The sequence below is a fragment of the Enhydra lutris genome, unplaced genomic scaffold, assembly GCF_002288905.1.
Source record: "Enhydra lutris kenyoni isolate GAN:26980312 unplaced genomic scaffold, ASM228890v2 scaffoldscaffold30, whole genome shotgun sequence".
NCBI classification, from domain to species: Eukaryota; Metazoa; Chordata; class Mammalia; order Carnivora; family Mustelidae; genus Enhydra; species Enhydra lutris.
The window spans coordinates 3,610,388-3,681,176 of record NW_019154114.1 but is presented as its reverse complement, the minus strand read 5'-3'; the positions used below and the strand labels follow the sequence as shown (position 1 = coordinate 3,681,176).

At 49.7% G+C, this 70,789-nt stretch overlaps 1 protein-coding gene across 1 annotated transcript; it reads right to left on the bottom strand.

The window, feature by feature from the left end:
- Positions 1–35,826: 35,826 nt before the first annotated feature.
- LOC111152834 (cadherin 5) lies at positions 35,827–66,979 on the bottom strand. Its single transcript, XM_022511504.1, has 12 exons — positions 66,867–66,979; positions 56,285–56,503; positions 52,255–52,543; positions 51,192–51,308; positions 50,110–50,274; positions 48,847–49,034; positions 47,275–47,525; positions 43,864–44,006; positions 42,185–42,309; positions 41,711–41,819; positions 39,381–39,626; positions 35,827–37,976 (listed from the first exon to the last, which is right to left on the bottom strand). The coding sequence occupies exons 2-12, from the start codon at positions 56,483–56,485 to the stop codon at positions 37,459–37,461; spliced, it is 2,352 nt and encodes a 783-aa protein (XP_022367212.1). The 5' UTR covers positions 56,486–56,503; positions 66,867–66,979; the 3' UTR covers positions 35,827–37,458.
- Between the last annotated feature and the right edge of the window lie 3,810 nt (positions 66,980–70,789).

Genomic DNA, 70,789 nt, shown 5'->3' with positions numbered 1-70,789 from the left:
TACACTGGCGACCCTTCCTGCTCACTCCTCCCACCTCATGAGCTCTGACTTCCAGGAGTAGGGTCTTGCTTGGGAAACATTGGGGCTCGTTTTTCCTTTTGGGAACTCCCCCCCCCTTTCTCAATTGGCAGGGGGGATGGGTGTAGAAACCCAAACGGGAACAAGTTATGGCTCCTACCCTAAGTTTTCCAGGTTTTAATGGGCTTTGGTATCTTCCTTTGAACTGGGATAGATAATTTTGTGAGCTAAGAAGGGTAAACCAATTCTATTAGATGTCTAAATTCACAGAACAGGAATGGAGGTGTTAAAAAGGAGGGTGTGTGTCCGTGTCAGGGTCCTCCTGGGATTTCTGGTTTCATTCCTTAGAATGGTCCCGGGTCAGGTGTTTTGAGGATGTCTGGAGCTCTGTGATTCCGCATCCCTTCCAGAACGGGTGTGAGGGTCACTGGTCTGTGAGCTGAGGAGGATGCCCACAAGGCGTCTGCTTCATTTTGATCCGTTTACTTGTCCAGCGTTCAGTACACATTTACTGAGGCAGCAATTTCCAGGTTGAATCTGAAACGTATCCCAGATCGGGGCAAAGCCTGAATGGCAATCTAATGACCCACTTTGGAAACCGCTGGGTCTCCTTGGGCAGTTTGGCCTGAGCGACTGAGTCGATCGTGGTACCCTAAAGCAATAGAGCAAAACCAAGCCAAGCCGGCTTGGAAGGAAGAGCTGTGTCTGGGACAGCTCCATGTGAGCAGCAGGGGTGCGGGCTGCCCGGGGAAGACAGGCGGCAGAGGACAGAAGGAGGAATCTGGAGGCAGGTAGGAACTGGGGGAGAGACAGAACCATGGAAGCTGCTGGCCTCGAAGCTGCAGCTGAAAGGAGGGTGAGGAGAGGAAGGTCTGGAGTGTTCGGAGGGGAAGTCCAGGGCAGGGTTCGAGCCCTGGGAACCCCAGTGTCCCAGGGCAGGTGTGGCAAGAATCCATCCTTCCCCAATGCCAAGGGACACCACGGATGGCTAGTCAGAGAACCAGATGCCCAGAGGGGCTGGAGGAGAACCAGAGGGCTCCAGTCAGAGAACCCAAAGGAGGAGTCCTTAAGCAAGCTGCTGTGACAAACAAGGAGAACCAGAAGCTACGGGCTGGATTTAGTGACACAGGAGTGGATGGAATGCGGGGAGGGGTGCAGAGGCCAGGCTGAAGTAGGCTGGGGTTGCTGACAGGGGGGACAGTGAATACTTCTCAGGCATGTTCGAGAAAAGAGAAGAAGTCAGACTGGAAAACGTGAGAAGAATCTGGCAGAGGAGGAGAGGCGGATGGAGGAAGGGGTGGGTCTGGACAGCCCCACGACCTGTCCAGTGGCCTGCCATTGCCAGGGACCACTTCGCCGAAGAAATCTGAGCAGATTCCTACCTAGAGGTAGACATAGGCTCAGCTGCTCTTACTGAAGCCTCGGGCAGTGAGGGGCCAAGCGTGCCCATCCATGCCTCCCTTGCCTTCCCTGGAGCCTCCCAGCAGCCCTGAGCTCCTGGAATGCCCTGGCCTCAGACCACCCCTTGGTCTCAGAGAGAGCTGGCTGCCTGAAGCTACAGAGAAAATCTGGCAGTGGAGTCAGGAGCTGCAGCTTCTCCCCCACCTACCGCCTCCAGCTCCTCATTCAGAGTGTTTGACTATACATTTATTCATTCAACAAACATTTACTGAGTGCTCACTGCATGCCAGGCACTGGGCCTACAAGGGGAGGGGCGAATGAAGAGATGTGTAGGAACCGCTTCTGAACAGCCTAGAATATCCACGGGCACGTCCTATTATCCTCAGGGAGTGGGTATGCAGAGGGCTGTCTTGTGCTGATGGCCTCTCTTTGTGTAGACAGGGCTTCCCAGGGCCTGGGTTGGCCCCAGAAAGCTCTGGAAAGCCCTTTACCCCGAGCAGCCCAGTTTACCCTTTACCAGCCTTTTCCATTCCCAGCGGCTCAACACAATCATCCCAGCCCTCTGTGGGGCAGGTGTCCCTGGATGGCAGCCTTCTCACCTGGCCTGGGACTCGGGCTTCCATTTCCGCAGCAGCAGTAACGACAGTAACAAGAACTTACCGAGCTTGTTCTGGCTCCCTCTGGACACCGCTCTGGGGACAGTGAATCCCACCGTCACTGTATTCCCCAGGGCATGCCTAGTGACAGTCCCCCTCAGACTGGGTATACCAGTTTCCTCTACCTGACCATGGCAGCCATCCCTTGATGTTTAAAGATTTAACAGTGGACATTTCGACTACTGGGAAGAGAGGACCCCAACTCCAAGAAGGGGGACAGGTCACCAGTGGTGCATATTTGAATAGACATTGGTGAGTGGGAGTGAGGGATTGGCTAGAGTGAGCCTGGGAGATGGGAGAGGACAAAGAGATATCGGAGGGGGCTAAGGAGGGGTCCTTGATTTCACACAGGCTCGTAGTCCTGAGTCATCAAGGAGAAGGCATGTTCTCTCAAACTGCATCAAGTGATGGTGGTTTTGGGGGGCACAGGAAACATCATGAGAGAAAGCGGGTGGCTGCCATGGGGACAGGTGAAGGGGACCCCCGGGTGGGTGGGGCTGGTGGAGACTAGGGGAGTAAGCCAAAGGGGGCTGTAGCCTTCATCCCCAGGGGTACACCCGATTAAGCCCATCACTTGGACTTACAGACATCAGGGAGCCATGAGAAGGATGTTATGGGCAAAGTCATCTCAAGGCTTCATTAGATGAAATGAATTAGTAAATGAGGGGCTTCATGGTGGAGATGCTGCAGAGAGGGTTTCCTTAGGACAGTGAACTCTGACGAGGATGTTCTGTGGAGCACCAGTCCTGTGAGACATTCCTTGTGGTCAGTTAAATTTGGGAGGGCCACTGGGCTTTCTCTTTTCTATGGCAGTCTCACAACACACATCACCACATTAAAGGCTCTGAAAAGTCCTGTGGTCACAAAAGCTACTTAACTTGTCTCACTCAGCATTTCCCACATTCATTTGGCCAAGGAATTAAAAAAACAAAAAAGTAATCTCATTAATATCCCTCAGAGGAACCCCGCCCCACACTTTGGGAAGTGCTGATATGGAGGGACCAGTAAAGGACGGATGTCGCTTGCAAATGTCAGGGGTCTTCTGTGTTGCCCTCCCCAAACCCCTCATAGCACATCAGCCCCTCATCAGACCCTTGGAGCCCTCTGGCCAAACATCTAGAAACATTCTCTGCAACCCTATCTCCAAGCCCAGCCCTTGCCTGGCCTGAGACACGGAGGATGTAGGAAGGAGACTTACAGGGACAGGGACGTTTGAAGGACATGTAATCCTTGGAACAGAATAGCGGAGCCAGCCTGCCGACTTGTTGAGTCCCGACTTAGAGTAAAGAAGGACCTGCCGGTCACCTGTAGAGACACAAACAAGCAGATGATGGGGGAACGCCCACACAGCACCCCCTGATCCCCAAGATACTCATGTCCCTTGGCTGTGCACCTCTGGGGTAAAGGTGGGGACTTTGACAGCATATGCCCAGTCTGGGCATGGGTGGGGGTTGCTGGGGGAGCTCTCTGGCTGCAGGGGCAGAGGTGGGGTAAAAGCATGTGGAGATCTCAGTGATGGGTGGAGGGGGGAAATCTTGTCTGGGTGGACCCTTGAACAGGCATGAGAGATCCCTTGGAGTTCTCCTGTCTCTTGAACCTGTGAGAAGCCACTGCTTGAGACAACTGCAAGGGACCATGGCATTCTGAGCATCTTATAACTGGAAGGACCCTTAAAGACCAGCCCAAGGCCCTCCTATCACAGAAGGGGAACAGACCTGGAAAGGGTGAGGAACAAGTTCAAGGTCCCAGAGCTGGCTTTGGAAGGGTGATTAGAGTTGTTTAACTGAAACCTTATTATTATTATTATTATTATTACTGTTATCCTAACACCTTTAAGGGGTTATGAAAAGATGCTCTTTTCATTCTCATTTTATAAATAAGGAAGTTGAGGCTCAGAGAGAGGTAATGTAGCTTGTCTAAGGTCACACAGCTTCTAATTACAGGCTGGGACTAGACCCCAGGTCTGTTTGACTCCAAAGCCCCCATTGTCAGCCAACACTTGACTTAGAAGGCACCTAATAAAGGCCAAGAGAATGCAAATGTCTCTTCCCCCAAATCCCCGATCCCCATGTGAACCTGGTGTGATACTGGAAAGGCCATGTAGCAAGAGAGCACCCATGTACAAGAGAGGAAACATTTTTAAAAAAGTAACGTAGCCTTCCATGCTGCTAAAGGTCTGGGTTGGTTCAGTCTCTTCTGAGCTCCAAGCGATATGAAGCTGTATGAACAACAGGGAGATACGATTCTTATTTTCTAGGGAGTGTGGTCACTAGACTTGCAGAAACCAAACTGCACCTCTGGGGGTTGCTGAGCAGGGACCCTCAATATGGAGCTCAGTGGGCTCTTGGGGGGAAAGCTTGTAGCCAGAAGCCAACAGGCAGAGAGCATGGCCCCTCTAGGTCCCAGGAGGCAGCTGACCTCCCTGGTCCCGGGGATGACACTGTGGACAGAACTTCTGTGTAAGAGGAAGGTCCAGAGGTCCCCATCCTTGTCTCTCACAGAGATCCTTTTTATTATATACCTTTTTTTCCCTCCAAATGGGAGCCACGTTTTGATGGAGACCATTGGCCAAACTGCACTGATTAATAAAATTTTTTTTTTTCTATTTAGTCAATGAACCAAGGACTTATCTTTGGAGAGGCTGAGCTCAGAAGTCCAGTCCCCAGGTTGGTATCAACTCTGCCACTCCCAGGAGTGTGACTTTGGGCAAAGCACTTCACCTCTCTGAGCTGTGGTGTCCTCAGGGGGGGAAAGCAGGGTAAGGCCCTTCGCCAGGTTCGAGGATGAGAGGTATGTACTTCATGTTCATTCTGATGTCTGAGGGGGTGGGAGGGAGGGAGCCATTGCTGCTGCTGACCCTGGAATCCCTCTTTCCAGATGGCTCCTTCCAGCTCAGCCTTCTGGGTGTGAACCCCGGGCTGGTCTGATGCCCACTCCCAGTCCCCACAGAAACCAACAAGAGTTTTGATGGGGGAAGTGAGGGTAGGATGTGATCTCCTGAGGCCTGGTAGAGAAGTCTCTCTGGTGTGGCAGGCTGCTTGGGGAGCTGTGATTTCACACCAGAAAATTCATGAAGAATCTCAGGGCTTGGGATCTACACTTTCTAAAAATACACGTGTGTACATGGGCCTGTGTTCGTGTTTGTGGGTGCGCCTGTGTGCACTGCAGCCATGTATGTGTCTGGAGGGGGACTTAAGTGGGCTGACAGGTCATCTCTTGTGCTGCTTCCAGAGAGGTCTTTCTTAAAGGTGAAATGGATCATGTCACTTTCTTGCTGAAAACCCTTTCATAACTCCCTGGTATTTTTAGGTGAATGACCTGACTTCTACCATGACCTCCATAGCCCTGGGGCTTTGCTCACCTCTCCGGGGAATTGGCATAATGTGGGTGCTTATTAAAAATATGCTGAATGTATACTTGCTGTAGGGCCACACTGGTGTTATGTGGGGGTGCTGACCACCCCCTAAACTCCAAGTGGTTGTCCCCAAGGTCTTGCTTCTCCTAGAGGCCCCCTGTACCCTCTCCTCTTTCCTCCCCCTGGACCCTGTGACTCTTAGATGAAGGCTGAGGCTGTGGGGTAGGGGGTGGGGAGGTGGGAGATGGGCTGCCTAGGGCAGGGTGCACCAAGAACCCTCGCATTGCACATTTTGTGGTCAGTCTGGGTGTTTGGTGGACAATGTGTAAGTTTCCCAATGGCTCAGGAGGCTGGCAAGGGACCAGGTCAGGTAGACATTTCTGTATATGGAAGCCTTCTGGGCACTTGAGCTTTCAGGTGTGACCTACACTCACCAAACAGCTGCACATGCCAGGTAATGGGATCAACATTCCTGTCACATGTCCCCTGATGTGGATAGCATCATTTTCATTTTGCAGATGAGAAAACTGAGGCTCAGTGACTTGGCCCACCTGAGTTCACAGAGAACAGATGGAGGAAGACCTGTGCAGGGTGGGGTCCTGTCCCCCAGTGTTCCCCAGTTACACCAGGGACACCCCACAGAGATTGGTGTTCTGGCTGGCCAGCTTTCTGGACCTTCCCTGGCCTTTTATACCTCCAGGCTATTCCCTGTCCCTTGCATGTCCTTCCCTTCCTCACTACCTGGCATACTCCCATTAGCTTTCAACATTCAGCTCAAGAAACCTCTTCAGTGAACTCCTCTGTGACTGCTGTAGATCGAATAGTCACTTTGGCTGTGCCCCCACAGTACCTGGACATCCTTCCAGGACAACTCTTCTTCTAACTTGTTCTAGATTATTCGTTTCTTGTGGGGGTATGCAGGACGAGTGTGGCCTCTGGGAATTCACTTGGGGCTGGGCATTGAGGGGACATTCCAAAGTATGAGGAATCTAGAAAAATCTCCCTTGGTTTGATGTCAGCATCAGACTGCAGTGTTGAGGCTGCCTTTTAATGATGCTTAGCTTCCTGAGGAGAAGGACGCCCATGTAAGGAACTTACATGGTTCATGACATCGTGGGTGACAATGATGCTGACGTTAGCTAGGGTACCATTCCCTGCATCATGTAACCCAATCTGTACCTCACACACATCTTCTTGCTGCATTCTCCCAGGATCTCTGGCTTGCATCAGTTTATTCAAATATTTACCAAGCTCCAAGAGCGTGTCACACAAAACCCTTGGAAAACAAAAGGAGGGGCTTTGGAGGGGGGGTCCTAAAATGGCAATCTCGGCCTCACTGTGTTCTCCTCCCCTCCCCCAATTGTGGATTTCAACATGGGAACCTACAGGAAAACCATTTCATGGTAGCATCAGATCCTCTGCTTGGGTGGAGCTTGGGTTGGGGTCATCGAAACAAAGGAGCTGGATGTCAGGTGTCTGTGTGCGCAAGTGCCCACCCTGCTCTCCCCACATGTGACCAGAGCGGCAGTGAGGACACAGCAGGGTGGGGGTGGTGGATGGCCAGGTCTGGCACGGATGGGCTGAGATTGTGTTTTGCTGGGCGACGAGTTCCGAAGCGGGGACTGTGGGAGTGGGGGATTGGGATTGGACCCACTCTCAGGTCACGTCTCCCCCTGCCCGCCTGTCTCGGAGCCCGGCATCCGAGGCGAGGCGCGTTCCTGTCTGTGACTCATCTGCGACAGTATTGTCTGGCTAGGAGTCGGAGGGTGGGCGGCGGCGGCACTCCAGGCTCTGAAGTGGCTTAATGGTGTGCGGCAAGTCCACGTCACTCCCATTCCGCCTCACGTCCCCGCTCCCAGAATACCTCGTCTGGGGCCCACTGCGACACTCAGACCTGGGCAAATGCGTATGTGGCAGAGGGGGGGCGGCGCCGCGCCCCTGGCGGGCAGAGCCCGGCTGGCGGAGCAGAGCTGGCGCAGACAGTGTGCAGAGGCGGCACGGCGCATGCGCGGCAGTCGGACCCGGGAGGGTTGTGCCGCACCGCGGTAGACCGCGGACAGCGAGGGGCCGCAGGAGTGGGCTGGCCTGTGGAGGAGACCACGTGACACTGTGACGCCGCTGCGGCGCCCGCTCTACCGCAGTCACGTGTCGTCGGCCCAGGGGATCGCAAAACAAACCCCCCATTTTGCAGATGTCAACACTGAGATTCAGAGAAATGAAGGGGGCTGGGTGAGATAATGAGCTCCCGGCACCAAGACTGCCCTTTGGAAGATTTTAAGCAAGGGAACCACACGGTCTCCTTTCAGGAAGGTCCCCCTGGGCTCCGTGGAGAGGGCGGACCAGGGGTGGAAGGCAGGTGGCAGGGGAGTAGGGTGGCTGTGGCAGGAGATGATGGGTCTAAATGAAGGCGACACGCAATGGAAAAAAGAGTGAGAGGTTCGATGGGGATAGAGAAGTGAAGGAAACACTGGCCATACCTGTCTTCACCGAGCTTCTTGCTAGCAGAGGAGAGACACACATAATGGTGGGGTTTGTTAGATAACAGGGAAGGACAGAGGCAGTGTGGAGGTGGAGACTGAGCATTTACGTATAGTGGCTTCAGAAGGCCTTGGTGAGGGGGTGACCTGTGAGTGAAGAATGGAGGAAGGGAGCTTTAGGAAGGGATAGATAGGTGCCTATCTCGGAAAGGAACAGACAAGTGTAAAGACCCCTGGGCAGGAGCATGCTGGGTAGGGCACGCTGTGTATGGAACAGTGAAGAAGCAGGACAGATAGATCAGATACAGAGGGTGAGGAAGAGGGAGCAGTTAAAGATGGTTCCCTGTGTCTGCTTGGGTGACTGGGGGATGGTAGAGAAATGGAGAACCTTCCAGAGATGGGTGACGTGGAGACTCTAGGTATAGATAGCCCAGATAACTACTGGTTCTTTTTGTTCCTCCCACAGTAAATTCTCAGGAACTACTGGCTGAGTGAATGAATGAATGAATGAAGCCATCTCACAGGGGTTCCGTGAAGCTGTGGGTGCACCTGTCATTGCCCAGAGCTAGAAAGTCAGGGATTTTGGACTTTGGTGAGACACACTAATCTTAAAAGTGTTGTATGTACCTTATCAGGCAGGGGGCCAACTCCGGGGGCTGCAGGTAGAGGTCCCCAGGTGGCAGAAACCTTTCTTTTCTGCAGGAAGGTCTTTATGTGAGGCTGGGATCCAGCTGGTGTCCTCCCCAATTGAGAAGAACATTCCTTGGCAAATAGCCTTCTATAGGATCAACTGCCACCTCCTTCTTCGCTGCCACCAAGGCTCAACCTCTAAGGCTTGATTTACTGTCTAACTGCATAAACCAGTCCATCTACCAACTGGCAAATAGGTCTCACCAGGTGGGTACAGAAGCCTGATTTAAGGCTCAGGAAACACCACAAAGAGGACATGGGGGGACAACCCCACTTTCCAATAAGAGGACAGGCTAAGCAAATTATAATGGAATAATATATAGCCATGAAATCATATTTTTAAAGGCATTTTAATAACATAGGTAAAGACTTTCAGTATAATGTTGAGGAAAAAAAAACCCAGGTTATATATATATTTTTTAAAAAGCAGGTTATAGAATTCTGCATACAACATGATCCTTATTCTGTAAAAGAAAAAAAACCTTAGAGAAAATATTCATATATAGAAAAAGATTAGAAAGGAAATGGATGAAAATATTCACAGTCATTGTGCTCTGTGGGCAAGAGTGGGGTTAAGGAGGATTTCTGTGTTTTACATTTTTTATGATTTTCCAAATTTTCTACAATGAACATGCATTACTTTTATAATCTGAAAAATCATTAAAATGAAAATTTGAAAAAAACCCTTCATGCTAACAAAGAGTAATTAAGTGAATAATTCAGTGATAGTTAACTCATTGAAAAATTTTAAAGCTAACTTAATTGCCTTTGAACATGCCATTTGTTATTGTAAAGATTTACAAAAATAACTTGTCTTTGAACTTACTGATAAGGAGCTTTATTAAAATGTTAGGAAAATAATTCCATTGTTTTTAACCTTCATCAAAATTTCCCTGGCACTTGAGCAAGTCTTATTTGCCAGATTTTTGAGGGAATGGTTTCTGCCATGAACCTTAATGTTTAATTTCAGGCAAGCTATATACTTGGCAAAAATAATAACAGTAGACCTTATGTTTGTAAAACACTTCATAATTTGCAAAGCATACTAAGTGCTGGGTACTATTCTAGGCTCTGCATATAGGCGATATCATGAACAAAATGAGTAAAAGTCCCTGTCTTTGGGGGAGTTTATATTGATGAGGGCAGACAATAAGCAAATGAATACGATATAGAGATGTTGGGGTGATAAGTGCTATACAAGATGGAGAGAAGAGGTATAGGAAATAAATGGGGGTGCTCTTTTAAAATCAGTTTGATTACTGTTGGAATAGTGAAGGTGTTTCTAAAAATTCTCCAGCCCATAGACAAGTGACATAGAGGTATAAAGTGATTGAAGATATTCCTGGAGGAAGCATTCCAATAACTAATTACACATCATCTAAGATACAATGTGCTAATTATCAATTTTATAAACTCATAAAATTATGATGAGTCATAGGGATGTTTTAAGTATTCTATACCTGGCAAAGTTATATAGCCCTTAACCTTCCTAAGCCTCGGTGTTCTCATCTATAAAATGGGGACAATTTCAGTACCTAAAGCGGACTGTTGTCAGAATTCAAAGAGAAATGCTTGGAAAACCGCATGTGTTCAATGTATTTTCATAATGCAGACATGGCAAGGCCACCTGGGGAGGTCTGTTTGACATTGCCTGATGTTTCTTATCTATTCTTCTAGACTCACAACTGTACTGGGAGGTGTGTAATATTCTGACTTTCAAGAGGACATTGAGGCTCTGAGAGGTAAATCTGCCCAGAATCATATCCTATAAACCCAGGTGGTTGGATCCAAGTAGCCATGCTCTCAGCCACAGCTCTATTTTGTGCTCACTTGCCAAAGGGGCTCCTTCATGGCCTCAGTTTCTACTTTTAGGAGGCTGAGACCAAGTTGAGATCTTCCTGGTCCTTACTCTGTGCTCTGAGTACTTCTAAGCCAAAGGCTTAGGTAAAGGCCAGGTAAAAGGCCAGAATGTGTCTGATTATTACCAAAGACTGAAGGTAATGCCAATATCCCCATCACATTCCCTATGGGCTGTGTCCCAAAAACTTATATGGACCAGGAGACATAAACCTCCTAATTAGTTCCTGATTAATTCCTTTGGGAAGAAGAGTGAGGATTATGGAAGATGTGACATCCTAGTGGGTAAATGGAGGGGGGAGTACAGATGAAGAAGAGGAGAAAGGGGGTCTTTGTGTAGAAGGAGCCCTGAGGAGGCAGCCCACTCTGGCTGCCTCTCCAAGTCCCCACCAGGCAACATGTAGACAGACTCACCCCTCCCCTGCCCTGTTCTGGGCAGCTGTGCCACAGGTGGCCAGGGCTAGCATGGGTGTCCACAAGATGGATCTCTGTTTTCTTCCCAGCAGTGCTCCTGCCACCTACACCCTCCCAGAGATCCCAGCACCCTCCCCTAGGTGCTGGGTCTCGCCTGCTCTGCTCTGAGTCTGAGGCCCCCACTGCACAGACAGGCAGATCTCTTCCTGGGAACCTTCCAGCTCTGAGAGGTTCTAACCTCTTGGTCAGCTACTGGCTCCATTTCCTCCCAAGGTTCATCATTTCTGGTGCCTCCCAGCTAAGGGGCCTGGATGAACACACCATGGTCAGCATGAAAACAGGGTTGGAACCCTCCAGAACTCCTCCTGTCTCCTTGTCCTGGTGGTAGCTCCCCCTGCTGCTTTCTGCTGTCTGTTGAAGCCATCGCAACTGGAACGTCCAAGCCACCTGATAGGCTATGGCTCCTCAGGGAAAGCAGTCCTCCCCACCCCCACCCCCACCCCCAAACTGCGGAGTGGCGACAGGTCTGCAGAATTCTCTTGCATAGATTGTGAGAAATGCGTAAGAAGCCCTCCGCCAGGGCAGCAGACATCAGCCAAGGGCAAAAGGAAAAGTCAGTCAGATACAGTCTTTTCCATCCTGGATGGATGTGGTGTGGTAGGGAGGAAAGCTAGTCCAGGCAGTACAAAGCCTAGGGAGGAGGGGATGTCTGAGAAAGGGCAGACCCTAAGTTTTGAATCACAATTAGATGTCATCAAGGCCTTGGGGGATTCAGAGGCCTCCTTGAAGGGGGCTTGGTGAGGGTCGTGTCCCCACCTCCTCAGGGGAACTCACTCTGCCTCCGCATCTACTGATGCTGGAAACTTCATAAAATGACACCTGTAGCCAACCTGAATTGAATCTTGGCTGTGTGCCAAGCACCATGGTAGCACTCCCCCCCACACACCAGCGTAATTTCATTTAATCCTTTCAACACACGTTCCCCGTGTTTCAGGTGGGGAAACTAAGGCTCAAGAGAGGTTAAGCGTCTTGTCTAAGGTCACCACAGCTAAGAAGTCAATCAAGCCCATCCTGCGGTACAAAGCCCTTAAACATTCTCCTCACAACAGAATCTTGCCTACTTGTCAGTGGAGGAAATTGAGGCACAGGGAGGTGAAGTCAGAGTGTTTGAGGAGGGAACCTTGACCGGCATCCTCAAGACAGGTGCCGGTGGAACTGCGTGGATCAAGACCAAGGATCAAACTCCTGGAACCCCTGCCTCTCACACCTGTCACTTGTGCCTTCGCCTTCCCTGCCACCCCCACTGACACTGGTGTGGGATCAAGAGGGCCCCTATGGGTCTTATGCGCATCAACCTCCATACCGCGGAGCCGATGGAAGGGGGCAGGGTGGAAGGGGGAGGAAGGGCTGCGCGAGTCAGCCGGGGGTGGGGTGGGCACTACTGAGCCTCCGAGGGCGCCTGGGGAGAGGCGGCTATGCCGCTTGGCACTACGCAGCCAGCCAGAGCAGCGGCCTCGGACCCGGCCTCGGGTCCCGCTTACCACGCAAGGGAAAGTCTGCCCCAAAGCGAGAGAAGGTGCGGCGGGGACGCCCCCTCTCCCACCGTTGGTGCGGAGATAAGCCAGCTCCGCAGGCACCGAAGCGGGGGTACGGCGCGTGTGACCCTCCCGTCGGAGGGTCAAACTTCCTGGCTCAAGGGTGGGGGTGGGTTGTAGCTTAGAACTCCACAAAGCCGGGAGCCCCCTCCCTCTTCCACCCGGGCCGAAAGTGCGTCTTAGTTTACCCTTCTTAGGTGGGTTGTTCAGGGGTCCCGAAACCGAGGGCGCGGGACCGGGAAGGCTGCCTTATGCCCCCCACACCGGGTGGACGCTCTGGGAGACCTGCCTTTCCCCGTGGCCCGAGGGCGTGCTCATGGGCAGCCTTGGCCCGGCCGGGGGTGCGGGGGTCGAGGGCGGGAGTCTGGGGATCCCGTTCGGAGCGCGCTGCGGCTCGGCTTCGGACCACCCGTCGGCCCTCCCGGCGCGCCAAGGCTAGGCGCGGAGCGCCCCGGGTGTGTGCGTGCGCCGGGGCCGCCGCAGAGCTCGGGGGAGGGGGCCGGGACCCCCTTCCCGCCCCTCCCCAGCACCGCCCCCGGCCCAACGCCCCTTACTCGGCTTAGCCGCCTCGCTCCGCTCCGCGAGCCGCAGTGCCGGCTCCAGCTTCGGCTCCAGCTCGGGTTCCCGCTCTGGCTCCGGCTCCGGCTCCGGCTCTGGCTCCAGCTCTGGCTCCGGCTCCGGCTCCGGCTCTGGCTCCCGCTCCCACTCGCGCTTCTGCTCCTGCTCTGGTTCCCGCTCGGATGCCTCTGCGCTCTGGCTCGGGCTCGAGCTCGGGTTCGGGCTCGGGCTCGGGCTCGGGCTCGAGCTCGGGCGTCGCGGGGGGCGCGCCGCTCCGCCTCGGTCAGCTCTGCGCGCAGGGGCGGGGCGGGGCGGGCGAGGCGGGGCCGGGCCGAGCGGACTTGCTGCCCGCGATCCCCAGTAGAGGCGGCGGCGGCTTCTCAGCCCCAGTCCCAGCCCTGCCCTGCCTCAGCCCCAGTCCCAGCCCTGCCCTGCCGCAGCCCCGCCCGCCTGCCCGTCGGCCCTACGCCTCCGCCCAAGCCTCAGACGTCCGCTCCCCGGCACCCTAGGAGGCGCGCCTCCCTGGCTTCAGCAGCGCTGTGTGGCGGCTTCGAGGCTTCAGCAGCTCTGGGCCGCCGCCGGGGTCATCCCTGAGATGGGGGGACGTAGGAGGGGGAGGGTCGAGCCGCGCCCCTCTGCGCCCAGCCGGCCGACACCCACACAACAACTGGCGCGGCGGGGAGGCCCAGAGATGTGGGGTGCCCAGCGCGCCAGACGGACAGGCATGTGTAGAGAATGACGTACAGACTGGCGGGAGCAGAGAGGGACAGACAGGTCCAGAGAAGGGTAGACAACAATATGTGCAGGGAAGGACAGCCAGGCAGTTTGGTCAGAGGCAAAACTGGGCACTTGGGAGGGTGGGGAACCCTGTCGTGGCCACTGGCAGGGCCTCCGCTCCCAGTTGCCAGCAGGTGAGTTCTGGGGCATGTTGGGATGTCAGCTAGGCCCGGCTGAAGCCTTCCTTTCCTGACCCGTCAGCTTGCCCGTTTCCTTCACCCCTTGCTGCACTCGGTGCCCTCTGCACCCTCTCCCCTGCAAACCCCAGGCGCAGAGCTTGACCGCGGCAGATGGACCTGCCCTACACCCTACTTTGGAGCTTTGGACAAGTCCAGCTCATTCCGCAGGCTTCCCTTACTTCATTACCATAGAGCTCGGTTTATTGACCCCCTGCTACCTTGTGGTGCTCTCCAGTTATTTTTGTTTCCCCTACTTGACTGGGAAGGAAACCCTCAGTCCTACACTGAGCCTGCCCTCTAAATTTGATGAATGAATTGATGAAATACTTCACTGATGACTCTTTCCTAACTCCCACTTGTTTGATGGAGGCTAGAAGTGGGTCTCAAAAAGAAAACAAAGCTATACATGTTTATGATGAACTTGGAGAAGTGGAGGAGCCAGGCATGGGATGGCTCCAAAGAGAAGTAAGCGCCACTCTGGGTACTGTGCAAAGGTGGGGACAGAGTAGCTCTGAGGGGGGGAAGACAAACCTTACTCCCAGTTCTGCCACTCATTGCATCTTGGGTATCCCTAGGGGGTGGGGGTGCAGAGACACCTGTATGATCCAGGGCTTTGAAATGTGAGGACAATTCCCAGCCTTCTTTGGTAATTATTCAGTCTGAGCTCTGCCTACTCTTCTGCCTCCCCCAACCCCCCAAAAGTAGAGGGTGGGACCTAGGCTGGAGATTCCAGCTCCATTTGGGGCTATTATGGGGACATATGTGCTATTGGGGGGGCGGCTGGGACCAGAATAAAGGGAAACATCTTTGAGAGTCCTAAGAAAGGGGAACTGAGAGTCCCTTTGTCTAATCGTATGCATTTATTTTATGGATGAATAAATAAAGGACTGGAGAAAGGAGGGGACAGGCCGGGGCCGGAGAGCTAGGATTGGAGGATCTAGGATTCCCAGGCCAGCGCTGTACCCACTGCAGAGCACCAGTAAAGGTGACCTTGACCTCCCTGAGCAGACACCTTGTAAGCGATCCTTGCAGGATGAATATTCTGGTTGTTAGTGGTTATACCTGTAAGCTGTCCAGTTTGTCAAGACTGTGTGTATATGTTCTGTGGGATAGCACTTCGAGAACTTGTGGAAGGCTCTAACCCTTAAGAGTTCATCTAGGGAAATGAACTCCACCATTGCTTTGAACATTAGTGGTTTGACAAATTTGGCTGGTTCTTCACACTGGAACTCAGAACCGATTTCCACTGGGCCTAGAGGTGTTGAGTCTAGCTTTGGGGAGTTGAACTGTGTCCATTTACCTATCTGTCCATCTACAAATACATGTTAGTGTGGGGCACTTGTGAAACATCAGAAGGCAAAAGAAGAACATAGAAAGTGGTCACTGTTACTATTGAGGTTTCTTATTCTTTCCTTGTCATTGTAGAACTCTACAGGTGTCCTTAAGTGAGCTTGCTCACTGTCTTTCCTATCCAGCATCACACTTTTAGTGGCTGCCTAGCATTGCATCAGATGGTCGTACTCTACCTTATTTAGCTAATCCTCTATCGCTGGGTACTTTGTCTGTTTCTAGTTTTTCACATGTCGAGACAACACAGTGATGAACATTCTCGTGGATAAGTTTGAGCGTGTTTGTGATTATTCCTTATTTCAATGGTTATATCCATATTCTTGAGGCTTTCCTCTAGATGGGGTCAGACTTGCAGGAGGGGCATCTCCTGGGCACCAAGGAAGCACGGTGGTGTTTAGGGGCTGTTTGACCAAGAGCAGGGTGGAGGCAGGGTAAGGAGGCTGGAGGAGGAAACTTCCAGAGGCCACACAGTGATAGTGAGGTACCCTGAGAGTCCTTAAGTGCCAGGCCATGGGGATTTGCCCTAGAGTGTGTTCTGTATCACTGCTGTCATTCATAGGGTATGGTCAATTTACCAATTCTATTGTTAGGGAGACTCTTCTGATACTAGCGGGGGAGAAGGGAAGGGGGAAAGTCCATCAGGGTGGTCTGGCTTCTGGGTGGCTATTTGTCTGAAAATCCATTAGACCTTTCGGGAAGGTTACCTGTTCCTAGTATATCCCTTATGCAGAATTATGTCAAATTACATTTTATGTCGAATTGTGCCTTGAGTTACATTACAAAGGGCCCTGCTCCCCAGATTGCCTTGGCTTTTGGGGTGGAAAGCACACATGGCTCTAAAAAAGGAAGGAGGGAAGGGAGGGAAACCTATCCCATCAGCTTTTCAAAGCCTTTTCCTCTTTCCCTCTTATTCTTGTCAAGGTTTCCTCTTGACTGTGTCTTGGTGGTGTTAGGAAAGATGAAGGAAGGGCCCTGGGTCCCTGCTCCCTGAGGGGCGGGGGCTGGGAGCAGGGCTTTTCTAGGGCCCAGGAGCTGGCAAGCTCTGGTGCAGGTGCTGCGGTGCAGAGCTATCTTCTGGAGCTGCTCTCTGCTGAGAGCTTGGAGGAATCTGTACTGTAGCTCCACTTTACAGATGAGGAAACTGAGGTGTTCTGAATTCAAGTGACTTTCCAGAGTTCCACATCTCATTAAGCCAAACCCAGTAAGATGCTGAAGCAGTTTAAAATAGGCCTAAAAAGATTATCAGGTATCTTTTATTATTTTTTTTATCAGGTATCTTTTAAATTAAATATTAGGCATTACCTCACCTGTGGTTATCTGTTTCTGTGGGAATTTGTGCCTTTCATGGTCTGAAGTATATTCCTGTTTCATCATTTGAAGAAAACTGATTGAAATGCAGAATATTTCTGGCTACTGAGAGGCACATGAATATTTTCAGGTGGGGTCAATTGTGGGGTCAATTGATATCTTAGGGGTGGCCTAAAAGCTATACACGTGGCCGTCTTTGGATTCATCTTTGAATTGTAGTATAACGTCTTATTGGTTCCCTCACTGATTAATGCGTTCAAATCTTTGATGAGCGTTCATTTATGTTTGTATAACAGTCATGATTTTATCCTTTAAAAAAATGTATCCTTTATCTGTAGGGAGCTTGGAATTATATCCAGATGGGTCTTACACCAGTGCTTTGTCCTTAATTGGAGGCACCAGGGCCTTGGGCTGTCAGAAGAGAGGGAAATCAGTGTAGGCTGGGTCAATCTTAGGGAGCTTTCTGGAAAAGAGACTTTCAAAGAGGGAAAAGAATTTATAGAGGAAGGTTTTCCAGGATGGAGGGCAGGGCCTGGGATCAGAAAGGAGTAAGAAGTCTGGTCTCTGGGTTTGTAAGCTCTTCTGGGGATTTAATAAGGCTTGACCACCCTTTCTCCTGGCTGGAGGGGCTGGAGTAGGCTGTCCTTCTCTGTCTCCCCTTAGGAAGAAAGTCATCCCTCTGGGCCCCTGAGAGAGGTCTCCAGGTGCTGATGTATAAAAGGCAGTTCCCCCTCTGGGCCGCCTCCTCCTCATTCTGGGCCTGCTTGAAGATTTGTCTTCAAGGTAGAGCTTACTTTGGGGTAAACTGGCTGACGAGTGAGCAGGGTCTGCATACAGACCTTTCTGCTGCAGCTCGCAGCTCCGTCACGATGTGCCTTCATGGAGACCAGTCCCTCTGTTAGCCACACTGCATGCATGATTTCATTTCATTCCAATGTTCTGTAGAGGGGGAAAATATCTTCTTATTTTTCAAGCACAGCAAAGAGGTTTATGGAGGTCAAGTAACTTGCTCAATGTCACATAACTCATTAGGGATAGAACTCAGATTTGCTTCCTAGCCTGTCTGTCCCAAAACAAGTACAGCCAAAATAATCATGGTCTCTCCCTTGTAGGGCTCACTGCCTGGAGATGGTGACCAATATGAATCACTGAGTCCCAGATTCAGATGTAATGTTGCAGTGATGAGATATGCCACAAGGAACCATGAGAGAGTGTTACAGGAGGTAAGACCTTATGAGGGTGTGGGATGAGGCAGGAGAAATGGACAGAGGTCAGAATTGCTTTTGATCCTAAGAGTAATGGAAGGCATTCGAATGACTTAAACAATACTGGAGGAGTAGTGGTGGCAAAACCAGACCTGCATTTTGAAATGCCAGCTTTATTGGCAGTGTGGAGGTTGTTGCAAGGGAGGGGGTCAAGACAGAATGGAGGCGGGAAGGCTGGAGACATGGTGATCACCCTGGCCCAGGAGAGAAGTGACAGTGGCCCTGGAGATGGAGGGAGATGGATCAGCTGGCAAGAGTTGCTAGAGGTAAAGTCAACAGGACTTGGTGATGTCTTGAGTATAGGGGTTGAGGGAGTGGATAGAGTCAAGGATCATCCCTGGATTTCTAGTTGTACAGCTGGGTGGTGGTGTTGCCAGTCACTGAGGAGCAGAATACTGGAAGTTTGGGGAAGATGAATATGCATTTGATTTTATATATGTTTATTTCAAGAGTTGTTGGCAGGCAGCAGAACTCTGAGAGGAGTCTAGGCCACAAAGACAACCTAAGGACTGAACCCTAGGCTTAGACATGCAGGCTTGAAATTGATTGACACATCCATCCCTTTGCTTACTCATGTATCCATCTTCTTCCCATGAATCCATGTGTCCTTTCTCCCACCCTCTTATCATCTATCCATTTATCCACTCATTCATTCATCTGACGTCTCACTTATCCACCTATTCTTCCTCCTACCTTCCTGACCACCCATCTATCCATCATCCATCCAACCTTCCTCTCATCTATCCACCTCCCTATCTTCCCACCTACCTGTTCTCCTACCTTTCTGTCCATCCATCCATCCATCCATCCATCCATCCACCAATCCACCATCTAATTTTCCTCTGATCTATCCACCTCGCTGTCCTCTCACAGATCCATTTATTTTTCCTCCTATCCATTTAGCCATCCATATACTCCCATCTATCCACCCACTCACTCAGCTCTCTTCCCCATCCACATCTAAACACCCATACATCCCATAGGTACTTATTGATGGCTACTACAGGCCTACCACTCTTCTGTATACTGGTAGGAAAAAAGAATGATGTAGAAAAACCAAGTCCTGGCTCTTAAGGAGCCCACAGTCTGTTAGGAGAGGCAGATGTATAAACCAATGGTCACAGAGCAGTATATTTTATGTGCTAGAAGTGCACAAAGGAAGGACCCTTAACCCAATCTGAGGAGGTTTTGCATCGGCTGTTTTGAGGTTGTGCTCCTTGGATTGAGTTTAAAGTTCACTTAAACTCTCAGGGATGCAGCAACTTGGAATATTGGGAGCGAAGTTGAGTGTGAGTGAGGGAAGACAGTGTGTTATGAGCGAAGACAGAAAATGATAGGTCCACAGTGTTTTCTAACACCAATAACCAATTCTCCAACTCCCCAGATACCAACTCGGTATCCCAAAATTCAACTCAATCCTCATACTAACTAACTGACGATTGCATAGACACTTATGGGCTCAATACCACAAGACTGCTCATGACTCTTGATCCCAATCACAAAGCTACAATTCTGGCTCTAAATAGAGGTTTCCCTTGATTGCTTCCTTGGATTCAATAATTTCACAGAACTCAGGGAGACATTTTGTTTATGTTTATCAGTTTATTACAAAGCATACAACTTAGGAACAGCTGGATGGAAGAGATGCAAGCTTTTGGGGGTTAGTGTGTAGTGTTTCTGTGACCTCTCTGGGATCATCACCCTCCCAACACTTTGGCATGTTCACCTACCAGGAAGCTCATCAATCTCATTGTTCAAGAGTTTTTATTTATTTTTACTTTTTAAAGATTATTTATTTATTTATTTGACAGAGATCACAAGCAGGCAGAGAGGCAGGCAGAGAGAGAAGGAGGGGGAAGCAGGCTCCCTGCTGAGCAGAGAGCCCAATGCAGGGCTCCATCCCAGGACCCTGGGACAATGACCTGAGGCGAAGGCAGAGGCTTAACCCACTGAGCCACCCAGGTGCCCCTGTTTAAGAGTTTTTATATGGCTTAATTTCCACCCCCTCCCCCTGCCCTGCACCCCCTTGCCTGGCTCCTCTTCCTGTAGATCACTGGGTGGAGCTGAAAGTTCCACCACTTGGTCTTTCTGATGACCATATCCATTCTGAGGCTATGGAAGGGCCCCATCTGAAATCACCTCCTTAGCATAAACTTAGGTGTGATCAAAAGGGCTCTTAATGAATAACAAAAGAGTCTCCTACCACTAGAAAATTCCAAGATTCTTAGGAGCTCTGCACAAAACCCACAATAACAAAAGATGCTCTTAGCAACGTTAACACCCTTCAGATTACATGGCTTTTAGGAGATTTGTGCCAGGAACCTGGCCAAAGACCAAATCTATTTCTCACCGTACCACAGCAGGTCATAAAGGCCTTGCCGGGGGCCACATGAGGGTTTTATGGAGGGAGTGACCTGATCAGTTTGGTGTTTCAGAAGATCTCTCTGGCTACCTTGTAGAAGATGGGGTAGAGTAAGTGTGTGCAGAGGGGATCAGATGGTCCAGTCTCTGCAGAATGCGGACTCTGGCCAATGATGTGCTCTGAGTTCAGCCCCTGGGGTTGGCCAGGCCCCCACGTTTGGCCTGGACCCAAACCCAATTCTCAGTTCATTTATTTGGCCAAGAGTGAACATAAGGCGGCCAAACTGAGGTTCATGGCACGAGGAGGATTTAGGTAGTGTCTGTATTTCAGGGTGGCGTACTGTACCCTCACACTGTCTTCAGCTGTGGCTGCTGTGGACTTGCATCAGTTGCTTGCTGGCTTCTTTGTCAAAGTCATTAGGAAGAACCTAAGTTCCATGCCCCACTTTGCTGCCTCTATAATCTATATTCACAAAACCCAGTAACTTCCCATCAGTCACGCCATGATGTTTCCTTTGGCCTCGTGAAATCTCCATCCTGGTGGCTGGCCACTGACACCTGACAGTGTTCAGTCTAGGTGGAGATACCACAACGAGTCAGATGGGGCCCTGGCCTACAAAAAGCTTCCAACAGGGATGAAAGATTGACCTGGGGGCGGGGTCGTCCGTGATTTGGACCAAGGAACATCAGTGTGTGGAAGAGGAAACAGCTCACTGGATTGTGACTCTGGGCAAGTGATTTTACTTCCCCCGAGCTTCAGTTTATTCATATGTGGAAAGAGAAAGAGAATATTTACCTATCAAAATCTGGGCTTTTTGAGGTCCTAGAGTGGGGAACAGAGAAGGAGGTGGGACTTTGCCCCTTGTCTCTGCACCTCTCTCCTCTTTCTCCATTATTCTATAAAAAGTCCACACTCCAGCTTGGGGGTGAGTTCATAGCACCTCAATTCTGGCCACAAGAAAAATTGACCGACCATCTTTCAATGCCAAGTCCACATTCCCTAGAGAGAATCTGGTTGGCTGAGCTGCATTAGGTGTCTACGTCTGGTCCAATCAACTGTGACCAGAGGGTTGAGGTCATACAGCATAAACGTGGCAGCTAGTGGACGTGTGCATGAGCAGCGGGCAGTTCTCAGAGAAAGTGGGGGATTTGTGAGGTGTGTCTCCTATGTCATTTCAGGTTTTTTGGAAGATGGAATAAGATAATGAATGTAAACTTTGGGCACAGTTTTTGGCATATACTATGGGCTGTATAAATGGTAGCTGTTATCATTCATTCACTGCCTTGCTTAATAAGCACTTACTGAGTGTCTGATTTGTACTAGATCCTACGCTAAGTGCTGAGGACAAAGCTTGAAAAATGACAGTAATAAAAGCGAAACTATTCCACAGGGTTGTTGTCAGAATTGAAAGGAATAATACAAGCCAAATGTTTAGCAGAGTTCCTGACACAAGTGAAGTCTCAGTAAATGTTGCCTACAAATTTTGAATGTCTAATTGCAAAAGAGCAAAAAAAAAAAAATTGTGTGGCTTTTCTATATGTTTTTTTGGTTCCCTGGCCACAGGACTGAGACATCTTTGGTTACAAAAATAGATTTCAGTGATCAAAATAATGACAGCTGCTAGACTGACAGTTTTCAGATGGTGCATTTGAGTCTAATTTAAAAGTTTAGAAAAATAACATTGGCATCTTCTGAACTCAAGTACTTGAATTATTAACTAATTACGAACTTAATTAAAAATAGCCATGTGCAACCTGTGATTGTCTTAATTTTCCTGACCAAGAATGGATGAACCTGTCCATCGACAGGAGGATAAATTGTAGATAACTGCATGATGGAATATAGCAATGAGGATAAACATACTAGAGCTACAAGAAATGTATGGGCAACTGACAAACAGGGTTGAGCGGGAGAAGCCAGACACTGAATGGTTCTATTTATATAATGCTCCAAAATGAGAAAAGCACATCTATGGTGTTAGAAGTCCGGGCACTTTGCCCTTGGTGAGGTATTGGCTGGGAGGGGGCTTTAGGTGTGCTGGTAATGCTGTTTCTTGCTGGGTACATGGGCACATTTTGTTTGCGAAAATTCACTGAACATTACACTGATGTGCATTTTATTTATTTATTTATTTATTTGACAGACAGAGATCACAAGTAGGCAGAGAAGCAGGCAGAGAGAGAGGCGGAAGCAGGCTCCCTGCTGAGCAGAGAGCCTGATGCGGGGCTTGAGATCATGACCTGAGCTGAAGGCAGAGGCTTTAACCCACTGAGCCATCCAGGCGCCCCACTGATGTGCATTTTAATGTATGTATATTATACTTTGAGAAAAAGTCTTAAGAAAAGCAAAAGAGAGCCCCATTTTTGTGTGCATCTGCCCAGTTGAGGCTCCCAGCTGGAAGGTAGAGGAGAGACTGGGATTTCAGGCAGAGGGGCAAAGGGAAGGACCTAATATCTCCCCAGCCCATCAGTCAACTTTCTTTCCGTGCTTAGTAACAAATACAGCTCCGCTTCTACTAAATAACACTTTTTCCTTTATTTCCTTTATTTTTAGATATCCCTTAAAAATTGTGAATCTTGCAACAGAGGGTGCTTCCCTGCAGTGGTTGTTACTTATTTTTGGGGGGTCCACCTCTGGAAAATGGAGGGATTGTGTCTTTCAGTGCCATCCTGAGCTTTTTGTTTTATTTCTTATCCTTATTTTTCCTTTGTCCCAATTCACCCACTTATTTAAAAAAAATATTGTAATGCGCGTGTTTCTCTTGTCCTGATTCACTCACTTATATAAAAAAATTGAGATGTGTGTATGTTTCCTTTGCTCCTAGTTACTCACTTGTTAGAGAAAAACATTATACGTAGTATGTGTGTGTTTTTAAGTGGCTTTGATTCTCTTTGGAAGAAGATGGTGTATGAATAAACCAGTGGAGCAGAAAACATTTATAGAAAACCTGCCTATGTGTCAGGCATTTCTACCACCCTTTTTAGAGGAAAGTTCCAGGGGAGAGAAGTGGTGCAGGAGGGCCTGGCCTGGCACCTAGTAGGTGCCTGATGCATTTGTGAGGCATTTGGCCCTGGGAGGTTGGGCTGGAACACAGAGGATTGCAGGAGCTTTTGCTCTAAGCTCTGGAAAGCATGGAGAAGTTCACTCTGGACTGGGTCAGGAGCTCTGGGTTTGGAGCCAGAAAACCTGGTTCTGTTCCCACTCTGCCCTTGACCTGCTGTGCTTCCTGTAGCAAATTACTTGCCTTTTCAGTACTCCATCCCTCAGAAAGGTCTTATGCAGGCACTGCTTAGGACCTGGGTTTGGTATTTTCTGCTTATGGCCCCCTCTGCTGGGGCACCTAGCCAGTGTGAAGGGAACTCTTAATCCTGCCTCTCTTTTCTGTCCTGGTCCTCTCCATCAAGAATTCTGGTGACTCCTGGGGACTCAGGAACATCTCCATATCACCCACACACATCCACAAGACTCAGAAGAACAGGGAATCCTAAACCCGATCTGACAGCTCTGGGGGGCTTTGCTGACCCCCGCCCCTGTTCCTCCTAAGATGGCACAGCAGCTTGGCAACTGAGGAGGGCTGAGACAGCTAGAAGCCCGGATGGTCAGAAAGAGATTGGGGCCCCTTGGTCCCTCCCTTAGGAAACAGTCTGGCTCTTCTTGGTTTTGAGCTGACGGGGATGGATTTGAAATGCTGCCAGGAGAGCTCGTGCCCTAGAAGTCTAGTGAGCATGCTGTCTGAATGCAGCACCGAGCACGAACCATTCACACCCCAGCATGGAGCAGCTGAGCCTTTACACACGGGGAGGGGCAGGGCAGCCTGGTGGACAGCAGAGTCTTGTGAATTCAGCCCTGTGGGGAAGGAGCTGTTTCTCAGCATCTCTGTTTGGACTATCGCCTTGTTCATTTTTCACCCTCACCCAGTGTGCTGCAGGCATTCCGCCCCCAAAACAGGGCGCACAGTGCCTTGATATAACTTCTCAATTCAGTCTTGAAGAAAGAACACCCCGCCACACTGCAACCGTGGAGGTTCCTTAAATCAACCCATGTCCTTGCTTGAAACTTTCAGTGGCTTCCTCTCGCTAAGTCCACACTGGAAACGACAGTCAAGATTCTTTTTGATCTGGTCTCTGCTCATCTTGCTAGGTTCCCTTCCAACCACTCTCCACCTGAACCCCTGGGCTCCAGCTGCCTCTAACTTCCAAAGACCCTGTTCTTCAGCAACTTCTCTGACCGTGTCTTCTCTGAGGTTGAATCAGTTGCTCTGTATTAGGGCTCTGGGGTTCCTTAACAGGCTTCACATTTCAGAGTGATAGAAACTGTGTAATATTTTCTTTTGTGTTTGTGCCTATGGGGCTCCCCATTTGTGAGCCTTTGGAGAGCAGGAACCCAGTGTCCCCACACCAGGGTCTGGCTCAAGGTTCCAAAAACACTTGCTGCACAAATGGAATTGGGCCCTAAAGACACTTGCAACTGAGCTAGAACAGGGAGTTGTCTCTGCGGGTTCAAGAGCACAGGCTGATCGGCCCCAGCGCTAAATGGCCCCACTGCAGCGCTTTCTCTCACCCTGTGCTTCTCAGTGTATCGCTTTCAGCCCTCCTCCTCCTCCCATTTGATACTTCAAAGCTTCACAGAAGAACAGTAGGTTTCTTCAGAGAACCATCTCCATGACTGCTAAATAAATAAGTTAGACACACAGACAGTTAAGCAAAACCAGGTTTGGTGAGTGTGACTGCATTCTTACCAGAAGGCCAATGGCTGCTTACAAGACCTTTGGAAGGCAAAACAAAGCACACTTTTTATTTAAGATACTTTCAGACTTATAAAAATATTGTAAAAGTAGAGTTCATTTGTATCCTTCATCCAGTTTCCCCTTATGATGACAACTTCCAAAACCATAGTCCAGTGATTAAGACCAGGAAATTAACAGTGGTACAATACAATTGTTGTACCTTCTGTGAATTTCACGGGTTTTCCTCAAATGTTCTGTTTGAGTATCTGCTCCAGAATCCCACATTGCTCATGGTGGTTGGCTGTCCTTAGATTCTTCCATTCTGTAAGAATTCTTACTTTCATGACCTTGACATTTCTGATGAGTACTGATCAATTACATGGAAGCTTTTTACTTGCTTCTGGTTCCCGGTTGATCTCCAGATGATTGAAGTTCCCGGAGGTCTGCCTTTAGGATGAGTTCTGGACAAATGGTTCCGTTTCTTTGACCCCTCTCATTCTCCTTGGTTCCCTTGGGATTCTCTGGAGCAAGAGTCAGTTAGAGGAGGGAAAGCGTTATGTGGAGGTGATTAGTGTTTCTTGACCTTGGGTGTTCACTGTCATATTCTGAGTTCCCAATCACATCGGCAATCAATTATGCAATTAGCCATGCATGTTGACTTTGGAATGGATGCAGATTCCTTCTCATTCCTCCTTATCTGCAAATCTTTCTCCATTCCTCCCCTCTTCCACTTGTCCTCTGTTGGTGACAGATTAGAGGCGGCTCCAGGGCTGACCTGGTGCACACACTTTCCTAGAGTCACGCTCTGGGACACCTCTGCTGGGTCTCTGCAGGGGGCGGGGATGTTAGTGGTGGATTGGGAAGTGGCACAGTGAGCTGATCCTTACAGTGTCCTGTACTCACTAATGGGATCATGTGGCCCATGAGGTTGGGGACAGTAGCAGGGGCCTGGGAGAGAAGTCAGCTAGGGTGACAAAGCATCAGCCAGCTCAGCCCCCATCACATTTGGAGAGTTCTCCTCTAGTGATGAGCCTGGGCTTTCTAAGGGACAATGGAAGAACATGTTAGAACCCATTCACATTCATTCATTCACTCACTCACATATTGATTCATCTGTTTATTTAACCAGAACATACCCCAGTTGGTTATCTTTATTATTGTCTTTGAGGTTGCTGTCACTGTGATTAAGTCTTAGATATGGGGACATAGGGATGAATCAGACTCGGGTCCTGCCCTCACAATGCTCATAGAGACAAACCACAGAAGATCTCAATGCCATGTAATAAGGGCTCTGTTGAAGGGATGTATTAAGGTTGTGGGAACAGGGGAGAGTGAATGACTTAATTGTGACAGGGATATGTAGTGGATGGGACAGGTGACCCTAAAAGATTTAGAAGCATTAGGCTAGCAAATGGAGAAGGGACTGATTTTCCAGGGGAATGGCATGAGCAAAGGCCTGAAGTGGGAAAAGCCTGTGATTTCCTGAAAGAGCTGAAAGCTTCCTACTCCTTTACTCCTTTATTCATTTATCTACCCATTTGCTCTGGGCCATGTGTGCTGGGCACAGCGCCACTAAGGGGAGGTGGATCTGGTCTTGCCTCAGGATCTTAAAGGCAGGGCAAGAAGACAGACAATTATTATGAGAGCAGAAATATACACGGATTTCTTAGGGAGGTGAGAGTGATGGGCAGAGAGAGCTTCCTGGAGGAGGATATCTTTGAGGTTTGATTTGAGGAGGATATGGGCAAGTGAAAAAGCAGAGATGGTGACTCTTTACTGAGAGAACAGTGTGTGCAAAGGCCCAGAGGTCATGTGTTCATTCATTCACTGATCCATCCATTCATCCAGCAAATATGTACTGAGTGCCAGCCATGTGTCTATACTATTTATAGGGGTTACAGAGTGAACAATTATGGAGCTTATGTTCTAATGGAGTGTTTCAGTCAGGTGAGGCTAAGTTATACTGTGGTAACAAGCAACCCCCCAAATCTCAGTGGCTTACAAAAATGAAGGTTTATTTTTCACTTATGTTATATGTTCATTGCTGGTGGCAGAGAGACTAGAGATGGTGGAGCCATGAGCCGGTTCTTAAAGTTTCTTTTTTCCTTCCTTCCTTCCTTCCCTTCTTTTTAAAGATTTTATTTATTTATTTGACAGAGAATGAGCAAGCACAAACAGGGGAACAACAGGCAGAGGGAGAGGGAGAAGCAGGCTCCCAGCTGAGCAAGGAGCCTGACTGGGGCTCAATCCTAGGACCCTGAGATCATGACATGAGCTGAAGGCAGATGCTTAATGACTGAGCCACCCAGACGCTCATGGTTCTTAAAGTTTCTGCTGTGAAGTGGCAAGTGTCACTTTCACTCATATTCAACAAATTGAATCACTTGGCTAAGCTTGACATCAATAGGTTAGGGATGTGTAATTCTCCCACAGAGAAGGACAGTGCATATTTTGACCAATAAGACAACCTACCATTTGTCTGAGGAAAGGCTAACAGCTTAATATGACAGAGTGTTTGGCATGAAGGCAGATATGTCGGTACAGAAATTAAAAGGAGAAGCCAGATTATGCAGAGCCTTGGGTGGTAGGCTGAACAGCTCGGGTTCTGTCATCTGACAGTGGAGAGCCATGGAAAGTTTGAAAAAAATCTATTAAGGGACTGCAACATCTTATTTGCACTTTAGACAAATAATTTCAGTGACAGCAGAAGAATGGCTGGTGGGGGTTGAGGCTAGAGGTAGAGCAATTGGGAATTTGGGGAAAAACACAGTAGGGAAGGAAGAGGATCCCAACTAAGGTTGGCACAGTTTAGAGGAGAGGGCTTCAGGAGACATCAGGAGTAAAATCAAGGGAATTTGTTCATTAGCATACTGTTCAACAGATATTTTAGAAAGAATAAACAAGTAAGTAAGTATATATACTTGGTCCTTGAGCACCTATGATGTGAGCAATAGGCAATCACTTAAAATGAGACAGGGGGGCCTAGGTGGGTCCGTCATTTAAGTCTGACTCTTGCTTTCGGCTCAGGTCATGATGTCACAGTTCTGAGACTGAACCCAGCACTGGGCCCCACACTGGGCATGGAGCCTGTTTAAGATTCTCTCCAGCTCCCTCCGTGCCTGCTCATGCACACATTCTCTCTCTCTAAAAAATAAAATAAAAATAAAATAAAATAAACAAAATAAAATGAGATCCTGATGAAACATCTCTCCATTTAAAACAAATGTTGATTTAAAAAAAATTTACTCTATATTTACAAACAGTAATATTCACTTTTTGGGGAGTATAGTCCCATGATTTTGAGAAATAGACTTGTTTAACTACTGCCACAGGTAAGATACTGAGTTGTCCTGTCACCCCCAGAATCTCTCTCATGCACCTTCTGTTAGTCAGATCCTCCTTCCTTGCCAACTGCTGGAAATCCTGATCTGTTCTCTGTTGCTCTAGTTTTGCCTTTGTCAGATGTTGTATAAATGGAATCATAGAATATGTAGTCTATGCAGTCTACCCTCTTTTATTTAGTATAATGCATTTGAGATCCGTTCCAGTTGTTATATGTATCAATTTGTCTTTCCTTTTTGTTGTTCAGTAGTATTTCATTATATGTCTGTACCAGAATTGGTGCGAAGAAAGTAAGAAAGTAAAAAACCCCGGATCACTTTTCACTCTTCTCTGTGCTCTGCAAAATGTTAGCTGCTTTATGTGGTGCCCAAGGTGGGGCTTTTCTTTTCTCCTGCCGGGTACTCTCTGTCTGAAGGGCTCTCTTTGCTTCACCAGGAAAACTCTTGAACTCAAAGGTAGAGCTTTGTTTTTTTCCCCTTGATGAGAAGACTCACTGCCTGCTCAGAGGCCCACCAAAAAACCAAGACTTCCTGGCACAGCTTCCTGTGTAACATCATTAACCGTCCCTCCAGCAACCATTACTCAGGAGTGTGATAAGTTAATTTTGCTTTCAACACCCCAAACCAGAAAAGCAAATTGCAAAGTCCTGTGAAATTCTTGAGTGTTAGTGCTCCTCAGCTTTCCCAGACATCCCCAGGTGGCCTCTGGACGAGCTGTGGAAAATTGGTCCCAGCTCTTTCTCATATTTTTGAGAAAGGGTAATGTAGGGTATTTCTATGCATTGAAGAATCATATGAGGATTACCTGTCTGGAAAACCAGGTTTTTCTCATTCCATGGACTCCAATTGCTCTGATGCAGAAAGTTGGTGGGAATTCAGTGTAACAGAACTCGAAAAGCTAAGAGGTGCAGATCCCACATGGCCAAGTCCAGAAAAATGCTTTTAAAAATAAAAACAAAACAAAACAAAACACAATAAGATTAATAAACCTTCCAACAACAGTTTTGCCTGGTTTAAAAGCAATGGTTTTAAAAACAGTTTAGTTAATTTAAAAAACATGAAGTGTTGCTTTAATAAATTGTAAGCTTAAACATTTTTTTTTAAAGATTTTTTTTTAAATTTATTTGACAGATCACAAGTAGGCAGAGAGGCAGGCAGAGAGAGAGAGGAGGAGGAGGCAGGCTCCCTGCTGAGCAGAGAGCCCGATGCAGGACTCTATCCCAGGACCCTGAGATCATGACCTGAGCCGAAGGCAGAGGCTTTAACCACTGAGCCACCCAGGCGCCCCAGCTTAAACATTTTTTTAAACAAAACTCAATGTTACAAAGATATGATAAACTTTATCATATTCATGGTTTTCCAATTAGAAGAAGGTAATTACCTATTAACATTAAAATAATATCCTTTCTGATTATAAACATACTGCATGCTGATATAGAAAATTTGGAAAACACAGAATTAAAAAGAAAAGAAAAATTACTTATAATTCAAAAATCTGGAGATGATTATCTACTAGTAAAAAAAATATTGGGATCTGACTATAAATAATGCATTGGATTCTGTCTTTTTGCTTGACTTTGAATTCAGCTTAAGATCACCATGTGACAACATAACTTTTTTTTTTTAAGATTTTATTTATTTATTTGACAGAGATCACAAGTAGGCAGAGAGGCAGGCAGAGAGAGAGAAGGAAGCGGGCTCTCTGCTTAGCAGAGAGCTGAGGGGGTGGTGAGAGAGCTGATGTGGGGCTCGATCCCAGGACCCTGAGATCATGACCTGAGCTGAAGGCAGAGGCTTAACCCACTGAGCCACCCAGGTGCCTGACAACATGACTTTTAATGGCTGACCAATATTTTTTTTCTTTTTATGGATCTTCCATAATTTACTTAATCAATTTCTTGGATATTTCCACTGTTTCTAATTTTTTGCCTTGTACATTACCAGAAGTTAACACTGTGACAGATGTACCCTATGTGTGACTCTCAGGCTAATATTTAGACAGAGGACTGCTGGGTGGACTAGGGTTTTGGTTGTGAGGATCAGAGACTCAATCCATCACCTTGAGGACAGTAGGATTTATTGTGTGTATTCTTGACCTGGGAGGTGCCTGAAACCAGGGCACTCAGGGATGGACAGTTTCTGGCCCAGAGTCCATGCTCCAGGATTGATTTGATGAAGAGTAAGAGGGATGGATATGGACCCTGAGGCAGGGGTTGGTCCTGGGAGGGATTATGCAGTGGGCTGTAACCCTTACAAGCCAAAGGCTCCTGCAGCCAGGCCAGCAGATTCTCTATGAGTTGAAGTTCTCAGTGCCAACAGGACTGCTGGAGGCCATAGGTGTCCTGTTTGCTTGGGAAGGTGGAGAACTAGATCCTTGACATTCCCATATCAGAGCCTGGCTGGAGGGGAGGGACAGAGCCAGAGTCTAAAGTGGGTTGTGGGGTTGGACTTTTTGTGGTTGCCTTTCTGATCCATGTTCTTGGCCAAGGCCCAGAACCCTCAGAGCCTGTGGTCCACATCAGGATATCTGGGTGCACTGCACTGGGGTTGCTGCTGAGCATTTGTTTATGTCGTGCGCCCCCAAGTGGTCATTTTTCTTACAATCAGTTCAATAGAGATGGATAACACTTCCTGGTCCAGCTTTTGGTCCCCAGGTCTAGGAAAGTCTCCTGCAGATCCACATTTTTTGGGGGAAACCAAAAGGGGGGGAATTCTAGCCCTAGTCTCTAACTTGCTGTGTGGCCTTGGTCATGTTGCACCATTCTGGGCCTCACTTTAGTCTTCTATGAAGAGGAAGTTCATGTTAGCCTCAGAGATTTGACCTGGGGTACGGGGAAGGGCTCTGAGCCTCTGTTGCTCCTGCTCACTTTTGCCAGGCCCAGGGCCCAGGGTACCCTGGAGCAGTGTGGTTAGCTGAATCCAGGGAGCACTGGGTTTGTGCCCTAGGGTGGTGTCTGCTAGTTGCTGTAGATTCAGAGGCTAGCCACCTGCCTTCACAAAGTCACTCCTCCAACCTCAAGGTAAACAGGAACCAAAGAGAAGAGGTGGCCAGAGTGGCTGAGAGCTCAGAGCCAGATCCTACTGGAGGGATGGAGGGATAAGAGGTGACTTGAAGCCTGGCAGCCTTCTTGGAGGAAAAGGTAGTGAAAAGATCTCATGAGCTCCAGGGGTTGGGCAACTCTGAGTTCAGAGGGTAAGCCTCTGAATTTGTACATTTGACAGGTAGGAAAACAGAGCTCAAAAGCCAACCTAGGTCATGGTGGTAGGGTTGACATCCACAGGAATGAAAGAATAAGGAAATCTGGGGTGCCTGGGTGGCTCAGTGGGTTAAAGCCTCTGTCTTCGGCTCAGGTCATGATCTCAGGGTCTTGGGATCGAGCCCCGCATTGGGCTCTCTGCTTGTGGGGAGCCTGCTTCCTCCTCTCTCTCTCTGCCTGCCTCTCTGCCTACTTGTGATATCTGTCTGTCAAATAAATAAATAAAATCTTAAAAAAAAAGAATAAGGAAATCCTGTTTTCCATAAAAACAATGAGAACACTGGAAAACATTGTCAAAATCAACTTTCTCAGAACTCTGGGAATTAACCAAAGTCTTTCACAAATTCTGGGAGTGTTTATCCACAATAAGAGGCTAAATCTTGTAAGATTTTTGATCTTTGTGGTGTTTTAACTTACCCTAATTCCATTCCCCTCTCTTCAGCCCCGTAGTAGCCTTGAAATGCAACAGCCCCACAATCACAGTGAAAATCAGCAGCTTACAAACTGCTGGAAGGGGAAGAGGGTGCTGGAGCTCCTCCAAAGCCCAGTCCCTGAGTAATTGTATCATTTGACCTGTCTGGTGGGCCTTAGAAGACCTCATTTTAAAGCTTGCTTTTATTTCACCTGACTTGAAATTTGCTCAATGCAAACAGCTCCCCGCCCCCCAAGGCATTTGTTGAAAACAATCCTTGGTAATCCTTTCACATCACAGCAGCCTGAGGCAGGGATAACAGCTCCGGCAAACAAGAGGCTGACCAAAAATCTTAAAAGGCAAAGTTAAGGAATGAGCTGTCCACTCATTTGAAAAACTCTGGCATATTCTTGGGAATCTAAAAGGCCACTTGCATGTGTAGGGCTAAGCAAGAGATGTCCAGGAGAGATCAGGGGAAACCCTACGCTCTCACTTATGGTGGACCTTGAGGCTCTGTCCCATCAGAAAGGGAAGGCTAAGGCTGAGTTGTAAACTGCTTGCTTGAGCTTTGACGAAGTTTTCCAACACACACACACACACACACACACACAGCCTTTTAGCAAGCACTGAGATTTATTGGTTTTAGGCATTTAAGGAGGTATCTGACCACTCATTAGCTGACTACTACCAAGCAGAGATTTCAGTGGCCACACACGACAAAGAGTACACATTTCAACAGCAGTAGTTTAGGAGAGCCACTAAACAACTTACAGGTACAACAAAAACCAAAACAATTAACCTTGGCTGGCAAGGGTCTGGTTTCCACAGTTGCCACATTATATTATTTAAAATACCCAACTTTCTACAACAATTATGAGACATACAAAGAAACCAGAAAGTATGGCCCATTTGGAGGAAAGAAAAGCAATCGATAGAAACTATCCATAAAGAAACCCAAATGTTGGACTTACTAGACAAAGAGTTTAACTTAGTTATTTAAAAGACATTCAAAGAACTAAAGGAGACCATGTCTAAAGAACTAAAGAAAAATGTGACGATTATGTTTCACCAAAGAGAGAATATCAGTAAATAGGTAGAAATTATTTAGAAAAAAAATAGAAACTTTGTAGTTGAATATATAAATGAAATGAAAAATTCAGAAGAACTCAAGAACAGATGTGAGTTAGCTGAATAAAGATTAGTAAACTTGAGGATTGATCAATTAGGATTATCTAGTCTGAGGAACAACAACAAAAAGAATGAAGAAAATGAATAAACCTTAGATAGCTATTGGATATCATCAGACATACTCATGTATGCACAGTGGGAGGCCCAGAGAAGAGAGAGAGAAGGGGGGGGCAGAAAGAATATCTGAAGAGATAATGGCCTCAAACTTTCAAATTTGATAAAAATATTAATCTACATATCCAATAAGTTCAATGAACTCCAGTAAGATAAACTGTTAGCATTATCCTAGAAACATTATAACAAAACTGTTGAAGATCAAAAACCAAGGGAATATTGAAAGCAGTAAGAGAGCAATGGTTTATGACATACAAAGTTTCCTCAATAAGGTTAACAGCAAGTTACTGATCAGAAGCCCGCTAGGCCAGGCACTGGAATGACATCCATAGTGCTGAAAGGAGAAGGCTATCCATCAAGAATTCTGTATTTTGGAAAAATAAAGGAGAAATCAATGCCCAGATAAACAAAATGGAGAGAATTTCTCACTACCAGACTTTCCCTACAAACTTACTAAGGAGAGTCATTCAGGTTGAAATGAAAAGACACAGACAATAATCATCAAAGGAATCCATATGAAGAAATAAAGATCAGCAGTAAAGGTAACCGTCTAAGTAGCTGTAAAAATTTAAATAGGCATATTTTTGTGTGTAACTTTCCCCCACCTATCAGATTTAAAAGACAACTATATAAAGCAGTAACTATAAATTTATGTTGATGGGCATACAGTACAACAATGCAAAGGAGGTGAGTGGGAGTAAAGCTATATAGGAACAAAGTTTTGTACAGTATTTAAATTAAGTTAGTAAAAATTCTAACTGATATTTTATATCTAAAATATAATCCTCATGGGAACCAGTAAGGAAATAAAAAAAAGTAAAAAGCATGACAAGAGAATTAAAATGGTACACTAGAAAATACCTATTTAACATAAAAGAATTCAGTAGTGGGGTGATAGAGGAACCAAAAAATATAAGATGTAGAAAAAAATAGGAAAATAGCAGACATGTATCTTACCTTATAGTAATTAGATTAAATGGAAAAGGATTAAACATGCCAATCAAAAATCAGAGATTGGTAGGGTCGATAAACTGCCATATCCAATTACATTTGGTCCACAGAAGACACACTTTCTATTAAAAAATGCAAATTTGGGGCACCTGGGTGGCTCAGTGGGTAAAGCCTCTGCCTTCGGTCATGATCTCAGGGTCCTGGGATGGAGCCCTGCATCAGGCTCTCTGCTCGGCGGGGAGCCAGCTTTACCCTCTCTCTCTGCCTGCCTCTCTGCCTACTTGTGATTTCTTTCTCTCTCTCTCTCTGTCAAATAAATAAATAAAATCTTAAAATGCAAACTGGTTGAGAGTAAAAGCATGGAAAAAGAGACACTATGTAAACTAACTGAAAGAGAGCTGGAGTGACTATACTAATATTAGAGATGAAACAGACTGATACAAATTGTTACCAGATACAAAAATACATTTTATAATGCTAAAGGGTCAGTCCTTTAGGATAACAATTAGAAACCTATATGCCCCTAACAGCAGAGACTCAAAATACATGAAGCAAAAACTGATGGAATTGAAGGGAGAAATAGACAATTCAACTATAACAATTGGAGATTTCAGCATCCCACTTTCAATAGTGCGTAGACAAACTAAACATATCAGTGAGGGAATAAAAGAGTTGAACAGTACAAACCGTGATATCTAATGGACAGCTATAAAATACTCCACTACCAACATCAGAATACACATTCCTCTCAAGGGCACATAGAATATTCTCTAGGACAAAACATACATTAAGACATAAAACAAGTCTGAAATAAGTTTATAAGGCTTGATATCATAAAAATTATGTTCTCTCACCATAAGGGAATGAAAGTAGAAATCAGTAACAGCAGGAAATTTGAAAAATTCACAAATATGTGAAAATTAAATAATGCGTTCTAAATCACCAGTGGATAAAAAAGGAAATCACAAAGGAAGCTAGAACAAAATTGGAATTAAGACAAATTGACCCCTGAGAGCTTTACAGACACCACCCTTGGAGGCCATAGTCCCCAGGAAACCCTGATGGTAGGGTCAAAGAGCAGGAGCCTTGTTGATGTGGACAGCACTTACCTCTTCAACTCCAGACCTGAGTCTGACAAGGAGGTTTCCTCTTCTCATTTTGATCATGAGGTTTTCTAGGCAGGACTCCAGTGTTGGGGCCACACACCCCAGTACATGCCAGCTGCTCACCCCTGTCAACCTGCTAAGTAGCGGTTGATTTCCTCCTTCGCTGCTCCTGAATCTCACCCGCCCTGGCTCATTTGCCAAATGCAAATGGTGTGTCGACTCCATCTTCCAGAGGCCCTGCCTGTTGTGCAGGGTGGAAATGGGACTGGGAAGCACACTCAGAAGTCACCAAGCTCTGGGAGGAAAGGGGAGCTGGACTAGGTGTCCACTGTTTTTCTCAGCTGCAGTGCAGACTGTCTCTGAAATCCTAACTGCAAATATCTCCCCATGTCCAGGGTTCCTTTGATGATGATGGTGGTGGTGGTGGTTTGTATGTGTTTCACATGAGCTTTCTCAGCTCTAGAAATGAAAGAATTTCAAGATTTTTCTTTATTTAGGTATTAAAAAAATACAGTACATCCCATGCACCAGTGTGGCCTACATATAATCATTATTACTACAGTAAGTACTACAATAAGAAAAAGAAGGTTACAGGAATTTGTTCATCCAACTAAAAAACCTGAATTAAAGTTGTTAACCTACATAGCAACCCGCTTATTATGCAAAAATCCTTATTCTATATGTTTGTGAGAGCTAGAAATGTATAAGTATTATTAGTAAACAAAAAAGTACAAAAGCTAGATATTGATTTAAAAAAAAAAAAAGTCAGTGTTATCTCTAATCTCCTGAATCGTGAGGGCCCTTGTCCAGAGGGGAACCTCAGTTCATGACCAAGGGTGAGCTGGAATTTCCCTCCTGCCCTGCCCCCTCCTGTTGAGTGATGCCATTTCCCCAGGACATGTTTGCAATCGAATGGTCCATATTTGGCTGAAAGTGGGAGATGCACAGATGACCACAGGACGTGGGCAGGGCAGGGTGCCTTCTGCAGGGTGTGCCTGAGGGATGGGACCATGCAGGGGTTTCCTGAGATGTGACAACAATGAGGTGTGTAAAATCAAATGGCACAGTTTTGTAGTGCAGTCATGTTTGGGTTTGGACTTCAGCCAGAACTGCTGAGGGTCAGATCTTGAGGGCCTTCAAGTCAAGAGATAAGAAGTAGATGGAAAAAGAGAAAGAGCATGAGTGAGTGACTAGGCAAGGCATATACAGGGAGAGGTGTTCTGTTCTGGGAACTTCTGCTCCACTTCCCAGGAAAAACTGGAGGGGTTGTCGATGAGTCTCAAAATGGGGTCACAGCTATTCCAGGCTCTTTTCAAAGGGTGTGGGTGTGGAGGTGTCCCTCACCATATGATCTGTCACACTTGGTCTTCACTGTCCCTCCAGGATGGATTCACAGTTGCTTCAGAATTCAACAAGCCATTTTCCTGACCTTGATTGAATTTTCAGTGCTTAGTACAGCAGTTAGGGGCGTGGCAGGCCAGTGAGGTCCCTTTAGGACCCACCTTCCATAGCTGTCAAGGGGCCCTCTCCTCCTTCTTGACAGACCTGGGAAGAGGCTGGGGAGTGGAGGGGAACTTGGGAGAGTGGAGGAAGTTGAAGCAGGGTAGGCTGATGGATGGTTCCAGTCTCCCATGGGACTGGGCTGCAGAGAGTTTTGCCCCACAGGCCATGCTGTGCAGCCCTTTGCGTCCAGGCAGAGAGGCACCAGGACCTCCCCGACCTCACCACCCTCACCAGGGGTTTCAAGGATTTCAAGGAAAGATCTCCCTCTGGCAGCTGAACATAAGCTGCTTTGAGGAGCCACAGTAAAGGCTTTGAGTTGGACCCGTGGTTCCAGGCAACAGGGTTATGGGTGTCCGAGTCCAGACAGAACCCCAGCCTGGATCTTCCAGCATTTAGGGCGTAGCTGTCACTGAAATATGTTCCTGGACTTTTCAGGAACCTGGAGTTTGCTACCCAAGGTGGTGAAGTCTCTGGGACCCACGAGGAAGGGCTGCTGGACTGGGGTGTCAGTGCTACAATTTGCGGGCTCAGTGGCTGGTGTCCGGCTGGCCCGAACTGCAGTGGTTTGTGTCCCCAGACCTAGAGGCCCATGGCCCCCTTAGTACATCAGCTCCTCCTGGGGGTCTGAGCGGTACAGCTCGGCCAGCATCTTGAACCTGGGCCCCCAGTCGTTGAGGAAGTCATAATCGATGTCCGAGTCGGATGAATCGGTGCCCAGGGAGCTGAGGGACTCGGCGATGGACTCGGCGCCCTCGTAGCCGTAGATGTGCAGCGTGTCGTAGGGCGGGCCGCCGCCGTCGTGGTCCGCCTCGTCCTTCTTGACCTCGATCATGGCGGCCATCTCCCCGGGCCCGCCGTGCACCGCGGGCGCGTGGCGCGGCGGCTTCTGCACCTGCACGTACACGGACGGCCGCGCGTCCAGCGCGGGGCGCGGGGGCTTGGCGCCGCCGTGCCGCACGGAGTTGAGCACCGACACGTCGTAGCTGGTGGTGTCCATCTCGCCGCCGCCCTCCTCGTCGTAGGTGACCAGCTGCTCGTGGATCTCGGGCACGCTCTTGCCGTGTGCGCGGGCCTGCTTCCGGAGCCGCCGCCGCAGGAAGATGAGGAGGGTGATCACTGCAGCCAGTCAGAGCCAGTCAGACCCGGCCCTGGCCAGGTGCGCCGCGTCTCTGCGGCTCCCCGGCGCCCTCCCCTCCCCTCCTCCCAGGAGATTCCCGAGCCCCCCAGCCTCGCAGCTGCACCCGGGCCAACGCAGAGGCTGGTTCTGTCCAGACACCTAGTGGGTACGCGCGTGCCCCCTCCTCCACCCTCCGTGGGTCAAGGCCCGCCGCCCTCCCCCCACCTCCGTGGGACTGACCCAGGATGACTTCTGTGCTTCGTTTATATTTGGTAAGGTAGTTGAGAGGTTACGTGTAATTGTGGTGATGTCATTGTCGTTATTATCACTAATTATTATTAAAAAGGGGGTCTGAGTCTGGACTCTCCACCAGGGAAACGCCAGGATGGTGGCACACCCAGGGGGTCTCTAAGGGGGGAGCCACTGGCAGGAAAAAGCCTGGAGCAGATAATGCAGGTGCCCCCATAGTATCCCTCAGGGCCGGTCATTTCAGTCCTCAGGGCGATCTTTAATCTTCCTTTAAGGGCAGGTCCCTGCTCCATTTCAGGGCTGGTGAAGTGCAGGAGAATTTATTGCCCCGGGAGAAGCCCCCAAACTTCAGCTGAGGGAAGCTCATGTTTGGATAAACATCTGCTATGAGTGCCCCACTGCTTCCCTGTCCTAGGTGGCAGAAGGCTCCCCTGGCCCACACTGATGACTTGTGTTGACACCTCTGCCTTCATCAGCTCCTTCCCTTCCCTGTTTCACTCCCCACTCTTCCTTCTAGAGCTTCCTGGGAGCACTTCCGACATAAATCACTGGTACACCAATCCTTGTCCCAGGGTCTGCTCCCTGGGTAACTCAAAACGAGGCAAGGACTAAAATGCTCCTAAAACTTTGGAGGCCCAAACAACAACAACAACAAAAAACAAACAAACAAACAAACAAAATGAAAAAAAAAAAGAAATCAAGGCTGTAGGGATTCAGAAAAGGAAAGCAAGCCACTGGAGGTGAGCTAAGCTAGAATTTTTAAAACTTTCCTTTTTCTTGTTCCCCCAAAAGAAATAAATATATGTATTTTTTTTCAGAATAGGGTTCATGTCAATAAATGCCTAGAATGGTGTCTGGAATGTAGTTAAGTGCTCAAAATCTATAAATTGAATGAAGGAATGTCATACATGTGAAGTATTTTTAAGTGGGGGAAGGGCCTTGAACTCTCCCTTGCCCCACATCTACCCCCACCCTTAGGCATCCCTAAGGGCAGAGCTTCTATCCCTGTGTTCTACTATGGAACCCTGAGACCCAGGGTGGGATATGGGCTGGAGGCAGGGTTGCCTCTTGGATCCCTGGTCTCTTCCTCCTCCTGTGAACCCCAACTCCCCTTCCCCCCACCGTGTCCCTTCCCCATCCTCCTGGGCACTGACCTGTGATGGTGAGGATGCAGAGGAAGATGGCTACCAGCGCCTGGATGCTGACGCCTGCCTGGCCTGCCATCTCCTCACAGTAGGTGAACTCCCCATGCTCATTGCACTTGCAAATGGTCACGACCAGCGTGTTGGTGCCTGTAAGGCTTGGCCTCCCGTTGTCTGAGATGAGCACAGGCAGGTGGTGGACCTTGGCACGCTCCCGGTCAAACTGTCCATACTTGACTGTGATGTTGGCTGTGTTATCTGGAAACATCAGGGCTGCAGAGTCAGGCTCAACTCTCCAGAGTGCCTGTTTGCTCATTCACACTCACGTGTGGCCTGCCTCCTCCAGGGAGGCCTCCATGACCATACCAGTCCGGATGCAGTCTGGGGGGCTTCTCTGCTCTTTGCATCCCCTGCCTCATGTTTCAGCCATTTGAGTGTGGGTCTGCTTCCTCCAGAGAGGGGACATTTGGCGCAGCTGTTTCGACCTAGTCCCTAAGAATGGTTTGGCCAAAACGTAAAATCCTCACTTTCTGTTTCTGTGAGCAACCCATACGTCTGGCTCCCACCTCCTCTTCCTTAACCCCATTGTAATAACAGGTGGTTCTCTTTTGGCTCAATTAATGCATTATTTCAAGCTTTGATGATGAGGGAAAAAAGTGTTTAAATGTTTTTTTAGCAGTGGTATAACTTCGATGACAGTTTCTGCTATTCCTAAAAGTCCACCAGAAAGTGAAAACAATGCACATGTTCCCTGAGGCGCCGAGGGAGTGAGGAAATGTGTAACTGAGGATTTCCTGGGCAGGTTGGAACTGGGAATGTGCTTTGGCCCAAATTTTGGCTCTCTCTCCCAGCTTCAGTGAGTGGTTCCACATACAGAAGAATCCCCTGTAGAGCTATTTAAACATGCTCATTTTCGGAACCCTACTTTCCCTTCCCCTCCAGATTCCTTTCCCCTCCTCACCTGCGCCCCCACCCCCATTTCAGATACACTGGCTCTGGGCAGAGGCCAGATAGTGTCTGCGTTTGCAGGCTCCTGGGGAGTTACAGTGCCTGTGGTCAGAGGGTTGAGGGATCCCTGCTCCAGGATTTATCTAGCCCTGCAGGATCAGCTCATTTGGGAAGCTGGCCAAAAGCACAGGAGACCATCATTTACATTTCAAATGAAAGCTAATTACATTTTGTTATTAAGCAACCATGTCTATTATAATAAAAAATAATAGCTATATGGCCATTGATATTTTATGAGAGAAATGAGAGTTTTTTCACTATACTCATTTACTTTCATAATAGAATATTCAGGTTGTAAGTGAATGTGGCACCCACAGGCTTGCCTCCTGGTTGTACAAGGGGTGCCTCTGAGGTGGCTCGTAAGCATTCTATCCCAGTGCAGACCCCCTCTGAGGTGGGATTGAGGTGAACATGGGGCATGGGGTGATGGGTATTTTGCACATAGTTTACTGCTGAAGACAGCTGAGTATTTGAATGGTCTGTCATTGACTACCGGCACATCATGGCCGCCTTTCCAGTTCCACAGAAGGCTCCTTAAGGATGGGTCTGTGGCTGACCCCTTGGGTCCCCCTCACACTCTCAGGGCCCTTCCTCACAGGTGACAATGGCTTTTTAGCACCGGGATCCTCATCCACCACAGTTTGGCCCATCAGAGATAGGCAGCTAACTCTACCTCGTGCTGGGGGAAGGATGGCTCTGTTGAGACCCGGGAGGGATTTTTCTCTGTTTTTCTCAGGAAGCAGCTGAAGCCATGGTAGCCTGTCTACTTTTGGGAGCTCGGCCACCTCAGCATCCTTGGTCTTGTAAGCACATCCTCATCAGAAGCTCTCATCAGCCACTACAGACATCACAGACACTGGGCTTCGAGGAGTGGACCAGATGCTGTCCTGGGGCCACCTGGTGGTAAGTAGTCATTGTGGCTGAATCAAGACAAAGTTCACTGTATTCTTGGCATTTGGGATTTCACATTTCCAATTTAGACTCTTTGGTAGTGACCTCAGAGCTCATAGAAGAATTTTCAGTTGCGCTGAGCATAGAGATCCAGTGTGGGAAGGAATCTATTGTGTCGTTTGTGAATCGAGCAAGTGTCTGCACTCTGTATCTGTTCTATGTTCCTTGCTGACCTGAACATCTTCTGGGGAGTTTGGACTTGGCAATTTGGCCTGGGTAGCTCTGACTGTAGCACAGACCAGTAAGGAGTTGTGCAAAATATCCCGTAACTGCCCCCTCCCCCCTGCCGATTTTTGGCTTGGTCTTTGGCACTGGTGCTTCCAGACCCGAATCACCCTGCCTCTGCCCCAGCCAGTAGCCGGGCTGACTACCTTGATGCATACCGTGATTATCTGTGAGGGTGAAGTTGCTGTCCTCGGTGCTCAGGGAGAATCTGAACTTCACGTCTCGTGGTGTAATGTCCTTGTCTATTGCCGAGATTTGCACGACCAGCTGGAGTATGGAAAATGGGGGTTATTCAGTGGTAGTGTTAGGGTGGCCAGGAGTTTAGTGGTGGTGACTGTGGGTTTAGACATGATCATGGCTGCATCTCACCTGTAACATTAACCTAAAAGGTCTCCACAAAGCCACTCTTTGGACCACCCTCCTCTTCAGTCTATTTTCCACACATCCCCTGTGAGCCTCAGTTTCTCTGTCTGTAAAGTGGGGATGTGGGGATAATGACACCTTTCCTCAAGGCTGTTGTGTCTTTTACATTAAGCTCAGTCAAATGCCGGCTGGCTGTGGGTGGAAGAAGGTGCTGCCCCTCAGCCTGTCCTCATGGGGTATGCCTGCCCTCCCACCTGAGCCAGACTCACCTTGCCTTGGGGAGCATTCTCACACACTCTGGGCTCGTAGGGCTGGGCGAACTCTGGAGGGTTGTCGTTCTCATCCAAAATTTCAATGTGGACTTGCACAATGGATTCTTTGCCTGTGGAGTACCCTACAGGGAGGAAAGAGCTCATGAAGCCAACTGCAAAGATAGAAGGTATATGGATGGGGAATCCTGGAGGGATGCCCTTTTTGCACGAAGAGGGGCCTCTGGAAGAGAGTCCAGGGAATGACATTCTGGGTGAAAAGGGTGAAAGAGGAAGGGGGTGGACATCAAGATTCACGCAGAGAGATGTTTACTAAACAGTTACTTGTAAGAATCAAAAAGGTAAACAATGCAAGCCAATTAAAGGAGGTTTTAATTAATTTGACAAATTATCAAATTGATCCAATAGTTTAAGTAATTATCAATAAAATTCATTAATCACAAAATAATTAAAAGATGGGGTTAACAAATTAAACCACTTTAAAAGAATGGAATGTGTGGCCATTTACAATGCCAGTGGAAATCACATTTTAAAAATGTAATAAAGAAAAGATATTTTAGCACCATGAGAAAATGGTTCTGGAATAAGGTTAAGTAAAAATGCAGGGTATGATTTTTATATAAATATTATGATCTCAGTTATATAAAAATATGTATAGGAAAAAAGACCAGAAAAATTACACTATTGTTAACAGTAATTATCTGTGGTGGTGGGATTATGAGGGGATGATTTTTCTTCTCTTTTTCCATATTTTCTCTTATATTTTAAAATGAACAACAAAGTATTACTTTTAAAGTTTAAAAATTGTGTGAATGAGATTAGATGAGCAAGAAAGGGGCAAAGACTGATTTGGAAACCACAAGGGAGTGCATCGCCGTCAGGGCTTGGCTGCCATGCGAGGGGGTTGATAAGTCTCAGAGACGCAGCAGGAGGTAGGGCCCCTCTAGGGTAGCACCAGTAGGGCCTTGGTCAAGTCATCCACCCCGCCCCGGGCCCTGGTGGCCTCCTGGGTAAGGCAGGAATATTAATCCGTCTCCTGGATGGCAGCTGCGATTTTTCTCATGTCAAGTTTTGTAAGGATGCAAAAGTCCAATACTTGCCTTTCCCTCTGGCAAAAGTTATACTAAGCTGGAGAACGTAATGATCTCGAAGCTGGAAGCTGCTTCAGATTTTGAATTCAACCCACTGACCGGCATATAAATCATCACCTCCCCTCCCAGCAAATAGTCTTTTCCAAACATCCATGATAATAAGAACCACGTAGTACTTGAGTGATGCACACTCCTTGTCCCCATTTCTGGAACACTGGGCCAGAACCTCCAGGGAAGGCTTTATGTTTAAAAGGTGCCTTACGTGATTCTTATCACAGAAATGTCTAGCAGGCTGTTTTATGATGGTGCTTCTTAAACTGGAATGTGCATGAGATTCCGATTCAGTCTGGGAGTGGCCCAAGATTCTACCTTCCCCACAAAGTCTCAGGTGATGTGAATGCTGCTGGCCCACGCCCAGCGTGGGGATGGAGGCTCTATAGTATTGCAGCCAAGTGGGGCTTCAGCAGGTGCTTATAATACCTCTAGAGATTGAGATTGACACATTGTGCCAATTTTGAAGGAATGAGGAAAAGTGAGAAGAATGAGAAGAAGAAAAGCCCAGGTCTCTTGGCATATGGGGCCACTCACCACTAGAATCCAGTTCCTTGGCCTCCACTGTCAGGTTATACCAGGAGTAGATTTCTCTGTCCAGTTCTTTCTCATTGTAAATGTTCCCTTGCTTGGTTATTCGGAAGAACTGGCCCTTGTCGCTGGTCTTGCGGATGGAATATCTGCCAGGGGAGAGAAATTCTGGTTTTCCATTATTCTTTGCTGAGTGCAAACTTCTCAGTGTGACTGATGAGGCTCTTCTGCATCTATCCTTTGCGGCCCCTCCATCCTCCTCTCACCGCTCATTGTGTTCTGCCTCCCAGAGGGATTCAGAGTGGGGGATAATCCCTTCAATTTTAGCAGGGCTACCCTGGCTGATCTGAAGGTGGGGCCTTGAGACTCTGCCGGAGTACTTTGAAAGCTGAGGCAGGAGGCTCTGTAATCCAGTGCGCCAGAGCTGGGGTTGTTTTTCGTGATTGATGAAAAATAGCAGTAGGCAATATATGCAACTAATGAGTCATTGAACACTATATCAAAAACTAATAATGTATTATATGTTGGCTAATTGAACATAGTAAAAAAAAGAAAGAAATAAAGAAAGAAAGAAAGAAAAGATAGCTGGAAGAAATAAAAAAGGAGCTGGAAGAGATAGGAAATAATAGAAAATAAACTTATGAAGTAAAAATTTGAAAAGTTCTTCCAAAACTCAAGAAAAAGGTGTAAAGAAATAAGACATGAATATGTAAGAGATATAGAATATGTAATAAATATCATACATATTTGCTAATGAGGAAAATTCCAGAACCAATAGAACAAAAGAAATAACAAAAGATACACTAAAAGAAAACTTTCCTGATCTTAAGAAAGGCTCAACTGTACAGATTAAGAGAGATCATTAATATCAGGCGTAATTTTCAAAAGAGATCAAACACTTTTGAATTTCAAGGCTGTGTGAGGGAACGAACAGAGTCCAGACAGAAAAATATGTTATTGTGAAGAAAATTAGATTCACCCCAGATGTCCCCACAAAATTAAATGTTAGAAACATTGATAGTATTTTTGAAGTGAAGTGCCTCTGCTCTGAGGGTTATAGGAGCACATGTGGTGTTATTAACATAAGAAGGCAAAGGAACTAAGGTATTTGTAAACATACCAGAACTCAGGAAGTATGTCACTGATAGAGATGGGTCCTGATAGTTTTTTATGAAACTTAACTTCATCCAACTAAGAAATGTAAAGAGATATAAAGAAAAAGCCTTCTTTGGGAGGCATTAAAGTGAAATGAGTTATTTCCTTATCATACGTAGGAAAGCAATTGTGTGTGTGTGTGTGTGTGTGTGTGTGTGTGTGTGTGTGTTATTTTAAAGTAGAAAATGTCCAAGAAAACATTTTTAATTTTACAGGTAGAAGTAAGTCTCATTGGTAGAAGTAAAAATCAATGTATTCCATTCAAACTTCCAGGAGAAAAAAAAATGGAAAAAAAATAGACTCTATGGCAAATATGGGGGAAAAGAAAAAACCCATTAAGTTTGAGAAATGAGAAATGTATAACAAGATAAAAAAAAGCAAGATCAAATGTATCATTTATGATGATAAATGTGAATAGGTTAAACCCAAAGCATCTCAGTTTAGATTAAAAAGCAAAACCGACTGCCTTCTATTTTTGAGAGACAACTTAATGCCAGGTGAAAAGCAGAAGTTAAGAAAGTTGAAAGTAAAGATTGGAAAACTTCTTTTTTTATTTTTTTAAAGATTTATTTATTTATTTATTTGACAGACAGAGATCACAAGTAGGCAGAGAGGCAGGCAGAGAGAGAGGAGGAAGCAGGCTCCCCGCTGAGCAGAGAGCCAGACGAGGGGCTCGATCCCAGGACCCTGGAATCATGACCTGAGCTGAAGGCAGAGGCTTCAACCCACTGAGCCACCCAGGTGCCCCAAGATTGGAAAACTTCTATCATGCAAAGACAAATAATAAGAAAACAGGACCGGCAAACTTAACATCAGGCAGTATTGAGCTGAAGGCAAAATGTTTAGCAGAACAAATATAATAATTTCATAGGGATAAAAGTTACAAGTCATAATGAAGGTAAAATAGTTGTCAACCCTTGTGAATAGAAAAATTAAAATATATAATGCAAAATTTTAGGGATTCTAGAAAAAATGAATGCAAACACAGTTGTATTATATCCCAGAACAGGTTAAAGCAAAAACAAAAAATACCCTACCACTGGTAAAGGAAAATAAAAACATCAGTTTCTTAAATAAATCCTTAGATCAGTAAAGAAATAAAAATTATTGTTACAATCTATTTACAATAGAGTGGCCATGAGAACTGTAATAGTCCCAGAGCTCCTGTGATGTGGCCCAACTCTCCATTTTTGGGGACATGTTTTTTGACTTTAATAAGAAAACCTGATACCGTAGAAATATCAGTCCTCCCTGAACTGGTATAACATAATTCTCATTAGAATTCTAATGTTAAAAAAAAAAAAACAGAAGAATTTTATAGTTCGTACGAAAGGGTGAATGTTTGAGAATGCGTAAAAGCTATAGAAAGTAAAAAAACAGTGGGGGAGGGACTTGCCTTGTACCTACGAGGTTCTAGTATAAAGCCCCTGCGATGAAACAGAATGGCTTTGCCACACAACAGTGGACAGAACAGAGGATTCAGAAATAGATTCAGTATAGTATGTAACAAAGGTGGGAAAATGAGGACTTATTTAATAAATGGTGCTAGCACAATTCCTCTGCAATAAAATGAGATTGGGTTAAAATCAACCGTTAGATGGCTCTAATGTATGAGGTAGAACTATATTTTGCGTCCCAGAGGGCAGAGGCGAAGAGTCTACTGGAGATAGAACAGGTGGTGATGAAATGGGCATGGTGTGATCCAAAAACTGTGAAAGCATTTAAAACCCCCAAACAGACAGACAGACATCAAATCCACCATAAATGTACATCCATGTTTGTGTGGTCATGAAGAAAAGGTAGGACAGGACCGTCTCAAATTGTGAACATGAGTTGCCTGGGAGTGGGGGTTACTGATGTTTTCTTTGTAATTCTTTGTGTTGTTTCACTGTGAAATGAACACCTTTTTCTTTTGCGGTTTTGGGAAGGCCAACTTAGTAAAACATGCTTAGTGAAGGGCTTTCTCGTGTGTCCTCAGTTGCTTTCCCTCTTGGCCATCAGCTCTCCCTAGATGGACCTGTGGGAGCCATTGCGGGTGGAGCAGCCATGGGGAGTTCTCATGGCCAGGGCCACGCGGGCTGGGGTTGCCGGGGCAGTACAGGATCCCACCCGGCCTCTAGTCCTGCCTCTGCCACGTCCCGTGTATGTGCCAGGAGAAGCCCTTTGCCGCATTTGGGTCATGGTGCCAGTGCAGCCGGTGTGAAGGACCTCACGCAGGGGTTGTCATGGTCATCGTCACCCTTACGCCCTCTACGCCCTTACCCAATGCTCCGCCGAGCTGCGTCAGGGTCTATGGCCAGCACGGAGCCGATCAGAGGTTTCTTCTGGTTCTCCCGCAGCTGGAAGTGGTAGAAGGGCTGCTTGAAGGTGGGGGGCTCGTCCACATCTGTGACGTTGATGATGACGCGGGCAGTTTTTCGGATGGAGATGCTGCTCAGGTAGTGGAGGTTGATGGTGGGGTCTGTCGCCTCGATGGTGAAGACGTACTGCTGAATGTCCTCATAGTTCAGGGTCTACAGAAGGGATAAATGTGGCGAGTACCTGCTCTGAGCCATGCCCGTGAGATGTGATTATCACAGCAACCCTGCACGTTTGCTCTAGGATGACACCCATTTTACAGATGGGGGCTTGTGGCCTGGACAAGAGTTATTTCTAGGGTCATCAAGAGAAAGGGGCTGGCTGACTTTCGGCTGCCCCCCAACCTAACTCTGTGACTGGCCCTGTTCTGAGTATTAAGGACACACAGTGGGTGAGCCACAGTCCTCTCTAGGGATCACAGCTGGTAGTTCAGTCCACAGCTCCTTAAGCATGGGCCTTTTCCTTATGTCTTTGCTCAAGATGCTTCTCCTGCCTTTGCCCGCTTAGCACACTCCTACTCACCTCCCAAGAAGCCAGATCTGAAGGTAATCACATCTTCTCAGATCCCATCCTGCCCCCCGACACAGGCAGCTGCTCCCACTTGGGTAGCTGGAGCACTTATTCATGGCTGCCCTGTTTGTCTTTGCGCGTCTCCCCACTTGCTGCGAGCTTCGGTGCTGGGGAGGCTGTGTGACTCCCCTGGGGGCCTCTAGTTCCCAGTGCAGGGCTGGACCAGGGACAGCCTCAGGAGAGTGCTGCTGGGGGAATGGCCTTGCTCAGGCTCTCAGGGGTTCTGGAATGTCCCATTTGAGTTGGGTCGTCCCTGGCCCAGGTAGCCCAGTACTCGGCATGGGTATTCTAGAGGCATTTTGTGTCCCTTGCCTCCTCTTCCAGATTCAGTTGCTCTGACTGCTCTGTCTGTCCACAGTAGCACTGCCAGTGACCACCCACCTCCCCTGCACTCTCTGCTGCAAGTGACTGTAACACTACTAGGGCTGGGCGGGAGTCGGGGCAGGCCAGAAAGTACAAGAGTGGACACCCCCTGGAGCCCTCAGCTCACCCTGCAGCTCCCCCCGCCCCCAGCTCCTGCAGCTCTGAGGCTTCTTCCACACAGTTCCACAGATGTCACCGGTGGGACTGTGTCCCCCTTGCCCACAGTGACAACCTGATGGTTAAGGAGACTTTGTTCTTCCTTTTATGTGGCACTGCCCCTGGGCCTTCCTGGCATCACTTCTCAAGTAAATTATTTACATCCCAAATCCTTGCCTTCTGGGTAACCCGGCCTAAGGGCTTCTGTCTTGGCTCCCCTTTCCCAGCTCTAGGGTCATGAGCTCTAAGAGCACGTGGCCAGTTCTGAGCTGACCCAGAATGTACATCTTTGATGGCCTCCGACCTTGGAGCAGCCCCTGGGTGAGTCCTGGGAATGCAGGGAACCCCAAACCCCACATCTGATGTCACAGCTGCATGCCCACAAACCTTCATGGGTTTGATGATGCCCTCGTTGTGGTTGGGGTCCGTCTCAATGGTGAAGGTGTCCCTGTATTCACCCTGTACGATGCTGTACTTGGTCATCCGGTTCTGGGGCTCGTCTGGGTCCTCAACGAACAGAGAGCCCAAGGAGCTGCCTACGCGGATGTCTTCAGGCACGGCAAATGTGTACTTGGCTGATGCGAATAGGGCGCCCCCAAGGGCATTGAGTTAATGAGATAGACAAGGTAAATGTCCCTTATACTATCCTAATACATTTTATACAGGAATTGTACACAATAAAATAATAACAATAGTAATAGCACCTTTGGAATTTGGGGTCCCAGGGCAAAGAGGTTCTGTTCTATCTGTCCATTGATTTAATGAATAGTAATTGAGCACCTACTGTATGCTAGGTGCTCTACTAGGGGCATGTCATTTTTTTTTAATTTTTAAAAAATATTTTATTTATTTATTTGACAGAGATCACAAGTAGGCAGAGAGGCAGGCAGAGAGAGAGTGGGAAGCAGGCTTCCTGCTGAGCAGAGAGCCCGACGCAGGGCTGGATCCCAGGACCTTGAGATCATGACCTGAGCCAAAGGCAGAGGCTCTAACCCATTGAGCCACCTAGGCGCCCCAGGGCCTGTCATTTGACGAGAGACAAGTCATACCGTTAGCAAGCGCCTCTCGTGTACATTGAGGCCACTTCAGGCTCTCCTTGGGATGGCTAAGCCTCTGAATTACACCTCAGCACAGGAGGGTACAAGTGATGAACCATCTGACTTTCTTCCCCAGCCCTAACGAGGGCATTGGAAAAGCTCTTGTCAGGCACTTTTTTCGGGGGAGAGAATCAGTCTGTGGGTGGGCTCAGGGCCCAGCCTCAGCTCTGGATATGGAACGTTGCCATAATCCCTGCTCCCAGGGATTCTCTAGCTAGGGCCTGGACTTTTCCAAGCCCATAGAAACTGGGTGAAACAGGTTCACTCTCGTAGTGGGGTTCAGGGCACGGTGCGGGGGGCACAGCAGGGAGCGTGATTTCCCTGTGGTCTGTGAGGGCACTGTGGCAGATGGCATTTGGATAGCCTTGGGAATGTGCACAGGGCTACAGAGCAGAGCCTCTCCTAGCACCAAAGTGACTTTACTGGGCTTGAGCACCCCCTGGGGTCAAGGGAGAGGTAGATGGACTCTGGGCTTCTCCACAAGACACCGAGGTCACTGAGTCTGGATTCTCCCAGCCCTCATTCTCCCTAGGGCCCTGGGGGAAGAGCTCACCCTGGGTGAAGATGGGGAAATTGTCATTGATGTCCTGCAGAGTGACCAGTACCGTAGCTGTGCCTGACTCCCCACGGAGGCCCTGGGCATCTCGCGCTTCAACCACGATCTCATACTTGGCCTGCATCTCTCGGTCCAGGGTTTTGGTTGTCGTGAAAATGAGTCCTGCAAAAAGTGTCCCAGCAGGAGCCATGTTACTTGGAAGGTTTTTTAGAAAATACTGGTGCGTGGGCCCTCTCCGGAGAGCACCCCTGACTTAAAATCTCCCAGGTGATTCCACTGTGCAGCCAGGGCTGCGAACCACTGGCTGACCCCCCACCCCAACCCTTCACACCCGGCACTGCTGGACCAAAGCTGCCCAAGGAGTCTGAGCTGTGTGGAGCATGGTGTTGAGAAAGTTTGAGCGCACGGCGAGGCTTCGAGGGGGAGGAGTGCTGTGATGGATTAGTGGGGCCTGCCGTGATCATCGGTTGTGGCGGTCTCTGTGCTGTGTTGTACTTGCCGTCCTTCCGAAAGATAGTGTGCCCCGGCCTGACCACCTGGACTTCTTTCTTGCCCCCTAAACTCAGTCCTCACGGTTTTTAAAGTTACCCCGAGTAGATACTTACTATGGGCCATGTGTTCTCTATACTTTATTTCATTCAAACTTCACAGCTGCCGTGCAAAATGGATATACATTTTCCCGTCTTCAGGATGAGGGAACTAAGGCTCGCGGAGGTTAGTTGACTTGCCTGAGGTTTCCTTAGAGTGTGTGAGCAGCAGTAGCAGTACTGGGTTGGGAAACTGGATTGGTCCTTCCCTACACACAGAGCTGCTAACCAGCACTCTCTCTGCTGCTCGTGTCACAGCTTGGGTCCTGGGTTTGTTTCCTGGACTGGAGTCCGTGTTTGGGCAGCGGTCTGCTTCCTTCTGCCCTCACCAGCCACCTTGTCTAAACAGGTATAAGCAACTGTTTCTGTAGGATAGTGTGCTTGGGTGGTAGGTGACACCTCTGTGACTAGATCCCTCAGCGGCTGCACCTGGAGTATCCACCCTACCCCGCCCCAAGCCAGTGCCCACCCCGGAGGGTTAGTAACACAGACCGGAGCCATCGATAGCAAAATGTTCTTCTCCCTTCAGGATTTGGTACATGACAGAGGCATGGTCTGCCACAGTGGGGTCATCTGCATCAACAGCCGTCACACGGATGACAGAGGTCCCTGAGGAAAGAGCATCCAGGGGTTATTGCCTTGGGACTGCTAGCCCCTCGCCCCGTTCCCGGATGAGGACAGTTAGGGGGCCCAGGCTGTTCCCTGAACCCACCTCCCCCAGAGTCCTGGCTGGGAGAAAAGGCTGCTTTGTGTTCTTAGGAGCTTGCATGGGCGATGAGTGCTGATAGTGCTGGAGGTCCAGCCTGGTCGTCTTTGAAGGAGGCAGAGAGCAGGTGGTTTTTAGTCATGGGAGAAATGAGGGAGGGGACGGACAGGTGGGTTCATGAGGAGAAGTAGAGGAGAGTGGCGGTGGAGAACAAAGGAATGGGAGGGTGTCCCTCAGGGGTGAGTGCTACATCTCTGTTTCTCTTGAACTCCAAGATCCCCATACTTTATAAGAAGATCTGTTAAGATCTCCCAGGTTCTTGGCTGGGAACCTTGGACCAAGCAGTGGAGAAGGGAGCCCTTTTCTGGTACCTACTAGAGGCTGAGGATGGAATTGAGGAAGTAGTAACTTGGAGAGGCCTGGGGTACGGGCTGGTGCTGCACTTGGGGGTGAGGGCTGCGGTCCTCCCCCTCCACTCCTGCGTGGCTCCTAGAGGTGACTTCTCACTGTAGTGGCCAAGTTGGTATTCTTCCTGGGTGAAGGCTATGCTTTTAGAGTGCTAGTCCTGAGCCAGAGCAGTGGGTGGGCTTTGCTCCGAAGAGTAGTGAAATGTGTGTCTCTGATGGTCAAGGCTCAGTTATGATCAGGGTCAGGACTCAGTCCATGATCAGGGTCAGGACTCAGTCCATGACTAGGGGCCAGGCCAGTGTTTCTTTCAAGCCACATAAAATAGCACCTTCACTGAACTCACTAAATCCTGACCCCAGGCAGTGAAGTTGCGGATGGGAGAAGTGCCTTCAGGCCGCGGATGAGCGGGAGAGGAGGGGACGGTACAAACAGGGCACATACCCACAGCTGACATCTCCGGCACAGACGCGTTGAACAGCCGGTGCGTGAATACAGGCCAGTTGTCATTCACGTCATGAACTTTGATGGTGAAGCTGGAAGGAGACTCGAGGTTCTTGTTGGTATTCTTGTCTACCACCAGGGCAGTAAGGTGGTACTCAGGGATCTTCTCCCTGTCCAGCCTCTCGAAGGCATACACGTCCCCTGTGTCCTCCCTGACTCGGAAGACCTTGCCCACAGACTCTCCTTTGAGCACATACTTGGCGTTCTTGCGGTTCACACTCGATTTGATCTAGGAAAAAAGAGGTGCCATGAGCGGAGGATGGGCGGGGTGGCTACGTGCATGAGTCGATGCACGTAGGTATGTCGGTGTGTACATGCACACCTGCATGGTTGTTCCTGTGTGTGTACACGTGTGTGGTGCTGGCCAGGGAGTCTAAGTGTGGCACTTGCAGCTTTCACAAGTGTCTCCGACTGGTCTTTAGTGCGTGTTCTCAGCCAGGTCCCTGCGAACACTACACCCGCGGCGCTTGCCCAGCCTGCTGCCCTCTTATGCCCAGAACAGCACTTGGAATGTCGTAGGTGCTTGCAAAAAGATTTTTGAGGGAAAGAGTGTACTTTCTGCCAATGGAAGGCAAGGGATATGCTGCCCCTTACTAGTCACTTAAGCTTTCTGAGTTGTGGTAACCTCATTGTAAAGTGGGGATATCGCTTCTATATGTTGAGCTCCTCTAATGAGCAGAACGGTGCTTTCAAAAGTGAATTCCAGAGTCTTTTGCTGTTCCACACGAAAATTCCATTCCAGTGAGCTAGGAGATGGCTGGCACCGGCTAGCCAACTTACATCTTTAGGAAGGTTTGTGAGCTGGTGTTAAACACAGCCGTTCTTAAAAGTTCAGTTATATAAACTTATCAATTAAATGAATCCTATTAAAAGCAAAGATAGCCTACTCAAAATTCATTGCTTTCTCATGATTGTACTACATTTTACTATGGTCTTGAGGTTATGTCTGTGTTGAATGATGGAAATACCACACGGTGCGGTGTTAATACATATCTTTTCACAACTCTGTCTTTGGTGCCATTAAGTTAGGACCTTGAAACAGACATAGTGAAAGTATTTACACATGGAAATGAGCAAATGCTGTGAATCAGGACTTTTTCTCCTGGAGAACCAGTTGTCAGACATTTATCAGCAAACTACCGATTCCAGTCAATTTAGTTTTGGAACGGTACATAAAGTGTTCTCTTCTTGGAGATTTACAATGCATAGCCCTATAGAAGAAAACTAATGAGCTTTAACTCAGGATTTCCCATTGTAATAAGAACATTTTTCCTTTGTACCACATAGTATTAGTGCCCTAGGGACTAAAATTTATCTTTTAAAATAATTTTTTAAAGATTTTATTTGTTTATTTGAGAGTGAGAGAGAAAGAGAGAGCACAAGATAGGGGAGGGTCAGAGGGGGAAGCAGACTTCCTACTGAACATGGAGCCCAGCGTAGGGTTTGATTTCAGGACCCTGAGAGCATGACCTGAGCTAAAGGCAGATGCTTAACTGACTGGAGCCCCCCAGATGCCGCAAGAACAAGATTAGAAAAAGATTTGGAAGCTAATGTACGTAAAGCCATTTGCACAGGCTCTCAATAAATACATGTTATTATTTATGGTATATCCATATGTTAAAAGATATTAGGGTAGAAGTGCTAAACATTTCATTTATAGAATCTTAGAAACAGACTTTAAGGAACATAAGAGTATCATATTTCATGCATGTACAGTGGTACTCTCATAGATGATTAGAATATTTAAGAAAATGCAGTTCAATTCAATTAAAAATGTATAAATCAGTTGCCTAAAAGTTGCTAGGCAGGATGCTGGAAGCACAGGGGTAATCCAGACTCCGTTCCCGCTCCCAGGGCTGAGACTCCGAGACAGGGCCATATGGGTCCAGGGAGCAAGAGCCTTGAGTAAAGGTGTCTGATGAGGAGAACCAAGAAAGAGTGGGTGTCAGGACAGAAGAAGGAGTGTCAAGAAGGGTGTGGTCAAATCCCGTGAGGCTAGAAGGCATCCCTAGGCTTGAGCAGCAATGCAACCCCAGAGCCCTGGTTGAGAGCAGCATCGGGGCAGGAGGTGGGGTGGAAAGCCAGAGGACAGCTTAGAGAAGAGTCTGCAAGGTGAGGAAGTGGAGACGGCGTGAGGGCCTCCACCTTGGGTGGAGCAGAGCTGGGAGGGCCTTGGTGTACTGGGTCCCCGCGGGTTCATAAGGGGGTCCCAAGACCCAGGGGCCAGGATGTATGTTGAACAGTGGGTCAGGAGACAAGAAGCAAACGCCCCAGCTCTGCAGCCTGTGGCTCGGGGGAACAGTGGGGATTCAAGGAGAAGGGACAGTCTGGGACTCTGTGCGAGTTGCTTAGGGTTAGTTGGTAGTTCCAAACTTGGTTCTGGGTGGGGGTTGGTGCATTAGGACCCACAGGGGCAGGGGTAGTGATGGGGAGCGACTGAGCTTTGACCTATTTTATTGGAATTCTGCATAAGATGTCATTGGAATATAAGCTCCTTCCCTCCAACACTTTATTTTTTAGAACAGTTTTAGATTTATAAGAAAATTGAGAAGATAAGACAGAGAGTTCTCATGCATCCTGCTCCCAGTTTCCACGATTATCAACGTTTTATGTTGATGTTATGTTAGTATGGTGCCTTTGTTCTCATTAGTGGGCCAGTCCCGATACATTTGTAGTGACTGGGGTCCATCATTCATACGGATGCCCTCAGTTTTTGCTTCATGTCCTTTCTCCGCTCTAGGAACCTATCCAGGATACCCCATTACATCTAGTCATCATGTTTCTTTGGGTTCCTCTTGGCTATGACAATTTCTCAGACTTTCAGTGTTTTTGATGACCTTGACAGTTTTGACGGGTACTGGTCAGGTATTTTGTAGGATGCTTCTCTACTGGAATTTATCTGCTATTTTCCTCATAGTCTGAGAGTATGGGTTTCTGGGAGCGTGCGCGCTCTCTCTTTTTTTTAATTATCAGTATATTTGGATATAACATCTTAATGCTGAAAGCCATGCTGACCCATGTTTATGGATTCAGAAAGCTGCTCAGGGCTCACTCCCATTGTCCAACCAATCTGTAAACAAAGGCTCGGGACTGTGGCCTTGATAAACAGAGATTTCCTTCCCTCAGATTACGTCTTTGGGAGCCAGGAGGCGATCCTTGGAAACTTGTCCTTGCCTCTCCCAGGCACCCTGTTCCTCCCCAGGGTGGGGACTGCTTGTGGCTTCTCTGTCCCCTGGCCCCATGCCAGGTGCCAAGTGAACGCTCTTGGCAGATGATGGCAGGCCTGACGCTCTTCCTGCTGCTCGAAGACCCTTGGGAGAGGAGAGCCCTCTGAAGGTTTCCATGTCAGGGCTATGCATGAGCCAGGTGGCTTCCGCTTTCTGCGGGCTCTCCCTTCCTCTCCCCGCAGATTTTCCTCGGGGCTGGCCGTCCTCGTCAGTGGCTGATTCATGGCACAGTTATCCCATTGGGAAAGATGTAGGTGGGTTGATGACATTTTCCTCTGTGATGCAGAGTTCACGTTTGTGTTGGAAGTCAGGAACCCTGCGCTTTCCTGGGGTTGGTTCTCCTCGGGCTCTGTCTGAGTCTTACCATGTGACCCTGGTCACGCATCTTTCTCTCTGAGAGGCCATCCCGAGGCATTGACATTTCCCAGCCATTCTAGGGAGCCCAAGGAGCCCGTGGGCACAGTCAGCCGGCTGGTCTGGGCAGGCTGTGCGTGGAGCTTCCCTGGTCGGCCCCACCCCCAGCTGCTGGGGCACCATCTTCCCTTCCCTGTCACCACCACCACCTTTCCCTTCGGTGTCATGACCCCTTCCACAAGCTCTGTCTGCTCTACCACCATTACCTTCACAGCCACCGGCCGCACCCTGCCAGCCAGGACAGTGTGTGTCACCAGCTGTCCCGCTGCCACCATCATTGCGGGCCACCTGCTCCTGATGCTGCACCTGCTCTGGGGCCCGAGCCTTACCTTGCCCACATAATGGGGCAGTGAGGTGTTTTTCTCTTCATCGATGTGCATCTGGTTCCAAATCCAGTCTCTCTTCTGGCGCTGGTGGGTGCGCAGCACGCCGGGGGGGTCCGGTCGGACAGGGCTGGGGTCTGTTGCCGCCACCACCAGCGGGTCCAGGCAGGTGCCCACCGAGGCGAGCAGCAGCACGAGCACCTGCATCTTCTGAGAGGCGCCGATCTGGGGAAAGAGTGGGGACACCGCCAAGGCGTGGCGGTCATACTCCGGCATGTGAGCTGCTGCCTGCTGCTGAGGGAACTTCCCTTATGTTCACTCTGCTGTCCTTTCCTCTCTGCTCATACCGGCACAACCAGACGCTGTTCCTGCCCCGCCCCCACTTGCTCCCGGTCTGGGGGAGGGAGGCAGACGCAGAAACCCCTTCTCCTGAAGTTCACGTGCGCTGGTCTGGAGGCGAGTACAGGTGACCGAGGGACCCCCTGAAGGGCTGGACGGAAGGTTTTTCTGGAGGAGAGGGTGATGTGGTTGCTGATGGGAGCTCCCAAAGCCCTGTGCTATGACACCCCATAACCCTCCTTTTACACACAAGACGTTAAGTTCCCACCAGAGCGAGTGGTGGGGCGGGGGATGGAGCCTTGGTGTCTGACCTCAACAGCTATCACTTATCAAGTACTTATTACAAGCCTGACACTGTGCAGCAGGGCTTTACGTGTGTCATCTCATTTAATTTTCCTGGTTACTCTCGAAGTGGATTAATTATAACCCTCACATGACCAACAAGCCGAGGAGCAGAGGGGTTTAGTTAACATTCCTGAGATCCCAGACTGTGAGCCGCAGAGCGAGACTCGAACTAAGTCTGCCTGGCCCCAAAGGTCGTGTTTTCTCCCACTGCCCTCTCTTGTCCTCACAGCTGCTATGGGGTGGGACTTCAAGACGCCTCTGCGCAAACATGCCCTCCCCACCCCCGCCAGCAGGAGAGCCCCTGTGGCACTTTTGCTTTGATGCTGTATTCAGAAAGTCCTTAGGAAACCCCAGTGTCTTAACCTGGAGGGTCAGGCCCTCACCAGGCCCAGAGCTCACAGTTGGTGATCAGTTTAGTAACTATTACAAGAACAGGAGTGGGGGAGGGTAGGGGATTGAGAGGCTGGGCTCACAGGACTGGCTTCATAGTTTGTGCAGCCCAGTGTTAAATGGAAGTGTGGGGCCCTTTGTTCAAAAAGTATTAAGAATTTCAAGATAGATACAGAAGAACATGAAAACAGGCCTTAAGCACAGGGCCCAGTGTGCTTGCAGACCCTAAATGGCAGCTCTGGGGACAGGAAATCAGCCTGGACCAGAATCTTGGGTCACCCAGAAATCACAGCCTGGTTTCATCCTGAATTCCAGGAAGGGAGGTTTCTCCCCACTCCCCTCTGGTAGGTGAAGGCTGTGACTCTGGTTATCATTATGCTCTCTCAACCCTGATCCCATTAGTCTACTCATGCTGGGTCCCCACGTCACTCATCTGTGGCTCCTGGGTAAGTTCAGGGTCAGAGGACATATGGGTGGGAGTGGGAACCAGGGTTTCTGCTTGGAGAGAGACAAGGACCACAGGATCCTGGATAGGAGGCTGCCACCTGGGTTGTCCCCCATCTTGGCCTGAGGGAGAGCCTGGATTTTGCACATTACAGGAGTTCTGTAAACTCTAGTAACATTTCCTCTAAGACGCTGGCGCCAGGCTGTCCTCAGTGAGAGCCCAGGATGTCTGTGCTGGGCTAGCCTGGCCTCTGGGTCTGCTGATCTTAGCATCTGAGGCCCCCACCCTGTGGTCCCTGCTGCTGGCCCAGGAGGAAGCGGGCTCCCAGGCTTGGGTGGGACAGAACACTGGAGCTTGTCAGTGAACGCACATGCCATGTGCCTGGGGAGAGGTTCTGGGTCTCAGTTTCCTCAGTTATGAGGTGGTGGAACTGAAGGAGGCTTGCTGTCTTTTGAGAGTAGGACATGGAGAGGGTAGCCCCTCTAGGTGGGAGGAAGGCAGCGATTAAAGATTTGGGGATGTTGGGAGTGCTGGCCAGGAAGCTGGTCCTGACTCAGGGGACGTGGCTGGCATGCCCCTGCCCCAACATTGCCAGACTCAGGCCTGGAGGGTTATTTCCTTTTCTGCCTACAAAGGAACTTCGAGTCTTGGTTCTTTCTTCCTCCCAAGTGAGAAGTGACTCAAATATGAAAAAGTAAAACAAACAGAAGTGAAACTGAGAAACGGAGAGAGAATCCTCAGGCCTTTAGACAAGGTGGAGTGCGAACCCATGCACTGAGCCAAATGGGTACTGAGTACCTACTATACATGGGTTCCAAAATGGGCACTGGGGTACAGCAGTAAGCAAGGCACATGGGATTGACCTCAGGGAGTGCACGCTCTAGTGGGAACACCAGGAAAATAAGCAAGTTAAGAAAATGCCAGCTAGTGTTACACTGGGGGGTGCAACTCAGAGAGAGGGTGGCTGGCTGAGGTCAGGGGAGGCCTATCAGAGAGATGACACTTAAACCAGCACCTTGGTGTTAGTCTTAGGAGTACCAGAGGAAAGAAAGTCTTTCTAAGCAGATGGACCAACATGTGCGAAGGCCCTGAGGTAGAAAAATAGGTGGGGTGCTTGAAGAACCAAAAGAAGCCCTGGGTCAGATAGAAATGAGCAACAAGGGGTGAGACATAGGAAGAGGTGATGAGGTCAGTGTGGTAGGCTGAGGGAAAGCCCCCCAAAGATGTCCATGTCTGAATTCCTTGGAATCTGTGAATAAGTTACTTTCTATGACAAAAGGACTTTGAGCAGATATGATGAAGTGAAGGATCTTGAGAGAGGGTGGATTATGTGCACCATGTTATGCATAATATAATTCCAGTGTCCTTAAAAGATGAAGGCAAGAAGGTCAGAACCAGGTAAAAGGAGATGTGACAGTGGAGACAGAAATTGGTGTGATATGTGGCCAGTGGCCAAGGAATGTGAGCGGCCTCTTGAAGCCAGAAAAGGCTAGGAAACAGATTCTCCCCTAGATCTCCAGAGGAACGCAGCCCCGATTTTTAGCCCACTGAAACCCGTGTCAGACCTGGCCCCTCCAGAACTGTAAGAGGAAAAGGAAATAAATTGTGTTGTTTTAAGTCACCATATTTGGGGTAGTTTGTTGGCTCAGCCATTGGAAATGGGTACCATCAGATTGCGTGGGGGCAGCCTGGGAGAGAGCTCTTCCTTACGAGGGTGGGAGAGTGACGTGGTATGATTTGCAGAGGTCGTAGCTGTGGCGAGGAGGCAGGCTGGGAGAGGGAGACCCAGAGGCGGCAGTCACTGTCACCAGATTGGGGTTAGGAGGGGAGGGCCCTGGGGTATGCTTCTGAGGTGGAGTGACTGGGGCCTGCTGGAGCGTGGGATAGAGCGGGGAGAGATGAAAAGGGTCCCTGGGCTGGTCCCCCATCCTGGCCTCTGCCACCGTACCCCCATTGCAGCACAAGCTTGGGCCTGGTCCCAGTGTTGACTGGTCCCGCTGCAGTCTCAAATCACAGCTCCCTCTCCTTCTGGAGAACATTGAGCCCTATCTGTGTCTTCCCTCCTCCCCAAGACCGGCCACAAGTCCGTCACACATGGATCTTTCCTCTTCAGGCTCAGGTGGCGCAGGGTGGCGGTCGCGGGCTCAGTGTGCTTCCTGTACCTCAGCCGCACTGCCTTGTCACTGCATGACTGTGCACAAGACGCTCTACCGCCCAGAGCCTTGCTTTTACCATCTGTACAATGGGAGCACTAGCATCTACCTGTCAGAGTGGTTTTCAGGCCTGAATTCCGAAGTAGTTGCAAAAAACACTAGTTAACAATGAACCCAAATGTGGACGAATGCTCTGTGACGCGGGTCTGCTTCACCGAGTTGTCGAGTTACCATTTTTATTCCTTAACACCCAGTCATCCCAGCTCATAAGGTGGTGAGAGATGGAGCCAGGATGTGAACGGAGGCTGCCTTTCACCCCAATACTGCTCTCCGCACCGCGCCGCCTCCCCCTCTGGGGACACTCACGTGTAATGATGATAAACAGCTGTCCATGCTCAGCTTTCGGAGATGCTGTCTCATTTGGTTTTCATATTATTTCCAGGACGTAGGAATTACTGCCCCCATTTCCCAGAGGGAGAAACCGAGGCACAGAGACAAACAACTCAGAAGTGGTAGGTCTAGAACCCTTACCCAGGTCTTTTTCTGAATCCTGGGCTCCTTCCTCACCCAAACTCAGAGGGGCCCGAGGGATTTTTCTATCTGAAAAGCCACATTTATTTGGGTCTTTCACCTTTTGTGTTAGAAATTTGGCCTCCAAGATGCGGGCCAAGAGGAAGGGTCTTGTCGAGGATTGTCTCTCCCCCTACTGCTATTGGAGAGGAAGTCAGCCGTGCCCACAGCTGGAAGCAGAATTGCCTTTGGCCGCACCTCTGGAGGTGTGGTCGGAGCTGCAGCCCGGGTCAGGCTTCCTTTAGCTCTTCACCTTGCTATAAGCTGTTTATCTTCACCAAGTTTTTGGAGTGATCAGAATGCTGCCAGGTGAATTTGGGGTACAACTGATGAGCAGAGGGTCCGAGGAGTTTGGAATTGAATTCTCTGCTCAGAAAGTCCCAGCTGAGGAGCCCCGGGAACTTGCCTGACAACAGCCTTCAGGGGCAAGGGGACCTGCTTGGCAGCTCCACGCAGAGGCCAGATGCCAGGCCTGGTCCCTGTCATGCAGGATTTGTGATGGGGCCCCACCGCTGGAGCCCTGCTGGAGGCTTTTGGGGGCAGGGCCAAATGCATTCCTGGAGGAGGGTGGGCCCTCTGTGCCCTCTGTCAATCTGGGAAGGTCTGGGGAGCCCTGAATGAGAGGACAGGGTGTGTGGTCCAGAGTGAGCGGTCATGGAACCCAGGAGAAGGGGCCAAGGAGCCTCAGAGAATCTGGGGGACAGCGGGGCTCACCTATGCCAATATGGGAGGTCGGGGCCGTGGAGAGCTCTGGGCTCCATGTTTTTGTCCACAGCGGGTGGGGCCCTTGATCCAGAGGCCTGGGCTGAGCCTGAGGACTGAGGGGTGCTCTGAAGGTTGAGCCAAATGTGGGCACCTGTGCCTCATCTGCTCCTCTCACTTGTCTCCTGTGTGGGTCTGGGGGTGCTTGGTGGGCTTCTGGCAGCAGTCCAGCCTACAGGACGTTAACCCACCAGGCTTGGTCACTGCCTCCCGGCCTCTGCACTTGGCGTTCTCTCTCTTCTGCCTGGATTTTAGTCACATGTTCCCACTTTTTGGAAGCCTTATCTAGAGCTCTGGGCTTACATAGGCACTCAACAAACATTTATTGAGCACCTGCTGTGGGCCCCGCACCAAACTACATGTGGGGAGCCAATGCAGTCTGTAACCCCATGGGGAGGGATACTAACCGTTTGATAAAAAATACCCAGTTTTAAATTGTGTGGTGTGCTGATGGAGGAGAGTAAGAAGCTGGAGGTGGGGGCCAGCAGGCCCTAGATTGTTCTGAGGGTCTCAGTCCAGGTGGGAGTCTTACTTTTCTCTGACCTACTATGGGACATCAGGCAAACATCCCTTTGGTCCCTTTCTATTTGTGGCCTCCATCTGTCACTGAGTTTTGGTCTCGAAGGCGCTGTGAAGTCTACTCAGCTCTGTGAGTTTAAAAAAGACTTGGGGGACACAGAGGGAGACAAAGGGAGGGGAAAGGAAGAGCTGGAGCTGCTCCTTTTGTAGCTACATAGACCCTAGGAAGCCTGGACCCCGCTAGGAGCCTCTCAGTGGGATGGCCTGGCAGGTGATGCTGGGCTAGCCCTGCCCCCAGTACCAGCAGCCCCCTGCTCCTTGACCTGACCAGAGCAATGTTCAAGCCTGAGGTTTTAGGGGCTGAGTCTAGGCCTGAAGCGGTTATCAGGCAGGGTGGAGGGCCCTTTGGGGTGGGGCAGAGGAAGCTTGTGGGTCAGGGATACACACATGACAGGGATACCACATGGACGCACAACACCATCAACGGAGTCTTCGTAAGTACACACCCCTGTCCCCACTCACCCACCTTCCCTGAAGAGTGGCCCCTCTGCTCTCATGCAGTACACCCCCTCCAGCCGGGACAAGATCGGGCAGCTGAACCCAGCCCCAGGCAAAGCATCAGAGGGCGGACAGGACGATCAGTCCCAGCCCAACCTCCCACAGGCTCTGGACTCTAGCCCAGAGGCCCTGGGTCAGGGATTTGGGGCCAGGCTTTGGGAAGAAAGGCCCAGAACATGTGGGGCTGTGCCTATGGGAAGGGCAAGTGCTGGAGCCCCTGCTCCCTGTGTGGCCCTGGATGGCTCTCCTCACTGCTTTCCACCCTACCACCTTGAGCCTCAGTCTGGGACAGAGATTGGAGCCAGTGATCCCCGGATTCCCATTTTGTCCACGGGATGCCTAGCATTTACAGCTGGGCCTTGGCAGCTGGTAGATACTGGGAGGATGAAGGGGGAGGCCCTAGGGGCCTCGGGATGGGGTGTGTTGGGGGACAGGATTAGGCAGCTGTGAACTGACCCCTTCGGGCTTTTTCCTTGTTTGTGGCTTAATTCAGGCTAGGGACCTGCTCCTGTGGGTCCCAGACCTAATCTCCTTCCTGTAGGGTTTTCCTGACAGCTTCTCTCTCTCGACTCCCCTTCATGCTGATTGTGCTATCCCCCTGCTGACCACTCCTCCCTGGCTCCCCCACCCCACACCTTGCAGGATGAAGCCTAGTTCCTGAGCCTGGTTTCAGGGCCCAGCATGGCATAGCCCCTGCCCATCCTGCTGGCTCTCCTCTCCCCTGTCTCCCTGCCCCTTCCAGCCATGGGGAGAGCTAGACAATTCTGGAACACACGTGGCTCTTCCTCTCTCCAGCAGACCCTTTGCACAGGCTGTTCCCTCTGTATGGAATGCACTTTGCTGTGTCCCCTGGGTAAATGCTCTCCTTCTTTCCAAGCCCCAGGCTGCCTCTTTGATGAGGTCTCTTTGACTCCTGCCCCTAGCACAGCCTCTGCCTCCTGGCCTGAGTGTCTCCGACCTGGTGAGTTCTGGACTGGTCTCCACTTTGACCCAGCATCATGCTACATGAACTCAAGGCCCTGGACTTTGAGGTGTCAGTGTCCCCGCTGCTCCCTGTCAGCCTGCCTCAGTCTCCAGTTCTGGTCTTGTCACCACTTCCCTCCTCACAGGATTTAAAACATAAATTCTCATACTTAAAGGCAAGACCTTGGGTGGTCAGAGCAGGTGCAACCCTTGGTATAGCTCAAAAGAATCTCCTTCCCAAATAGCATCGCTACTGGCCCATCATATTAGACATACCACCAGTAGGATTTTGATTCTTTGAGGGCAAGTTTCTTTGTGTCCTTTGATGAACACACTCCTGTCCCTGTGCAAGAAACCTTTTATGTAGACCTGGCCAGACAGAGCTCACAGGTTGTCATCCCTTTCCATACCCATGGCAGACATCACTGATTACAGTATTACAGTATATATTCCCACTGAACTTGAACTCAGTCCCTGAATCTTCAGTACAATCTTATAAGTAGATACTAGCAATTCACCAGACTTAGTTTGTGATTTCAAACAATTTTGTGCTGGGTTTCTGGGCTCTAGGATTATCCAGTCTACCCCCTGTCTTCTAATGGGGGCAGCTCCAAGTTTCAAGGAGACAACACCCCTCACCCCCCAGCAGGGAGGTTTTTCCAGTCGTCTTTGGGCTTCCTGACTTTGACTGAGGCTCTGAGACAGTCATTGGGAGCGACAGAATGAGCCCCACATGCTTCCCTATTTGTACTGGCTGAGCTGCCCAAGAGCTGTGTAGCCTTAGGCCCATTCCTTGCCTCTCTGAGCCCCAGATCCCTCATCTGTAAAGGAGGCAACAGTAGCTGCCTCCTTGGTCAAGAGGATTAAATGAGATCATTGGTGTGAAACCTGGTATACAGTAGGTGCTCAGTAGGTATGCAGTTGTCTGGACTCTTTCCTACCCACCCACTCCAGCCTGATGGCAGTGGGCCTGGCTGGCCAGCTCACACCTGACTTCACTTCCTGGTTCTTCTCTGGGCCCACCTCCTATACCCCTCTGTTCCTCTTCAGAAGGAAATCTCATTCACTGCCTGCCTGGTCCATGTTTCCCCTCCTCCCAATATCTGTGCCTGCCAGGATCTGACGGTTACTGTGACCCAAGACAGATAATCTGGAAGTCCCTGAATGAGTTCAGGGACCATTTGGTCCATCCCCTGCCCTAGAGAGAATAGAAGACTGAAGGTCAGAGAGCAGACCTAAGACCTCTCAGTATTCCTCCTCTAGGAAGCCTTCTGGGATTTTTCCACCCAATATCTGTTTGGACTTGGGTTAGGATGGACTTTTTAGAATCTCTAGCCAGAACCCAAGCTCCCCAGGGCAGGACCTGGCTCCTAGAACATTCCTTCCAGCATCATTTGGCTCCTGACTTATTCTCATGGCCTCTTCTGTGGCTTAAACTGTCAGGTTCAACTCTCCCTGACTTTTCCCCTCTCCGAGCTTCACTATGGAGTGTGGTGGGGCTATAGGGTCAGAAAGAGGTGGCCTCACTCCTAGTTTGCTTCCGTCTCATGCTCACTGTGTAACCTGGGACTGCCTGCTTGGTCTCTTTCGGCATCCGCGGTCCCCTCTGTCAAACGGGATTTCTTTTAGTAGCTTTAGGAATGGTGGGGAGGGGGCTGGTGGGGAGAGGTCCTGGAAGTAACTGGGATGGATCCCCATAGGCAAGAATCCCAAGATTTTTCTAGAGTGATTGGCCGCCGTGTTCACCTTATGTCCCCGAGGCAGCAGCAAAGCTGTGAGTCAGCCAGCTTTGGAAGAAAATACATGTGGCCCCTCTGGTTTCCTGCCTCCGCGTCCGGCCCTTGTTTCACAGTACAATTGGTCAGGTTGAAACTGCAGGGTGGGCAACTTAACCCCTGCCAGGCCAGAGGATGCCTCCTCTACTGCCTTACAATGGTAAGCAGCAATCGGCAGGGCTGCCTGGGCCCCTTGGGGATCACCTGCTGCCCCCCAGACTGGGGCCCAAAGATGGCAGGTCTCTGCTACTCCCCACCACCTGAAGGGGAGCCAGAGTCCCTGGTCTTGGCATTCATGGCCATCACTGTCGCCAGCCCTCCTGGCATTTCCTGCTCTAAGTGGCCACTGTGGCCTGTGGCCACGGCAGCCTTCCTAAACCCACTCAGTTGCCCAGGCTTCCTGCCTCCCCCAGAGTGCCCTTCTTCTCTTGCGGGTTCCTGTCTGTCCCCTTCACACAGCAGCATCGTCCACGGGCCGGGGAACAAGCTTGGCCGGAGAGCTTGCCAGGGGAAGAGCTGAGCCCACAGCCTCTCATGTGCACCCCACCCCACCCCCCACCTGCTGGGGACTGACTGACCTCAGGGATCAAAAACTCGATGACATTCACAGCTCTGGGGTAATAGCTACATTCAGCTGTGATTTCCTGATGACCCCCTTCCGTGAGCCATTCCTGGGTGTGGACACGTCCTCCTATAATTGATTCATGAAAAGGCTGCTTTCCTCTGGTTTATAGATGAGAAACCTGAGACATGGAGGAAATCCTTGGTGCTAGAAAGAGTCTGGGCTTTGGGGAGCCAGTCCTGGTTCAGATACCCTCTCCCGATCTTACTTTGCCCAGTCCGAGTAGCCTACCCTAGGAGCAGAGAAAGGATGCATCTAAACTCATGAGTTTGTTGGCAGTAGTAGAATCATGAGCTCCATCTTTAGAACCTTTTATCCTTACCACCTCCAGTTCCCATGATGGCTGGCGCAATCAGTCCCTGTCTCCATTGTTCAGACGAGAACATGGAGGTTTAGAGGTGCTGAGTAATTTTCCCAAAGCAACATGGGAAGGAGGGGTAGATCTGGGGATCTTACCTTAAACTGCCTGCATTTAAGTCTTTTGGGGGGCTTCCCTGAAATATGAGGGCTGTGGGATCCCAACCTTGGGGCATATGGCTGTAGCTCTCATGGCTCTAACCTGGCCCCCGTGGTGTCCAAGGCAGGGAGGGGAGGGATCCATAGGCAGGGCCTCAGGTGCTCAGGGCCGGTCCTCAGCAGGCCTGTTCTAAAAATGAGGGCAGTGGCTGACAGAGCCCTGGGCTCAGGGCTCCCCTTCTGGGGCTCCTCTCCCAAGGCCAGCATAGAACTTGGGCAGGAGGGACAATGTCAGGCCTTGGTAAGCCCTCTCCCATGGGGGAGGGCCTCACAAGGGGAGGGTAGGCCTGGTGCCCATCCTCTGCCTCTGATGGCAACTCAGACAGACTCCCGCCCTCTCCGATCATGGCGCCGTGGAAACCGGTGGGCCTTCAAGTCACACGGAGTTGGAGAGTCTCCCTGTGGGAGAGCATGTCCTTCTCCCCAGTCCTGAGAAGGCCCATTTGTGCCTGTGCCGCCAACACGAGACGCACCCTCCTGGCCCTGCTCTGAGCCTGGAGGAGACCTGGTCTGCCCCCAAGGAATGACTCTTCCCTGGGACCCCTGACAACAACCGCACTATACACGGGGAAGCCGAGCACCCTCTCAGTTTGGTTTAGGGTGAAGTGGGGTGAGGGCTTTCATCACTCACCGTGCTCGTGGGCTGAGAGGTGTCCTCGTTCCGTCCGACCGTCCTTCTGGGGCTGAGCTGCTGTGGAGTGTGTGAAGCTCTGCCGATAGCCTTTGGAGGAGAGCCACACCCAGCCGACTAGGGAGGCCTGGCTGCCGCCCCTTCAGGTTTTCCAGCTGGCCCTGGCCCACTTCCCCCTGGGATGGCTTCCTGTTATTGTTCCTTTGTGAGGGCCGGGCTGGCTGCAGATAGGCAGGCTCTGTGGTGGGCGGCTGCCTCGGCCCGGCCAGGCTCTCCCCACAGAGGCCTAGGCCTGGATCTGGCCCGGGATGCTCACCTCAGACCCTGGCCCCAGGCCTCAGCTCTGGGGCCCTAGGCCCAGCACCCGCCAAGGCCCTTAGTTCATCCTCCTTGTAACCCTCAGGGCAGGTGTCATCACCCCATTCTGTAGCTCAAGGCACTGAGACTCTGAGTTTAAGGGGCTTATCTACCCAGCTGGGGTGTCCAGAGCCAAAAAATCCAGCCTGGGTCAGCTCAGGCTTGGACCCCGATCTTCCCAGGTGGCCCCCTGACATGCTGAGAGGGGTCGACTTGAGGGCGATGGGGAGGCTTCAGGGGCCTTGGGGGTGGTCTGGGTGGGAGATGGGAAGCAGGCAGCAGCCCTTGGCTCTGGAGGGCCAGATTGCCTTTTCCCTAGTGGGGGTGGGCATGGGTTCTAGATCTAAGGTAGCAGCTGGGATTTGTTGGGGGGCATTTGGGTGTGGGAATATCTAGTGCAGTCAGGTGTCCTAGCTCTGCTTCTGACGTGACTGTGGAGCCAGTCGTGTCCTCTGATGTTCTGTTTCCGCATCTGGAGATAGCGATAATCAGAGCCTCAACCTCACGTGGCTGTTGAGAGAGCCATAGGAGCCAAGTGAGTCCGAAGGTGGGATCAGTCCATCAGAACCAAGCAGCTGGAGGCGGGAGGGGCTCAGTTTCTGTGAACCCTCAGAGACACAGGAGGATCTTTCGTAACCTGCGGGTACCCGGGCCCCGCTCCAGCTCAGCTGATTGGGATTCTCCCAGGGTGAGCAGTGGGAGTCCGTCCTCTTAGTGGTTGCCTCTGTTTCCCATGGGTGAGTGGTCGGGAAGTCCCACACGTGATCTTTTATTGGACGGGGCAACCAGAGACCTGAGAGGGGGAGCGTCTTGCTCAGAAGTGCTCTGGGACAGTCTGCGGGCGTGAGTAGGGAGGTGGGGAACAGGGTGAAAAAATATTTTCTGGGAAGGGGAGGTAAATGTTTCTCTGTTTTGGGCACAGTGAGCTTGGCATGGCTTTTAGACACCCAGGTGGTGATGCCAGGCTGGCAGTTGGAGAGGGGAGGTTACGGGTGACCTAGGGATGAGCTTCAGAAGCCCCGAGCTTATTTGTGGCTTATTTACCTGAGACCCTGGGAGTGGATGGACCTACCAGGAGGGAGATCCCGGCCTCCCAGATTTGTAGATCTTGTAGGAGAGCCCATCCAGATAGGGGGAAGGCTGGGAGAGAGCAGGGCTGTAGACAGTTGGCGAGGACGAAGAGAGGGTCTTGTTGGGTCAGCCTGGGTGAGGGGAGGGGAGATTTGGAAGCTGGAAGTCATGGGCCATTGTGGGCAGAGCAGGTAAAATAGAACGGAGTATACAAGGCAGATTAGAGGGGTCAGCAAAGGGGGATGAAGGGGGGAGATGTGTGTGATCACAGCTCTTTCCTAAGACTTAGAGTGAACAGGAGCAAGAAATGGGACGGGTGTGTGTGTGTGTGTGTGTGTTCAAAGCTGTGTTTGTGCTGAGGGAACGTCCAGCATATGGGGAGGACAAATGATGCTGGAGAGGGCAGAGCGACCTGTGGAAGGAGGACAGTCCTGAGGTGGGCCTCTGCACAGGATCCAGCACATTCCATCACTTTTGGCAGAATGAAAAAACAAAGGCACAGTGTTTTCTTGTTTTCTTCTCCAACAGGCTTAACTCTGCCTTCCCCTGCTGGAGGGTGGGGGTGGCCCCAGAGGAGCCAGGATAGGTCCATCTCTGGTCCTTCGGCCTGATTCTCCTGGCCCCGCACCCCTTCAGCCTGTGCTAACTGCCGGCTGTGTGGTCTACGTGCCCATGGGGCCGGGCAGGGCCTGGCATCACTTCCTGCTGGGTCTTGCATTTGGTACTGGTGGCAGATGGGGACAGGGTCTGTCTTGGCACCATCTGCCGGTTCCCTTTGTGGTCCCAGTCCACGGGGAAGTCAACCCTGCCCTGAAGGCTGCTGTTCCTGTCATCTGTGTATAAGGGGATGGCCATCCAGGCACGTGCCCCTGGGGCCGGGGTGTGTCACCGTGCAGAGGTAGTCCAGGCCACAGGAGGAGGACTAGTGCTACTTGGGGTCCCTGGGGAGCTCCTGCCCAATGTCTGCTACCACCCAGCCCCTGCTCCAACCACTCCGTAGGCAGGGGAGGTCCTGGGAGGGCACAAGGCCAGGAAGTGCCATTAAGAGCAAAGGAGGCAGCCGGTGGTCCGGCAGGAAACGGGATGGTCTGTGAGACCTGATTAGCAGTGGAAGAGGAAGCGACAGTGGGGGTGATGGGGCAGACTGGGGAGTGTAGCAGGGAGGCCTCGGGACACCTGCCTAGCGTCTGCCAGGATCAAAAGATGATTGGCGGCTTGGCCCTGTGATGCTCTGCTTGGAGAGCTACAGACCTGGTTCAGATCCTACCTTGGCTTCTCACTGGCTGTGTGACGTGGAGCAGCCGACATGCCTCTCTGAGCCTTTCCTTACCTGTGGAAAAGGTTACCTGTCCACACTTTGCAGAGTCGTCCAAAGATCAGTGAAGAAGACACAATTACATGAGCACAACAGCGGATCACCAGGGGAGGGTTGCTGAGAATACAGATTCCTGGGCCTCAGCCTAGGTGGGTGGAGTCAAATGGCTGGCAGAGGCACCGGAAGGCCTGGAACACAACCGCAGCCCTCCCGATGCTCAAGTCTGGGGAGCACAGCCTGTGTGTGTGGGCAATAGGTGGGCTGTCTCTCAGGAGCTCCTGTTTCAGTCCTCGGCGCCCCTGGGGACGGGGCTGTCATCGTCCCCACCGTGGCATGGGGGAACAGAGGCTGGGGATTGCGTGCTTTCTCACATCAGAGCTTGTCAGGGATGCAGTGGCTCCCCTAAGCCAGGCCTGCTTCTAGATGCCACATCCTTGCCCCCAACGCTCTCCTGCCCCGCTGGGGCTGGCAGTCAGTAGGGGCTCCTCAATAGGAGCGCTGTGCCTTCCTCCCCTTGGTGCTGGAGGCCCAAGCCCTGCACAGAGATGCAGGCAGCCTCTCACCTCCGGGCCTTTGCTTATGCTCTCCCCCGTCTGGGGTTGCCTTCTTTCTGCCCCCTGGCCTGCCTCTATCCTCGCCTTGTCCACCCAGACCTCTGGCCTCTCTGCCACCCCGCTTTCTCCCTGGGCTCCTGGAGCACCCTCCAAGACCCCCTTCACGGCCCGCCGCCTTGCTTATCTGGCCTCCCTGTACCCACGATCAGGATTGTGTCCCCTTTGCGTGTCTGTCTGTGGCGAGTTCCTGTCCCAGGGCTAGTGCTGCACACAAGTGGACTTGAGACCGTGGCTCGCAGTCCCGGAAGCAGGGACCGCACGGGTGTGTTGGGCTCTTCAGCCCCGCACCAAGTGACCTGGGCGGTGTGCAGAGCCCTCGCAGGGTGCCGTGAGCATGCACATAGGGTCATGTGGGCGGGGGACACAGTGAGGATTTGCGGCGAGGACGCTCCTGGGTTGTACTGCATGGATTCTGTCAGTAGCCTGCTCTGGTTGCTGAAGTATTTCTCATTTCCTTCCTCTCGTCTCCAGATAATCGCTCCAGACACCCACAGCAGCTAAGGAGCGTGGGTACCTGCGGGTCAGACTTTCCCTGGGTGGGGGTGCGGTGGGGACAAAGGGGACAG

Bases quoted from the DNA above. Each gene is read 5' to 3' on its own strand.
- LOC111152834 (XM_022511504.1), bottom strand. From the start codon at position 56,485: ATGCAGGTGCTCGTGCTGCTGCTCGCCTCGGTGGGCACCTGCCTGGAC. The intron at 50,275-51,191 runs GTCTGTGTTACT...CACTTTTTGCAG, and splicing joins TTTTGCTATCGATGGCTCCG to GACTCATTTTCACGACAACC. The intron at 47,526-48,846 runs GTTTGTGGGCAT...TCCCTTCTGTAG, and splicing joins GCATCATCAAACCCATGAAG to ACCCTGAACTATGAGGACAT.